The sequence below is a fragment of the Boleophthalmus pectinirostris genome, unplaced genomic scaffold (assembly GCF_026225935.1).
Source record: "Boleophthalmus pectinirostris isolate CB_2022bp ecotype Guang Dong unplaced genomic scaffold, ASM2622593v1 HiC_scaffold_22, whole genome shotgun sequence".
Taxonomy (NCBI): domain Eukaryota; kingdom Metazoa; phylum Chordata; class Actinopteri; order Gobiiformes; family Gobiidae; genus Boleophthalmus; species Boleophthalmus pectinirostris.
This window is the reverse complement of record NW_026571190.1, coordinates 32,020,965-32,093,053: the sequence shown is the minus strand read 5'-3', so window position 1 is coordinate 32,093,053 and position 72,089 is coordinate 32,020,965. Positions and strand designations below refer to the sequence as shown.

Sequence of the window (72,089 nt, the reverse complement as noted above, 5' to 3'; positions counted from 1 at the left end):
ATGCTGACTTATATTATATATTAAGTCACTTATTATGAGACCTATTTCAAATGTTCATTAACGCACATTGTTTGTGTAGTTTTTAGTTCACTTTGAGTCTCTCTGTCTTCATCTGAACAGTAACAAACACTCATGTCTGACCATGTTACTTTACACCAGTGGACAGCTGCAGAGTTTACGGATGTGCAAGTTTTTCTTTTTCAAACATCAGTTTTTCCAATTAATTTTGATAAAACTACAGAGGAAGTTTGATTCATATTTGGAAGGTCATCAAATAGTTGTCAAAGCAATGCAATACTTTCATATCAGATTTGGACCCTCTTGTCCCTGAGCAATACACTGCAATGTTGTAATGAGTTTAATCTGGCACAGGGCTGAATTCTAAAATAATATAAGGGTAGACCAAGGCCTGGAACGTCTGGGGCTATTCAAACAATCTTCTTATTAAAATGCACCTCAGCTAAAAATCCTTCATATAATTCTTCAAAGCAGCGAAGGCCTGAGCCATTGAAGAATGGGTCAAATACAGAAGAAACGTTTCCTGTGGACATTCAAGTTTACCGTAACCGTATCTTCGGTAAATAACCGAACTCTGCTCTATGCAAAGTCTCATCAAGATCATCAAGATACACGTTTGAATTCTTCTAAGTTAAAAGTCAGTACATTAGTTCTCCAAGGCTGCCTGTTCACAAGGTGGAACTCTGCCTAAATATGCAGTACGTGTGTGAATGAAATAAAACACAACTGCGGGTACATTTTTTGAAGAAGAATCATTATAACACAGATCAGAAAACTAGTGTAATATTGGCCCTTTAACTATGTATGTATCTCTGTGTTATCTCAAAGGACCAAGGGGGTAATCTCTGACATTATTAATGCTCCACACACAAAAAAGAAACTTGGTAGAGAGCATGGGGGGTGACGGTTCAATAACAGTCATTGTGTACCGAGTTTGTGTCCTTGGGCAAATCACTTAATCTGTCTTGCCTCCAGTGTCCATGTACATAGTGTGTAGATGAGTAAGTGAATGGCAGAATGGTTCCCAGTGGAGGTATAATGATACAATATCTCTTTACCGTTGAAAAAACTGCAACCCTTTCACGAAAATCACAGTAAAATATTAAAATGTTCAAATGCAGTCTTCATTGTGAATGTTCTTTTTTCTGCTCTGAACTCACTTTTATCAACAATACAAGAGAGGACATTTCATTTGAGGGAGCTGCCTTTTCCAAAGAGAGTCCATTTTGTAGTAATATCTGTAAGTGCTGTGGGAGGGTAAAACACAACAGAAGGTCAATGAAAAGGCTTCACATGTAATAGTTCCTCTGGTGGGTCTCCTCATGTGTGATCAGTGTTGGGAAGGTTACTTTTAAAATGTATTCCCCTACAGATTACAGATTACATACACCAAAATGTAGTTTGTAAGGTAATCCATTAAATTACTTAAAGTGAGTAACGTAATCTGAATACTTTGGATTACATGATTTGCTGTAGAGAAGCAAAGACTAGGACATCGTAACATAAGAAGTTTTGTCTGCTAAAAGAAAATAAAAAGCCCAGACTTTACTGAACCGTATTAAAAATATATCGATAGAAGAGGAGGAGACACGGTCCACACAGCATGATTTAGTCCTGTTTTAGTCCTGTTTTAGTCCTGTTTTAGTGTTTTAGACCTGGTTTTAGACCTGGTTTAGTCCTGGTTTAGTCTGGGTTTAGACCTGTGTACACCTGGATTAGATCTAGTTTAGCTCTAGTTTGGACCTAGTTTAGACCTGGTTTTAGTCCTGGTTTAGGCCTGGTTTAGATCTAGTTTAGACCTGCTTTTAGACCTGTTTTTAGACCTGGTTTGGATCTAGTTTAGACCTGGTTTTAGTCCTGGTTTAGACCTGGTTTAAGACCTGGTTTAGGTCCTGGTTTAGTCCTAGTTTAGATCTAGTTTAGACCTGGTTTTAGTCTTGGTTTAGACCTGGTTTAGTTAATCCATTTATTTCAACAAAGTAACTATAATCGAATTACCACTCACTGAAACAGTAACTGTAACTGAATAAAGTTACTCATAATTTGTACTCTGATTACGTAACTCCAGTACATGTAATCTGTTACTCCCCAACACTGTGTATGATACAGGCCAGACTGCTTTTTTTCATTTTGTATAGCCTACCATTCAAATACTGTTCTTTTTTTAATAAGTTAATTAATAAACAAATACAGGTTGCGTTTTGCCTAAAGAAAAACTCTGTTATAAAGACTATAAATAAATGGCTTGTACACATTGTTTTTATGTATTTGTGTAGCCCGGACTTTACACCAAGAGGATCAGCGACACATAACGTAAACAGAGTTGCATACATGTGAACTTTTACAAGCTTCAATTTACACCAGCGACAGAAGAGCTGCTCCTGCGACACCAGCCTTTCTGTATTCTCACGTTTAAACACTAAACTATTTACATTGCTTTTGTATTCATTGCTGATTGGATGAATTATGTTTTAAATCACAAAACAAAAGTTGACAAATAGAGAGATGATGCTTTTCAGCGATAACGAGCTGTATCTGCGGTGCTCGCATTAATTAAGCTACTCACCATTAAACTTTAGCTGTCTGCAGCGCCTTTTCCTTCAGAAGTTGTTCTTGTAAAGTTGCTGACTGATGCGGTAAAGTGTTTTATATTAATCCTCCACGGCTGTGAACTTTCCGTCCATCACAAGTCATTCCTCGAACTTTTGATGCGACGCACATTGTTTACACGACTGTAGTGTTTTTCGAGAACGTATTTTGTAAGGACATCAGAAGTTTATTTTGACACCTGTCTTGCCCCTTTCCTGTCTTGTCCTTGATAAAAAAAAGCCTAGATTGAAAGCTTCCATTGATGCCGAAAAATTAGAACTCCAAACTAATGTGAGCGGTGCGTAGTGTAATGACGGCCGTTGGACACGCGTATGGTGCTGCTGGTGTAAAAATGGAAAGAGATACCTGCGATTATGCTGTGCTACTGCATTTACGCACTGTTACTGCTTTGGTGTAAATTGGAGGTAATCAGTCGTCCAGTTTGATCCATAGCAAAAGGAAAATTAAAATTCTGTCAACTGGACAAAAGTTTTAGGGCAGGGGTCACCAGACTTTTTACTCTGGGGGCCACATTATCGCTCCTTGATTGTGATGGGGGGCTGGGGTCAGGAAGGCCGTATAACAGAATTGTATGACTAAGGCTGCGTTCAGACTGCAGCTTGAAGTGACCCAAATCCGATTTTTTGGCCCCTATGTGACCTGTATCTGATCTTTTAATGACCCAGGACACTTGGATATGTGGTCCTGAATCTGATACATATCCGATCTTTTGACATGCGACTTCAGTCTGAATGAACAAAGTGCATTCATCCAACCTACACGTTACCAACAAGCCACAAACGTCACTATTCTGCGCTGAAGTAGGCGGAAATTTTTAACGTACTTTGTGTCACTGAAGCGAAGCACATCTCCACTCACCACTCTTGGCTACGTCTCCACATCCACGCGTTCATTTCAACGGACGTTGCTGCCACTGTCCCATAAAACACCACGGCCAAAAACCTCATCCTTCTCCTTCTCAATCTCCTCTTTAAAACAAGTAAGTTGTTCATGTTCTGGCTCCGGTACAAGAGAAACTTTAAAATCTCCAGGTGCTCAATGCTCGCGTCCATGTTTGGACAACTTCCGTAAACACAGAGCACGCTCGCTGCAGTCAACGTCGTCGTGTCCTCCATTGCACATGCAGGACACTTTCAGGCCATTTAATGTTCACACTGGAGTCACATACAAGTCACATTTAATTGGAAATGTGAAAAACATCGGATTTCACAAAAAAATCTGAATTGAGCATTAAGCCCTGCAGTCTGAACGTAGCCTTAGACCAAAATGACGACCAGCATTGCTCATAGTGTAGTAGAAATTACTAGCCTGGCAGAGCCATTCACAATACTACAGTATATTGACACATAATTCCTGGCATATATTTGTTTATCATTACTAGTATTACTAGTTACTGTGTGCGTGAATTGACTGTCACTGTTTCATCTCGATCTTGTCAGGTGACGAAAATTCGGTGGCAAATGTAAATAAGCCCCCGCGGGCCTTAGTTTGATGACCCTGTTTTAGGGGAAGATGTTTCAGCACTCTTCCAAGAGGCTTCAGTTCTGTTTGTTTTACTTAATTAATTAGTAATTGTAATTAAGCAAAAGATGTCCTTCCCAGATATATTGTAAGAGCAACTCAGAGTGAAAATCAAATTGATTTCTGTTGTCTGTGTCTAGTTTTACAGTGTTTTACAGTGTAATCTCTGTGAAGTGTGGCGTTAGCATGCTATTGTTTGTCAGCGTTATTGTGACAGCAAAAATTTGTATAAAATAAACTACTGTATTTTCACGTTTTTGAAAGAAAGTAACAGAAAGTAATGAGATGAGACAGGTGAGAGACAAGTGACACAATGGGCTTTTAATGCACGATTTTACTTGTTATTCTGCACTGTCATAATGTTAGACTGGAAATTCCTACTGCCCGGACTGGGATGTGCTGAGAGCTGAGAGAATAGAAAAAGCAGAACAAAGCAAATATCAGGTCATTTTTAGTTTAGTTTAGTTAGTATTCTATTCTAACCCACCCAGTTCCAACTTTTGAATGAATTAATAAACACATACAGCACATGTTGCATCTTCTTCTTCCTCTTTTCTGTCCACAGCTAAATTCTTGTTGGTGTCATTAGAAGATTCTCGAAAGGAACACGCTGCTCCCCTGACAGCGCGCACACACACACACACACACACACACACACACATATGATCTTACTCCAGCGCCTTATTTTATGAGCCAAGCCTACTTCAGCGTATAGTTTATGTCTTTACAGCTTACATCTCATATAACATGCATAGATCAAGCAGATATGAAATGTCATGTGTTGTGATGGATATGAGGCCTGGTGACTTCATCTGCGTTCGAGTTACAAAATGAAAGGCCATGTCTCTGAGTCCAGTGTGATTTACAGTGGCTGAGAGATACTTCAAAGGTGCTCTGTGTAACTTTTTGATTGGTCACGTGTTTGTTTCTATGGATATGTCATTGCTCTGCCTGGAATGTTCCACAGCTCTACCTTACATTTACTCAAATACAGATGGTTTTATAGCTCAAAAATACCTAGAAAAACCAATATCATCCAGCTGTGGACACAAATGGCCACCGTTCCTCGTCACTATTAACATCTCTCAACATAGGCATTCAGACTGCAGGGCTTAATGCTCAATTCCGATTTTTTTGTGAGGTCGTTCACAGGTCGTTCGTTTCCATTTAAATGCGACTTGTATGTGATCCCCAGTGTGAACTTTAAACGGCCCGAAAGTGTCCCATATGCGCAATGGAGGACACGACGACGTCAACCGCAGCGAGCGTGCTCTGTGTTTACGGAAGTTGTCCAAACATGGACGCGAGCATTGAGCACCTGGACGATTTTAAAGTTCCTCTCGTAACGGAGCCAGAACATGAACAACTTGCTTGTTTTAAGGAGGAGACTGAGAAGGAGAAGGACGATGGTTTTGGCAGTGGTGTTTTGTGGGACAGTGGCAGCGACGTCCGTTGAAAGGAACGTGTGGATGTGGAGACGTAGCCAAGAGTGGTGAGTGGAGATGTGCTTCGCTTCAGTGACACGGAGTTCATTAACAATTTTCGCCTTCTTCAGGGCAGAATAGTGACGTTTGTGGCTTGCTGATAACGTGTAGGTCGGATGAATGCAACCTGGCCATTCAGACTGAAGTATGTTGTTGAAGTATCGGTTTTAGGAGCACATATCCAAGTGTCCTGGGTTGCATTTGAAAAACTCTGATCTGTGTCGTTCAGATTGTCATTAAAAGATCAGATACAGGTCACATAGGGGCCAAAAAATCGGATTTGGGTCACTTCAAGCTGCAGTCTGAACGTAGCCATAAACATCCGGATTAACAGCTTTCGATAGATAATTAAGTTTTCTCCAAGGAAAGTTTCAAAATAACTTCTAGTCATAGAGTAAATGTTAAGCCAAATACATAATGTGTGTCCAATTACATCTTTATCAACTGAATTATGTTTAGGAGCTAGCACAAACAGACTTCAACTAACATCGAACTAGCTCGGTAATGCAGATGTCGAGTAAACATCCTTACTGTCGACCGTCTATAAAAGGATTAGCCTCATACGTTTTTATACAGTCTAGAGAAAGAGGAGGGGAAAGAGAGGAATAGTGAGTGGGGAAGGGAGAGATTCTGTATATATTTAGGCGACAACACCATCATTTCCAGTACTACGGCCCCCGTCTATGGAACTGCCAGCCGGAGGAGCTCAGGGCTGCAGAGAATGTTCATGTTTTTAAGACCAGGCTCAAGACCCACCTTTTTAGCTTAGCTTTTGAATTAAATCTTATACTTTTACTTGTTTTTATTGTACACATTTTATTATATTTATTCATTTTAGGCATATTTTAAGGATTTCCAGTGTTTCCTCTGTAGGAGCCTCTGCATCAGGAGCAGGGGTCGGCTGCGGCTGCTGGGTCTGTCATCTGGGCTCCTGGTGGAGGGTTGGTGTTTGGGCCTCAGGTGCCTGGGCTACGTCTCTCCCCTGGGCCCTGTGGTGGTTCCTGCTGGCGGTGGACGTCTCTGTGCTCCTGGTGTAAGACGCCTCCTCTGATGGTGCTTTCTCAACTGGTTCGCCTGTCATTCAGCCTCACATTTTACTATAGGTAGTTTAATGTATTTTAGCGTGTTAGTATGTGAGTGTGTGTGAGTGTGTGTGTGTCTGGGTTGTTTGGTTGTGTGGAGTCGGGCAATTATGGGGTTGGGTTGATGTGGGTGGAAGGAAATGTGGAATAGTTTTTAATCATTGTAAAGCACTTTGTGTTACAATTTTTGTATGAAAAGTGCTTTATAAATAAAGATTGATTGCTTGATTGATTTCAGGGAGGCTCCATGGCGTTGACTGTTTATTTCGACAACAATAATTGAGAAGTGTTCTTAAGTTGGCTGTATCACTGAAATACCTGCTGTTTCATGTTAATCGTATTCAGTTTGTATCCAAATCCAATACTGAGATTAGTGACAAGCATTGGTTAGAAGCTAATCTCATGTTATTATCATATATTAACAGCTAGAAAGATGAAACCTACGTGTTACTACCAAAACATCAAATCCACCAATGTTCTATGGCTGCTATTTCCAGTGAACATGTGTATTGTAGTAATACTGCTTACATCGTAAAATAATGTACAAAAACTTCACTGCAACCTATAGTCTGTAACTACAAACTGTAGAACACGTACCTTTCTTCTGGCTCGCTGTTAATATAGGTGATAACATGAGAATGCGTGTTGCTAATGTTAGTATCGGCTCCGGATACAATTAAGACGAAACAGCAGCTATATCAGTGACTCAGCCAACATAAGAACATTTCTCAATTAATGTTGTCAAAATAAATTGACAACTTACTGACATCGTGGTCTGTCATCGAAGGCAAAGATGCTCCACTGCCATACGAAAAATTCCTGGGCAAAAAAGACGTTATACCAAATCCGCTACCAGGAACACCTCTCCACAGATCTGACCTGTAACTTGGTTTGGTCTCAGTGAACATAGAAAGGTTTGATGCCATATTGTGAAACATTCCAGATAAAGCACTAACATCTCCATGAAGAACAGAACAGCATTTGATGGACCCTCCACCAGAAAAGTTACACACTGCACTTTTAAGTTAAGTGGGAAGTTGGTCTTTATAACACAACTTAACACAACTTCACATTATTCTTCTGGTTTGTGTGGGGAAAGCCTGTCCAAAAAAAACAAAAAAAAAAAAAAAAAACAATCTTCGTGTATAGTAACAGATCACGATTTAACTTTTTTGTTAAAATAAATATGTACAAAAAAAACCACAGTAGTTTACATCTGCAGATCTGACAGAGCTGCTGCCTCCACTTCTTCATCGTGGCATTTCATTGCAGCAGGCTGTGGATTTTCATGTAGTGAAAAATGGCTACACGAAATTCCAACTACAACTCTGAGTAAGCTTTAGTGATTGAACTTCTGGCTCTGCTTCGGGATCAGAATTTTTTTGGATCTGTTCATTTCGAAGAGCCGTTCAAAAGACTGGCTCTTTTATATTTATTTATGTGACAGACTCTGGAACAAACTGCCCCCCGATATGCCACCATCACAGACTTCAGCCTCTGAATCCAAGCTCAGAACTCATCTATTCAGACTGGCTCAACACAGAGTAATTGCAGTGACACTTACAGTACAGTTAGTTTTAGTGTGTTGGTTTTATTGGAAAGCACTTTGGTCACCTTGAATATCGTAAAGGGCTTTATCAATAAAGTTTGACGGATTGATTAATGGATAGAAGCCACAGAGAGAAATGACCAAGATTTATTTAAAATGGTTCAAACTGAGAATGTGCTGAAATAATGAAAATATAAATAAAATGTTGCACTACAATAATAATACAAGTAATCAAGTCAGTAATAATATGTATCATGATGTCAAATGTTTTTTGCACACAAACCTCTCACTCGTGTTGTCTGCTGTTTCTGCTGCTGATTCTTGTGTTGGTTCCGAGCGAGGCTACGTTTACACATAGCCAGGTATGTTGAAATATTAATATTTCCCTCCCTCTGTTTTCTAAAATAACATTGTGCACATAGTATCGTTTTCAAAAAAGTTTTACTTTACATCAGCTTGCATAAATACACCATCGAGCGCCATTATAACTACGCCAAGCCTCTGAGCGACACCTGTATTAGATTCAAACGTGTAGCATTTATGTCAATACAGTTGTAAGTAGTACACAAAAATACCTTGAAAAACATGCATCACTGAGTGGGCTCGCCTCTCCACAGATCTGTTAAAGAAGTGGCAAAATCACTGACCTCCGAGCTCATTCGTCTCTGGTCATGGATATGAAACATCGGCTGTGTGTGCAAATGTGAGGAAATGCGACTGCTGCTCTGAATGCTCCATGATCATTATCAGAGCAAAAGGGAAACACTGGTCGCACTTTTGGCACTTCAGCTCCTAAAACTCATTTATCTCACTTTACACGCAAACGCCAAACCGTAGTTTTCCAGAATCTCCAAGCCAGTGTCAGGTTAGTACAAAAGATTGGCTCCAAATAGACACAGAGTCACAAAGAAGTTTTAACTGATTTTAGTAGTTCCACAGAAGGCTTGAAAACACAGTTCCATCCACAATACAGAAAGACAATCTGACAATTGGGGAAGACAAGACACAGACTAAAAAGGGGAGCTAATGGGACACAGGTGCAGCACATTAGGGCGGGGCAGTAATCAAAGGCGGGAACACAAGAGGGTGGAAGTAAATCTGCAACAAAAACAGGGTAAATGATTTCAAAATAAAAAGGGAACAAATAGGACATGACATCCGGAGTTTATAGAAAGATTAATTTTCAGAGGTGGATTCTGTTATGTTTGTCCTTCTTGCTTACCATAGATGATGTTCTGTGCATGATGAGTAAGATACACTGTTGTTTCCTGTACGTCCATGGGAACCTCAGTAAAGCACATGTTGAACGTTTACTCCTGCATTTGAGTGTATTTTACTAGGAAGTTTGCAGGGATATAACTGATTCGCCGTATAAAAGACGGGTACAAACGAAGGGAAATGTCCCAGTTTTAAAAAAATACCCAAGTACGTGTAAACGAGGCCTATATCAGTGTATGGGCATAACATCACAATGAGATTATGATGGGGGACCACTTAATTGTGCATTGTGTAACTTTTTTGGTGGAGGTTCCATCAAATGCTTTTCTCCGTGGACATGTTATTGCTTTGTCTGGATATTTTGACAGTATTGTATTAAACCTTTCTATCTTCATGGAGACCAAACCAGACCAAGTTACAGGTCAGATCTGTGGAGAGGCGACCCCTTTCACAATCAGAATGCTTGTTTTTCCTAGATATTTTTAAGCTATAAAACCACCTGTAATTGAATCAATAAAGGTGTTTAATGTCATACTGTGGAACATTCCAGGTAAAGAAATGACATATATGCATACATGTGACAGACCCCCAACCAAAAAGGTACACAGTGCACCTTTAAACATTACATTTGACATTAAAACTTTGGTCTTACTATTAACTACTATAGAATTGACAAATCATATACTTCTCATCACTCATTATACAAAATGGTATAAAATGGTTTAGCTAATTGACTGTTATCTGTCCTTTGTCCGTGACTGTGAGTCTGAATGCTGAGTCCCATGAAATATGCCATTCTTCTCCCTTTGACAGCTCCATACATCTTCACCTCGAGACATTTCAATTATGGTGATTTATCAGCATCAAGCCCAGATGAACGAGCTAATGAAGAGGCATCACTTACCACATCCAGCTACATCCATCTGTCTGAGAGCTACATTTGAGTTATGTGTACAACAAGAACTACAACTTTTACTCCATTAGTTAATGTGTCGGCTTAATTACATTGCACACCATGCTTTTAAAATACGCTTTTCTCTTGGATATGTTATTGCTTGGCCTGGGCTGTTCCTGAAAAGCGTTCTTAGACTACGTTCAGACTGCAGGGCTTAATGCTCAATTCGGATTTTTTTGTGAGGTCGTTCACATTTCCAATTAAATGCGACTTGTATGTGATCTCCAGTGTGAACTTTAAACGCCCCAAAAGTGTCCCGCATGCACATTCGAGGACATGACGCCGCCGTATGCAGCAAGCGTGCTCAGTGTTTACGGAAGCAGCCTAAACATGGACACAAGCATTGAGCACGCGGAGATTTTAAAGTTGCCATTGTACCGGAGCCACAACATATACAGCTTATTTGGAGGAGGAGATTGAGCAGGAGAAAGACAAGGTTTTTGGCCATAGTGTTTTGTGGGGCAGTGGCAGCAACGTCTGTAGAAAGTAACATGTGGGTGTGCAGTGCGCTTCACTGGTTCACTGACACGGAGTTCATACACAATTTTCAGATGATGAGAACGTTTGTGTACATTTGTGATGTGTAGCTGGGATGAATGCAATCGGGCCGTTCAGATTGAAGTCGCGTGTCAAAAGATCAGATATGTATCGGTTTTAGGAGCACATATCCAAGTGTCCTGTGTCGCATTTGAGAAAATCAGATCTGTGTCGTCCAGACTGTCATTAAAAGATCAGATACAGGTCACATAGGGGCGAACCAATCGGATTTGGGTCACTGCAGGCTGCATCTGAACGCAGCCTTAGTGTGAGGGTGGTGGCCTCTTCACAGATCTGACCTGTAACTTGGCCTGGCATCACCTGCTTGTCTCCATCGTGTTCTATATCATACTGTGGGGCAATTTTAGCAAAGCAGTAACTTCTTCATGGACTCAAGAAGGTGGTGAACTCCAGCTGAAATGTTACAGACCAGCCACATTACATAATCAGTATTGGGTGTCTTAAAAAGGATGCTCATGGGTGAATGAAAAGGATCCATCCATATATTTTCTTCTACTTATCCAGAGTCAGGTCACGGGGGCAGCAGTCTAAGCAGGGACTCAGACTTCTTTCACCCCAGACACATTCTCCAGCTCCCCCAAGGCTTTCCCAGGCCAGCTGAGAGACATAGTCCCTCCAGGGTGTCCTGGATCTTTCCCGGGGCCTCCCTCCAGTGGGACATGACTGCACCTAGAAATTCTGACCAGAACCGGTGGTGCCAAAGGGCAGCCCTTGTGGAGTCCTGTTAAGGAATCACTGGTCGGACCCAAATATGCAGTAACAAAAAGTATTTATTAACAAAATAGTCGTGGACGGGGGGATTGACTCCAGGGGAGGTAGGACGGGTCCAGGTTGGCTGAAGTGCAAAGGTGAAGAGGCTGACCAGAGGCTTGCGGAACAGGTGGTAACGGGATGAGGCTGGCTCCAAAACGGTTGAACTGGGGAACGGACAAAAGTAAACAGGTAAAAGCCAAAAACCTTCAAAATGCTCAAAAACCAAAAAAGCCTGAGTAGTTCACCACTTGGTTGACGGAACGATCTGGCACTGGAGAGCAGGTCAGCAGGTCTTTTATTGCCGGAGATGATTACTGACGAGGATCAGGAGTGGAGCTCAGCAGGTGAGATGATTTGGGGACCCGCCCAGGAAAAACCAAATAAGGTGAGAGAAGGGAAGAGGGAGCAGGGAAAGGAGGGGTAGGAGAGGCAGAAAGAAACCCTCACAAGTCCAACATGCACCGGGAACAGGTCTGACTTACTGCCGGCAATGTGAACACAGCTCCTGCTCCAGTCATACAGGGACCAGACAGCTCTTAGCAAAGGGCCCCAAACCCCATACTCCCAGAGCACCCCCCACACGACACCACAAGAGACACAAAAAGAGTTACACAAGAAAATGTAAGTTTGACCATAGACTGACATACCATAGCTTACCTGCTTGTATTTCATGGGTTTATGGTTAAAAATATAAATATCTATACAACTTAAAGTTAGAGATAAAACAGTAATTTATTTATGTAAAGGTGAAAAGTTAAAACTGTTAAAAAAGGTGTATTTACAGTGATATTGCAAATATGTACAAATGTTAATATGTCAGTTACCTGGATTCATGTCACTTGGGTTGTAATGTTATGCAGAGTTCTGCACGGGTCCATTTTTGGAGACCCGCGCAGTACAGCACCACACACACCCATTAACGTGTGATTATAACAAAGTTAAACCCGCAGCCGCCCGGACCCTTTAACATTCCACGACATTAAATGGTTAGGCTTTCTTCAGTACAAATACAAATTCACAGACACGACTTGACTGTCATCACTTCACTGCCATTATTTATTGAGCAGAAGAAACATTGACTGAGATGCTGCACTTTTGCACTGCATATGCCACGGACTGAACCAGGACTAAACCAGGAGTAACCCAGGACTAACCCAGGACTAGCTTAGGACTGGTTCCAGGACTGAAACAGGAGGACTAAACCAGGACTGAACTAGGACTCACTGTCGGGACAGGCTCGGAGGTGCGCCCATGTAGACTCTCTGGTCCCTTGTACCTTTAAAGACATGCTTGTCACTAAAGATAGCTTTACTGTATCTGAGTTTAAACGTTCTTTAAAGGCACAACTAAGGGAGAAAAACTGCACTGAATTATTTCAGGAGCTGAGCAGTGCTAAACAACATGACAAATAAATATATATATATGTATAGGCTTATGGTTCTAATACAGCGTGTGCTGATTGCATCTAAAAACAGCAGTGTTTTTCATTACTACAGTCAGTTGGTACAAGGTGTGTTCCTTCATTCACTGTATCAAGGTATGAATGAAAAATGTTCACTTGTCAGACGAGACCTTAAACCTCATATTTCAGATCTGGGTGTCACAGATGACTCCATTTTGGAGCTCATCACAAAAGATATTAATGAAGATACAGAGTGACAGAGAAGACTGGGGCAAAATCAAAACACAAAACCTGTCAATGTTAATGCAATACAAACTGATGTCCATGCCAATTGTGCTGCTATAGAAGAAATGACAGCTCAGGTGTCCTCTCTAAGTAAAAGTTTCCACTCGTTCACTCTCTCTGCCACTGTCCCTGCCTCAAAACAGCCAAGTTCAAAACCTGAGGTTAAAGGAAAGAGTCAAAAGTGTGTCACCCAAGAGACTGAACACGTACTCACTGATTCAGATGTGAAAAGGAGGGGCAACGAGCAATAGGCTACCTCCAAAAAAGCAGTGTGCCAGGAAACATGAGGAGGTCACTGACAGGGACTGACAGTACAGTCACTATACTGTCAGTAGAGTCCCACAATACTGAAAAACTGAAAGCTGAACAAAGAACTACTGCTATGTTCCAAAACTCACACAAGGTAAACAATAGAAAACATGTGGCACAACTTCTTGTTATTATTATTTGGCCATACCAGCTTGTCAAAGCCTGATCTCGTCAGATCTCAGAAGCACAGCAAGGCTGGGCCTGGTTAGTACTTGGATGGGAGACCACTGGGAAAATCAGGTGCCACAGGGGGGCACCAGTTGTAAAAAACTGTTGTTGTGTCCTTAGGCAATGCACTTCACCCACATTGCCTAGTATGAAAGTGTTGTGTGCATGAGTGATGGTCAGAGGGACCAATGGCGCAGATTGGCAGCCTTGCTTCCGTCATTCTGCCCAAGTGCAGTTGTGGCTAAAATAATTGCTTACCCCCACCGGGTATGGAGTGAATGAATAATGCTCTGTAAAGTCCAGTAGTCAGAGTAGGAAAAAAAAAGGACTCACTGTCCACAGTAACCAAATCTGTATGATCAAATGTCACATAAATTTAACTTAGCAGTTTTAGTAGTGCTGTACTGCACAATTGAAATAAATATCACAATCTTGGTAAACACAATGTCCATATCACATCGTTATAAATATAGCAGGTTCTCTGTTTGAATTTTCAGTCTATTTCACTTATTATGACGACTACAAAAAGTTTAAAAAATCCTCAAGTACAATTCTGATCCTTTAATATTTCCTAATGAGCGCTACAACACATATATGCCGACTGTACTAAAGCTGGATTATGATGTTTCCATGTATTTGAACATTTTGGAAGGTCAGATTTTTCAGCTAAAGAGTTGAGTTTGGACACAACATGTTTAAACAACAACAACAAAATTCTATTATAAATTCCACTCATTGACATCAAGGACGCGTTGGGGTCCCCCCGGAAGAGTTGCAGGAAGTGCCCGGGGTGAAGGAAGTCTGGGAGTTCCTGCTTAGATAAGTGGAAGAAAATGGATGGGGAGGAGGACCCCCTCGAAAACGAGATGGTGAAACATCTCAAGGGCCTCATCCTACACACAAATAAAATTCAAATTCAAAATTGGATGGAAACTAAAGCCCCACCAAGTAACTTTTAAGATAAAAATATACACTAAAATAAAAGAGGAGGGATTTAGTAGAACCAAGTGTCTGGGAAAAGTGTTAGACAGAGACAGAGAGAGAAATACTAAATTCAAGTTTTGCTGCAGCAACATTTCCACTGTGTGTCTCAGTCACTTTTTGTCTCAGTCAAAAGTCTCAGTGCTGTTTAATGAAGGACTGGTCAGGGAGGGTCAACAGATCCTGTGGAAGAGCCAAAAGTGTCCCTCCTCTGTGTCCTGCAGCATCACAGCAGCCTCAATGGTCCTTTCCTCATAGTGTCTCACTGCTGCACTTCTTAGATGGTTAAAATCCCAAGATATGATAAAAACTGAGGTCACAAAACAAAGTTTGTGTGTGAGCCAGGTAGCTCCAAAAGCCTAATGAACTATGAACTATTTCCAAAACAAAAGTAAGAATAAACCAACTCAAACCCTGTTAGAACTGTAGATAGTCACAATAAACTGTCTAATCAGTAACACTGCATCCACAGTCTGTACGGGGAAAACTTGCTTTGTTGTGAGTCCAACGGTGTCTTCTGGAGCGTTAGAACATGATACAGAAAATTACTGATCTTTTTTGAAATGTATTGGAGTAGAAAGTATTACATACAGCTTTCAGAGGTGGAGTCAGACTTCTTTTACTGAGACGTCCACTCATGCTTTGACAGTGGAATCCTCCTGTTTGTGTTTTAGATTGTCCCACTGTGTGACCCTGAAACTTGTGTGCGGTCGATCAGAAGAATTTGGTTTGAACTTTATTATCTCCTGGAACTATAAAATCCTTATCTACTGGTTTGTTTTGACCAGTGTCAGGTCATAGTACGTTTGCTTTCAATATTATCTGGAGAATGATCTTTGGGTGTGTATGACAGGGGAGTCAGAACACTAAATCGCTAAACTTGATTTTGGTCATAAGGAAAAGGCTTGATGAACTCAAGGCTGCTGGTTTCAACACCACTATGGTGAAAAGTAAAGATTAATCAATAGAATGTCATTGTCAACACAAACATGTCCCCAAAAAGGAGTTATCTTGTTTGGGGTATAATGTGGTCTTATGGGTTATACTATAATACACCCTTTAAACTGGCCTCGGCTGTAATACCTGCTGTGTAATCCAGTCCAGTCCATCTAAGACTGTGGTTTGCTAGCCAGGCTGGCGCCACCTAGTGCCTCCACTCAATTTCATTTCTCTCCAGCGACTAGGTCAGAATACACTAAACAGTTTGTAAAAACCCCGGAAGTGCAATTTCAGCGACGAGTGATATATTCAGTGTTGTTGATTCTCGAGATCGAGGATTTAAAGCCGGAACAAAGAGAATGTTTGGTGAATTTTAACAACAACAAAATTCTATTATAAATTCCGCTCATTGACATCAGCGTTGCCGTAGCGTCGCCGTGGTACCGCGGCATCAGGTTCTGGGGAAAGTTAAGTAAAGGTTTTCATTTCACTCATAGAGACAGCGTACAGATAGCAGCATTTCACGAGCTCTCCTCAACGTTTGCACTTTTTTCAAATAACCAAGCGAACTCAAGCTTCAACTATCTGTTTTACAAAGATACACGTGGTAAGTGGTCAGTATTACCATGAATTCAACACATGACGAATGCAAACAAACACACTGCACTGGGCGGTCAGGGTTTCAGTATGTTTTGGTTGGTAATGTTGTTACACAATGTTACACAAGTTTTAATTAAATATACGTGGTGTTACTTCAAAATAACATGTCTCAAGAACATGTGAGTAGAGTTTTAAGAAAATACTCAAGTAAGAGTGAAAGGTTTTTGGGAGCTTTTACTGCCCTCGCAGACCACCTTACTCCAGACCAAACCGAGCTACTGGAGCATCGAGGGCAAATCCTCAAATGTCATGTGGAAGGGTCAAAGTGTCAAGTCTTCATCCTGTTACAGTTAATGGGACAACAATGTTCCAGTTGGCGGGACCAGTGACATACAGCGGTAATACAGCCCAAACAGCAGGGGGCAGTGTTACTTTAGGGCAGGGGTGTCAAACTCATTTGGTCCGGGGGCCGTATCCAACCGACTCTGATCCCAAAGGGGCCGGATCAGAAAACTCATGACATATAAACCCCAAAAATAACAATAAGTTCAAATATTTGTGCAGAGAAACACAAATCTGTTACAGAAATCTTTTTTAATTGATGAAATTATGATATTATAATATTATGAACAACCTGAAACTTTAAGAAAAATACAATTTCAACACAATGTTTTAACATGAACTTGTATAAAATTAACTTGTAGAAATAGGAATATGTCAATTTTTGTTGTAAAATCCTGCACTCGGCTCCACTTTTCTCATTTTTGTCATTTTGTTGATGAGGGTTTCACGGTCAACAGTCAAAACGATCGTCCTTTAAGAGCGTCTGGAAAGAGACAAGTCTTCATTTGTGCTGCTCTGGTGGGAGGGGCCACGTACAGAGACGCTGGAGACGCTGCTGTGATAAACACCACAGAAAATTACCAATATTTTAATAGAAAATATAATTAAAATATTTTAGTAGAAAATCAGCCGAGGGCCAGATTAAAGGTCTTGGAGGGCCGGATCTGGCCCCCGGGCCGCATGTTTGACACCTGTGCTTTAGGGTAAGTAAGAAGAGGCAAAAGGCTTTAATTTTGACTTTGTACCTCATCAAAAACATGCATGGAGTTGTGTTTTGTTTCATTCAGACATGTTGGAGTAATCCTGCATTATTAGTCTGTTTACATTTCCACCTTGTGATGTCATGAAGCAGTAATTTAGTTGGTAGTGGAGCACTTCCTGTATTACATCATGACATCAAAAGGTGGTTTGAGAGAAGAACTCAGTCTAAATCTGCAGGGTTTGTGTGTTAAACATGTGAATGAAACAAACACAACTCCAGGTCTGTTTGTGATGAGGAAACAACATTATAACAGAAAATAGTCAAAGATGGGCCATTTAACTTTAAATTTAACTGTCTGTTAGTGAATCTACTTACTTACAAACTTATTTATTGTTTACAGGATGGGAAATAACATCAACCAACCATATATCAAGAAACCCCCTAACGCCTTCATGATTTATAAGGCTGAGCAGAGGGAGATATTATGAGGGAGCTTCATATAACAAATTCGGCAGAAGTTAATAAAATCGCCGGGGAGAGATGGACATCGCTCTCGGACGAAGAACAAGCCCCATATTACCAACGGGCGCACGTGGCCAGGCGGGAGCACGAGGCCAAGTACGCAAAAGATAATTTTGGACAAAAGAAAAGGAGAGGGAAAGCAACAGCTCCTCCAGCCTACACCCAACCTGGAGCTCCAGTAGGTCCTGCTCAGCCTCGGTTCCACTGCCCTGCTACGATGGCACCACAGGGACACTATTTCCTAGCTTCACAAACACTTGGAAACGCCAACCAAGTCAACGGTCGCACAGCTCCTGTTCAGACCGTACAGTACAACCCACAGGCTAACCACTCTGCGAGCCTGTTCCAGCCACCAGCCTATACCCCAGCGATGCGGGTTCCACCAACCAATCAGCTGCCCACATATGTACCAACAATGGTGCCACCGAGCAACCAAGCAGCACTACTACAATCAACCTACCAGCACCCACCACAAATGACCCAGCAGCACGTCAATAAGTCATTTGATGTGCCTCATAGATACAATCCTCCAGCTATGACCACGGAGATGGGTCCCACTGCGCCAGAGGTGCAGGTCAAATGCAGAGGACAAAATTCCCTACAGGGACAATAAAGTACCTTCTAATAAAATAATAAAATACATGACTCAACTATGACTTTGATTGAGAATATATTTACACATGAAGGATATGGTGTTATAGGCTATCCATGGGTTTTAGAGTGATAAAAAAATACTGCAGTTTCCATAGAAATTAACAGTTCAAAAGCTAAATAAAAGACAGTGACAATTCTGAGGCGGTAGTTACGTTTTATTGTTGCATCCACTTCAAAGCAAACATGGCGTAGGGACAATACACAACAGATGAAAATAAGATCTCATTTAATCCCCCAAACGCACTAATTACGTACAACTTCTTTACAGATCATTTTAGTTTGATTTAAGATGGTTAGAAGAGCTGGCACAGTTATGTTTGGTGACCATTGCCTCTGTGTTCCAAATAGGAAGTGAGCATGGGGGGCTTAAAACTGTCACCCCTCTCTGTAACTGCTGCTGTGAACCTTGTCATTTTGGTCTGTTCATATTATCCCGCTCTACATGACCATTGTGCTTTTATTTTGCTATTTTGTCTGCAAATAAATTCCTACTCCTAATATGGAACTCTGCTCCAAATTTGCTGCTATAACTGCCGGCCTCTGTGAGCTTCATTTGACTGGAGCTGAACACTACAGGTGATTCAGACTACGGCTACGTTTACACTGAAACGAATCACCATATCACCATATCCGAAACGATTTGTGTCCAGACACATTGTTTTTTTGTCTGCAAGTTTTCCCTATTCACACAGCTTTGTGCATATTAGTTTACGTTTTACAGAAACTAAACTTAGAACCACATGGCTAATTTGCATACACTGAGCGCTCAAAAAACAGCTCGCTCCGTGTGCACTGATGCAGTTCAGCTTCTGTCAGACTAAAGGACACCACTCAGTGGATTATATGTGTTTTTTTCTGTGACAGAGGGGTGTTCTGCTGACTGTGAGTCTGTTCTGTGCTTCTGTCGAGTTGGAGATGGTTCATGTTAAACTTTTCAGAGATTATACGTCTGCATGTCATAACCATAGACCATATATATAAATGGATATATATTCTAGCCTCTTAGAATTTTGGCGGTGAATTACTTTGCGGCACATAGAGCATATCAGCATTTTCAGGCGTCCACACGGTGTCAGATCAGATCCATACACAGATAAATTTGTGGGAGCTGGTGGCACCAAATCGTTCCGTCTCTGGAGCCATTTTCAGTCACATTAGTGTGGACGAACACTGCATCACACTGCACACATGACTCGAATATGTACTAGTGGCGGCACGGTGGCTGAGTGGCTAGCACTCATGCCTCACAGCAAGAAGTTTCCAGGTTTAATCCCCGGGTAGCCTGGGCCTTTCTGTGTGGAGTTTGCATGTTTCTCCCCGTGTTTCTTCCGAGCGCTCCGGTTTCCCCCATCTACCAAAAAACAAGCTACAGGATAATCAAGGTCAGTTAAATACAATCAATCAATGAACCTGCCCAGGGATGACAGGTCGAAATTAGCAGTGGTGTTAGTGGCTAGACACTTCACCCACATTGCCTAGTATAAAAGTGGTGTGTATGTGAGTGATGGTGGTGGTCGGAGGATTGTTGGCACCAATTGGCATGGCAGTCGTGCCATGCAGTATCTTATCATCACCAGATATAGAATGAATAATGCTGAAAGTAATGCTCTGTAAAGCGTCTTTGTGACAAAAATGTCTGTGAAAAGCCCTATGTAAATAAACTTACTTACTAGTATGGATGGGGCCTTAGTCCACTTCTTTATACAGTATATGTTTTTTTACTAACCACAAAAGAAATGCAAAATTACACTTACTCAGCTGGAGCACCACTGCGAGACAGGACCATAGTCTTTTAGTGGAGGTCTGAGTTTCATTTTGTATGACTTGCATGTTCCCTCTTCTATTTCACCAGAGATTCATTAACTCTCCTGCTATTTGAAACCTCAAGGTCAAATGTAAAAGTTGATATAAATACACACACGCCATCCACATTCATTTAAAGCTGCTATAGCACGGCCTCTGATGTATGTGTGTATGAGCCAGTGCCCGGGGCCTCTGTGCTGCGCTGATGTATAGACAGTCAAAACCCCCTTCTGGAGCTCTCCCTCACCACAGACAGATGCTGCACCATAAACACTATTAATACAAGGGTGTGAGGCCATTTTTCCAATGTGCTCAAACATTTCCAACAAAAAACTGAACTGTTTGGTTGAGTAATCTGAATGTTGTTTAATACAAATTGCCCGTCCCCTCTGGAGTACACATGCTTACAGATGTTTTTACAACTTTACTAGATTGTGATCATGTTGGTACTCTGTGTGCCCCTACAGTGCAGTTTAGCATTTTTATTTTAGCTGCCGCTGTTTTGGACTACATCATACACTATATAAACTAGATTGGCACGTTCTAGATAGGAAGCGATTATGGGCGTGTTTCCGGCTCCATCAACTCCAGCTCCAGTTCACTTTAGATTGAGAAAAAGCTGCCACTCTTTCTGTAACGGCTGCTGTCAGGTGCCTCATTTTGGTGTGAAAATGCTTTTATTTACCCGCTCTATGTGATCCTATTGTTTTTATTTTGCTGGTTTGTCCGTAAATCAGTTCCTAATATGGAAATCGGATCCAAATTTGCCTCATAGCCGTTAGCCTCAGTGAGATTCATCAGACTCTCTTAGTCCACTTCTTTATAAAACCTGTGGACTACATATAAGGGTTGCAGACCTCCTCCTGGTGGGACATGCCCGGAACATCTCCCGAGGGAAGTGCCCAGGAGACATCCGGAACAGATGCCCGAGCCACCTCAACTGGCTTCTCTCGACGTGGAGGAGCAGCGGCTGTGCACCGAGCTCCTCCCGTGTGACTGAGCTCCTCACCCTATCTCTAAGGGAGCGCCCAGCCACCCTGCGGAGGAAACTCATTTCGAGCGCTTGTATCCACAATCTTGTCCTTTCGGATTCAGGAGGAGCAGTGTGGTTTTCGTCCTGGCCGTGGAACACTGGACCAGCTCTACACTCTCCATCGGGTGCTCGAGGGTTCATGGGAGTTTGCCCAACCAGTCCACATGTGCTTTGTGGATCTGGAGAAGGCATTCGACCGTGTCCCTCGTGGTGTCCTGTGGGGGGTGCTCTGGGAGTATGGGGTCCGGGGCCCTTTGCTAAGGGCTGTCCAGTCCCTGTATGACCGGAGCAGGAGCTGTGTTCACTTTGCCGGCAGTAAGTCAGACCTGTTCCCGGTGCATGTTGGACTCCGCCAGGGCTGCCCTTTGTCACCGGTTCTGTTCATTGTGTTTATGGACAGAATTTCTAGGCGCAGTCAGGGGCCGGAGGGGGTCCGGTTTGGGGACCACAGGATTTCATCTCTGCTGTTCGCAGATGATGTTGTCCTGTTGGCTTCATCAGGCCAGGACCTGCGATGTGCACTGGGGCGGTTTGCAGCCGAGTGTGAAGCGGCTGGGATGAGAATCATCTCCTCCAAGTCCGAGGCCATGGTTCTCGACCGGAAAAAGGTGGCTTGCCCTCTCCGGGTGGGTGGTCCTGCCTCAAGTGGAGGAGTTCAAGGATCTCGGGGTCTTGTTCACAAGTGAGGGGAGGACGGAACACGAGATTGACAGGTGAATTCGTGCAGCATCAGCAGTGATGCGGTCGCTGTATTGGACCGTTGTGGTGAAGAGGAGCTGAGTCGAAAGGCGAAGGTCTCGATTTACCGGTCAGTCTTTGTTCCTACTCTCACCTATGGTCATGTATAAAGACTATATTGTGCTGAATTTATGAAATCAGTGAAATGCTATAGAAAACGGGAATTATATTTCTGCATGTAACGAAATCACTTTGATCTCTGAAAAAAAAAGACACTTGGTTGATACTTACTTTCTAATGAAATACTCAGTGTCTGTTTGAATCCTCCTCGTAGGAATACAAAAATCCAAACTTAAATTATCCACCCACAGTGAACTGGAGTGAACGTGAATCCACCCATGTAGCATTAAACTTCTCTTTTCTTCAGAAACTTCTCTTTCCTTGGATTTACCCATCGTTATCGCTGGTATCTGTGCCGGGTGTGGCACATCAGCGACTGTGACGCATATTGAGTGACAAAAATATAAAAAAACGTTTTATTTTTATGTTACAAGATTAGCGTTGTCTACAAATGTAGAATTACATTTGCACTTAAACATTCATCATTTATTTTCCAAACTCACAGGGAGTCACAACAGAAGGATAAAAGAGCCACATGCGGCTCTGGAGAACAGGACAACTCAAACTTTCATTGATAAGCTAATGATGTGAGAACACTTTTACACATTGGTTAAAGTCTTATAAATGTAAATTTTTACACACACTCTCCAAAAAACTCTCCATAATAAAGATTGTAATTAAAGGGTTTGAGTCGATTTTTTCATGTGTTTGTGCAATCTCTCAGTCGTCCAGGTTTGATTTATAAGAAAATAAAATGAGTTTCGGTCAACCCGACGAAAGTTTTAGGGTGAAGTTGTTTCTTCACTTTTCCGAGAAGCTTCTTCAGTTTTACCTCTGTAATTAAGCTTCTGTAAATCCGTCTTGCCCTGATATATTGTAAGAGCAAGTGGCAAGAGTAAAAATGAAATTGGTATTCACAAATTTTACAGTGTTTTAATTTCTGCAAAATGGGAAGTGTGGTGAAGTACGATGGGAACTGCATAGTAATGTCTGTTTGCAAAAACTTGTGTAAAATGAACTAGTTGTGTCCACTTTTAAGACAAAAACCAGGTACAGAGTCTTCAACAGAAACTAATGAGATGAGACAGATGAGAGACAAATGACCCAATGGGCTACTCCAGTACACGCTTTCACTTAGTTTTCCGTACTGTTATAGTGTTAGATTGGAAATTCCTACTGCCCGGACTGGGATGTGCTGAGAGATGAGAGGTGAATACAAAAGCAGAACAAAGCAAATATCAGGTCGTGGGAGAAATGTATCATAAATATGGAGAAGACATGTTTGCAGTGGCCATTGTCAACTACAGAGCACAACGCCACTGCCTGAATCCTCTCCCTTATAACATATTCATTCAAATCCAGTCTTTGGAGATGTTTGTAACAGAGGTGGGACTGAACACGAACCACGAATGAAATGAAAACACCTATTGATGTATTCAGAATATGAAATGAATATTTACCAGAGAAAACCCAGAACGAAAGTCGACTGAAAGGGAAACGATAATTCCTTAGATGAGATGAGTCAGGTTTTTCAGAGAACAGGCCCCTTTGGTAATCTGCCATCGGAAAACAAATGCATTCAGATGAAACAATGGGTTTGCGTTCACGTGGTATCGCAACATTCTAGTTTAAATGGCCAATATTACACTATTTTCTGATCTGTGTTATAAAGTTATTTTCTCATCAAAAACATACCTGGAGTTGTGTTCTGTTTCATTCATGCATGTTTAACTCACAAACTCTGCATATTTAGGAGTTCTTCTCTCAAACAGAAAACACTCTGTTCCTTTTTGTAAGGTCATGCGGTAATAAAGGAATGGCTCCACTGTGTTTTTAAACTCCACGCACCTTCACCAGAATCATTTGGACGATTTGAACCCTGGAATTGCCAATCTCTACTGAATTAAAGGTAAAATGTAGTTGTTAAAACAGACTAATAATCCAGGATACCTCAAACATGTATGAACACATGTTGGAGTAATCTATAAATATCAGCCTAATTAGTATAAAATGTTAGCGGTGATAAAAACAGCTCACTCCTCAGCTTTTTTTGGACTAAATGACACGACTCAGTTGATTATGTGTGTTCTTTTTGTGACAGAAGAGGTGCTAATGATGGTAAGTCTGTTCTGTTTGTATATCATATAGGAGATAGTTCATGTTTTAGCTTTTCTGCGGTCATGTGCGTGCAGGTCATACAAGTGCAGATTGTACGTGTGCATGTTTATCGCAGCTCTTTATTTTACAGTCATTTCACTCATGTATGGTCACTTTATTTATGTTGGTGTTACGTCCCCTTTGCTAGGGGAGAAATGGAAGTAACAATAAAACCAAGATGTTTGAGGTTTAACTAAAAATTGTGCATTTATTATTTACAGTTTAGGAAAACAAAAAAAAAAAAAAAAAAACAGGTATTTGAGAAGAAAATAAAAAGGATTTAAACAAAATAGTCTACTAAACTTAGGAGCCCTAACTAAGTACAACGTAACAAAATCTAACTAAAGTTGTACTGTGAACAAAAGTTGTCTCAAAGAACTAACAGAGGCAACAGCTGGCCGTATAACAAAACACAAAATGAGACAACAAAAAATCAAACAAAAGGGCGAGCTGGCCGCAGGGATCCAGCCACCCCGAGCAGGAGGAAGACTGTCCTTTTTAAACCCCCGCTCCCACAGGTGGCCTCCGCGGATTGGTGGGGGCGGAGGGGTGACACGCTGCGACGCCAGCCTCCATCCGGCATCTGGTGCTCCCGCGCACCCGGGTCCAGGGCTCGCAGACCGAGCGCATCATACACACACAAAAGCAAATAGAGAAGAACGGGAGCACACCAAACGAATATCACAGGGCCGGGGTCACTTTATTTATGTCTCTACTGTTGCAGTGAAAAGACTGGAAAGTGTTTGTCTTTTAGACGCATGCGCACTCAACTTTAAGTAGCAGTAACCAGGATACTGCGCATATATGCAACAGTATCCCTGTTATTATCGGAATATACCAGCTACAGTAGCCCGGTTTCTAATAACCAGGATACTGCCATATCTGGGATACTGAAACCCGGGTACTGCGTATATATATATACACCATGAAGAAACCAGGATATTCAAAAAACCCGATCATAACCTGGATACTGATGTGCATGTATACGCACTCACTGGAGCACTTTCTGCATTACCTCGTGTCATCACAAGTTGGAGAGTTTTCCGTTTGAGAAAAGAACACAGCCTAAATATTTAAGGTTTGTGTGTTAAATATTAGGGATGTAACAATAACCGAAATATCGTGATATCGTCAGAAGTCTCACATTAATACCGTGCGCTGTCACAATATATCAAATTGCAAGTTCCTTTGCTTAAAGGTTGTATGGAGGATTTTTTTTTTGTTTCAAACTGTCAGTCAAAGATTAAAATACCATTACAGAGACGCAGCAGCTCTGTAATTATGATGACCAAAAAAAAAAAAAGAACGAAAATCTATCAACTGTGGAAGTGTTGAGGACAGATAAACATCAGCCAATAGAAAACGAGGCTCCCTCATTTTCTATTGGCTGTTAGGTTGTCAATCAAACTCCCTAGTGTAACTGACTCGTTGGAGTGCGGGGATTACGTGGTTTATGCAGAGGTTCTTAGAGGCTTTTTCGAACTGTCGCTTCCTCGCATTTTACACAAAGTTTGTCGCGACGGCGGACGAGAATCCACGATCGGTTCGCTGCAAAAGAAAGTCAGTTTTTGAGGTCGCTGAAAGAAGAAGAGAAGTGGAAAAGGAGCAAAGCCAAACTGAGGTGATTCTTGGAGATCTCGTCCAGTGATGGCGCGACCGAAGCAGGCGAAGGGTCTAAAAACTGACGCGTCGGTCGCTGAATTACTTCTAGACAGGAAACTTCAACAGTCATTCTGAATGCGCACAAGGACTGTCGCTGTATTTCTCTTCCCTTAAAAAAATCCTCTATACAACCTTTAAATGCATGGCTGTACAGTAGCAACAGCTTATAAACATCGGTAACCACATATCCCATGATTCATTTCAGCGCAAAGAACATGAAGAAATATGTTTTTTATTTGAATTCTTGGGATTATGATGGAAATAATTCACACCAAAATCTTGTCAGGGTATTTTAAAAGCAAAAAAGTGTCCCATCTACAATTACAGTAGCCTCTTCAAAATATCTCAATAAATATTGTACCGTGAGATACATATCATGATAATATTGTACCGAGAGATTTGGATATCGTTACATCCCTAATCAGTATGTGTGAATGAAACAAAACTCAACTATGTTATAACATAGATCAGAAAATGGCGTAATATAGGCCCTTTAAATCTAGCTTGGAACATGCGTTATACATTCTGCCTCTTTACTGTTTTGCATTATCCATAAACATAGTCCCATAACGTCAATAACTTGGTCTTATTATCGATTGCTTATCATGTAATCTGTTATAATTTATTCATAGGTTGTTTTTGCTTCCCTTAACCCTGCGTTGGTCAGAAGTGTTCTGTGGTCGGACCATTGTTCAAGCCTGCAGCCATGCCTCCAGCGCTGTATTTTAACTCTCCTTGGCTGCTGGCAATAGGGTAATAAGGTCCTGTATTACACAAAATGGATTCTTGTGAGTCGTGTTATACTGCTGTTACCTCATCAAAAACATACCTGGTGTTTTGTTTCATTCACACAAAGAAAAGCCTTTGTTATTAGTCTGTCTACATCTCTAAAGCTTCAAATTGTACCTAGTGAAGTCATGTAGTGGTACTTTTCCAGTTAAGAGCTCCTTTTACCTTTCGTTCAGTACACATTGGTAGTTCCAGGGCTGAAATTATCCAAATTCTACTGAAGGTGTATAGAGTTTAAAAACACATTGGAGCATTTCCTGTATTACCACATGACATCACAAGGTGCAAGTGTTTTCTGTTTGAGAGAGGAACCCAAACTAAATATGCAAAGGCGTAGGTTTGATCTCAGCTTTGGTGGGGACATTATCAGAGCCAACTCCCCCTTCTCCAGTGTGGAAGAAAAGTAATTACTCTCTGGTTTTAGTTTTCATTTTGGTTAACAAATACATGTGATGTGTTTTACACTTAAAGACTTTACCCATGACACCATCAAAGGCCCTGGGGTCTTCACCTGTTGCCCCCTGCTGCTGTCCTACCTTATCTCAGCTGTACTTGAAATGCTAATCTTTTGAAACAATGACCACTGTTTTACCAAAAGGGGGTTTATGAGGGTGCTTTGTTATTGCTGTGAAATTCCGCCAAATGTTAATCTGCATATTTTACCCACCTCTTTGTGTATAAAGTGCTTGCTATACCTTTGCTCATGGTCAGCTTACTCCACAGACACCATGCGTGTCAGAAGCTCACCATCTGCCTGCTTACAACATGCAACTTCCGACCAATAAAGACACCACTACAGCAAATCAGATATGAACATGGAATTTTTCTTCTTCATCACCAGCACATCTTTATAAGAAAGGGTAAAATGGGATGAGAAGTTACATATATGTTTTATGAATTCTTTCCAAAAACACAGAGTCTGGGCAAGTAAGTGAGAGGTGGTTTTATTTTTCAGTTCCCAAAATGTGCAGTTTGTCCATTGCCCTTCTAAGATGATTCTTTAGTGGATAACAGCGATGTAGAAGTTTGTAGCAGATTTCTCTTTGCTTGTTGGTGATGGGATATTTGTGAGGTAATGTCCAGACATTTTTCCATGGAATATTGTCAGTAGAGTCGGGCTGCTAACAGCGCATGAGTAGGGCTTCGTTTGGGAGGTGCACTTGCGGTGATAGTCGCTCTTTATCCTCGGCGACTCTTTTTAAGGCAAGTTTAAATGAAGATGAAGCTGAGTAAGTTCCTTTTGAAAAGTATTTCAAAGTTTGGTACACAGCGTCTTCACTCACGCCTGCTCAAGCCGCCATCTTCAGGTGCTGGCCCTGTCCTGCCGCTTCCCCAGTTTAGGCTCCTGGCTCCAGTAATGTCATCGCTCTGTTGCAGCCAATGAAATAGCGGCAGGAGTAACCCTGTCGTCATATCACTGAATGCATCTCAGAACGTCTAATAAACAAAATGTGAACTAAAACCTGTTACATTAATACTACTGAGTTTAGAAAAATATCTGAATAAATTTATATATTTTTTTCCAATAAAATGGCAAATATTGGTGGGGACTATTTTGTCTTCCCCAAATATTGGTTGTGACATGTCCCCACCATCTTTGTGCAAATCTACACCCTCGTAAATGTACAGGATTTGTGTGTTAAACATGTGAATGAAACAAAACAACTCGAGGCATGCTTTTGACGAGGAAACAATATAACATAGATCAGAAAACAGAGTAATATGGGCCCTTTGGTGCATGTGTGTGGGGCCCTCGCAGCTTATAAATGGCACAGTTTTGTTTGTACTAAAACTGATTTTGTGTCCTGTGAAAGAAGAATCTCCCCCCATGACTGTTGTTGACCTGATAAATGCACTGTGTCCACCTCAGTACAGGAGAGGAGGAGTAGTTTAGGATTTACACTGTCCCGTCAGCTCTAACTTACAGGGCCTTGCATCTCCGGGGCAACACATATTTTTACGTTTCGCACCACATCGGTCATAAGTTTAAGTGCCCCAGTTAAATAGAGAATTGACTTTGCAGAGTCTTGTTGTGGCAGTGTCAGGCCCCAGGTGCTCCCAGCAGTGTTTTAGAGCTGACTCATGATACACACCTGAAATACTTTACACTCGAGTATTCTTAAAACTGCACTGTATAACTTTTTGGTTGGGGGCCCGTCACCTGCTTGTTTCTATGGATATGTCATAGCTCTGCTTCAAATGTTCCACAGTATGACATTAAACAGCTCTACCTTACATTTATTAAAGAACAGGTGGGTTTATGTCTCAAAAATACCTAGAATGTCATACTGTGAAACATTCCAGACAAAGCAATAACATCCCCATAGAGTCAAGGCCAATGATCCAAAAACTGCACAGGGTTTCTACCTGTGATGCAACAATCCTGGAGAAATTTAGACTGCATATTTTCTGAAGCTCACTGGGAATTAGTTTTTACAGTTTAGAAGATACATGTAAACAAGCCTGCCACTGAAAACAGTCTTACCCACTCCACAAAGCACGCAAAGCAAAACAATTCTTATGCCAGACTGTCGATGTGAATGTCTGTGTTGATAGAATAATGTTTGAAATAAAACCAAACTTGCATCGCATGAATCGTCACATGTTGAGGGTCTATTTTCTCAGCAGCAGCGGAATTTTACTTTGCTGGTAAGATAGGTGCTAGGTAGTGATGGGCAAATGAGACGGAGCTCCGGAGCACGTCTTGTTCTTTCTGAAACAAGTTGCTCCAAAGCACTGCCTCGGAGCTCGTCTCGCAGCAGCCGCTCACGTGACCAAAGTGTCGAAGTGTCGCTCCCTCCCCCTACTGCTTCACTCTGCGTGTCAATCGCTTCACTGTATCGAAGCGATTCAATGTTCCGCTCTGCGATTGGTTCAGATGCTTCAGAGTGTTCAGCGCACTTCTGTGGTTTGACAAGCGCTAAACTGCTACAGTATAAAAGATGCACCAATATTTCTTAAAAATGCTGGGTAGTGAGGAGTATTGTGTGACGTTAGTGGTGATTTTGGCGACTTTTGGCATTTGTTTCATTTTCGATGGCATCTACAAGTGGAAAAAAGCGATCCATGGTTTTGAGATCACTTTGATCTATTTCCACCCTAACAAGGTCACCTATTTTCTTATTTACAGCATGATATTTATGTTGCTCTTTACATATTATTTTAAATCATCATTATTATTGTTGTTGTTAGGTACGGTGTCGCTCTGCACACAAGTATTGTCTTACACTAACAATACTTCATCGATGCTAAGACACCTGCATTCATGTCAATGGTTAAATTTGTCCACTAGAGGTCAGTGTTTCTCCAAGGTCTCAGACACGTCGAACCATTTGAGACAATATTGCGACTGAGGTGTCAATGCTTCATGAGGCTCCATTCGCCCATCACTAGTGCCAGGTGATACCAGTCCACCGCTGCTAAGCTTTCTATCAGGAAGTCCAACTCGCTGCTGCTAATTTGCATAAACTATAAGCACTGAAAAAACAGCTCGCTCCTTGTGGACTAATGCAGTCAGTTTCTGTCGGACTCCACGAGGCTCCTGACTACGGTAACCGTAATGCTCCAACAATCCATCAAGCGGTGCGATTTCGTAGCTTTCCAAAGTCGTACTAAAACATTCTGACAGATTTCTAAGCACCGTGTATCACATAAAATCGGTACGAGGTCAGTAAGCACAACAGGCACACTGTCGATTTTTGAGAAAATTAAAGGATTTTAAGTGCGCCTTATAGTCCGAAAAATACAGTATTTGGAAAGCCAAATATTAAGTTAGGTGGTACTTACGAAAAATTTGACCTGTTTGAACTGCTCTGCATTTTTCAGTGTAAAAAAAACATCAACAATTGAGAAAAGGAAAGGAAAACATGATTCAATGTGAAGTTTCATTTTAGCAATTTTAGGAAACAATATAAGTAAATTCAGTTTGTTTTCCCGTCGCTGTTACATTATATTATTACAGTCTCCTTTTATAACAGCGATTGCACAAGATCTAACCATCCGCTATTGTTTACTTCAGTGCCTACGTAAGGTCACTGGAGAGGGCAAACACTTGAACAGTAAATACTTGAGTTTCCATCGCAGTAGCAGTAACAGCCAGTGTCACGGCACCTGTACACTGCTCCTCACAACTCTGACAAGCTGTTCTGGTCCAGCTCACTTGTACTTGTACTTTACTGTGAGACCCTTGAGTTCAGAGCAGGTCATCAGTGGCTTACGGAACAAGTTTTACAGCTATACAATGGTCTCTAGTCGTATACAAAAAGCAATAAATGGCGATATATACAACTACATCAAGTATATGTGCTTTTCTGATAGCTAGGCTTGTGTTTAGGAGAGGTAGCAATCTCTCTCACACAATAAAGTCAGATTACATCACAGTGTATCTGGAGGGGGAAGCGAGGAAGGAAAGGAAACTGCCGAAAGCTACTCGGAAAGCCAGTTATTTTCTTTGGGGGTACTTGGTGTAAAAAAGTTGGAGAACCACTGCTAAAAAAAGTATATGGTTTTAACTTTGTTATATTTTAAAGGTGCGCTGTGTAACTTTTTGGTCCGGGGTCCATCACCTGCTTGTTTCTGTGGATAGGTCATTGCTTTGCCTGGAATGTTTCACAGAATGTCGACAAAAGGAGAAATTCAGTTTGTCGACTGGTCAAAAGTTTATTTGGTCGAATATGTTTCACAGGTCATCCAAGCTGAGTCTTCATTTCTATGAGCCAACCACCATTGGACTCGTAAGAAAGCTGGAAAATGATACTAAAAGGTTAGCAGAGAAGAGGAATTATTTTCGCTTTAACCTTGGATGTCGGCAGAAGCAGCTTATACTTAAGGCTTTGCAGAAGAAAGCACCACAACCAGGACATAGGGCAGCCAGGTTAACTCAGCGTTACCTGAGGGGGGATGCTCAGGCTTAGAATTAGTCGTCTCATTTATCACATTGAAAATTTGAAATGGAAAACTTACAAAACAGGATAACTTTTTTAGTCCTAAAAGAAATGGGTCAGAAGATCAACAACTTCATAGCCACAGGTTAGTTAAGACAACACAACAAAACCAAAGAGCGGCACATAAAGAAGTTTACACAACTCCAAAATCAAAATCAAACAGATCTGAAGACGCAGCAGCTTGGATGAGCTGCAAAATGTATTCAACCAAAAATAAACTCGAATTTCTCCTTTTTCCATGGATTCTACCTGGACGACTGAGGGATTTTACACACATTCACAGTACGACATTAAACAATTCTACCTTACATTTATTCAATTACAGGTGGATTTACAGCTCAAAAATACCTAGAAAACAGGAATGGAGCAGGGCTGCCTCTCCACAGATCTGACCTGTAAGTTGGTCTGGTTTGGTCTCCATGAGGAGAAAAGTTTAATGAAAAGTTTAATACCATACTGTAAAATATTCCAGACAAAGCAATCACATCTCCATGCTGAAAAGCATTTGCACACCAGAAAAGTTACACAATACAGTTACTTAAATAGAGATTGTAAAGGTGCATTGCGCAACTTTTTTCAGTTGAGGTTACACTACAGCATGTTATCACTTTGCCTAGGTTAGGGTAGGATCAATTTGATCCGGTTCAATAAAAAATAATGGCTAAATCATGGCTGTGATACTTTTTTAAACCATTTCTTGTGCAAAGTTAATATAAAACACATACAAAACATTTTAATCATCAAAATATTGAAAATGTCAAATGTGTTTCATAAATTAGTTTCAAGCAACAAAATTGTAGCACGGTAATAAAATAATTTAGTAAAATATACCAAAAAATACAGCCCATGATATCGATACTGTATCATCACATTAAACAATACGATATATCAATATTGGTGTCGTCCTGTTGGCTCCATCAGGCCAGGACCTGCACTGTGCACTGGTGCACAATGTGCACTGGGGCGGTTTGCAGCCGAGTGTGAAGTGGCTGGGATGAGAATCAGCTCTTCCAAGTCCGAGGCCATGGTTCTCGACCAGAAAAAGGTGTCTTGCCCTCTCCGGGTGGAGAGTCCCTGCCTCAAGTGGAGGAGTTCAAGTATCTCGGGGTCTTGTTCACGAGTGAGGGGAGGATGGAGCATGAGATTGACAGGTGGATCGGTGCAGCATCTGCGGTGATGCGGTCGCTGTATCGGACCGTTGTGGTGAAGAGGGAGCTGAGTCAAAAGGTGAAGCTCTCGATTTACCGGTCAATCTTCATTCCTACTCTCACCTATGGTCATGAGCTCTGGGTAATGACCGAAAGGATGAGATCGCGGATACAAGCGCTTGAAATGAGTTTCCTCCGCAGGGTGGCTGGGTGCTCCCTTAGAGATAAGGTGAGGAGCTCAGTCACACAGGAGGAGCTCGGAGTAGAGCCGCTGCTCCTCCACGTCGAGAGGAGCCAGATGAGGTGGCTCGGGCATCTGTTCCGGATGCCTCCTTGGCGCCTCCCTTGGGAGGTGTTCCGGGCATGTCCCACCGGGAGGAGGCCCCGGGGAAGACCCAGGACACGTTGGAGGGATTATGTCTCTCGGGATTATGTCTCTCTGGCCTGGGAACACCTCGGGGTCCCCCTGGAGGAGCTGGAGGATGTGTCTGGGGTGAAGGAAGTCTGGAGGTCCCTGCTTAGACTGCTGCCCCCACAACCCGGCCCCGGATAAGCGTAAGAAAATGGATGGATGGATATATCAATATTTCAATATTTTTGCACACCCCGAGTTACAATATTTATTGGATGGAACCTCAAACATGTAGTATAAACTTAAGATAATATATTTTATTTTATGATTTGCTATATTTTTGGTAATCATTTGTAAATATTTCATGATAATAACATTTTTAACTTTTGTGTTTTATGGATCCAGTTGCTCTCAGTTATTATAGCTCTGGCTACAGAACATTATACTTTAATGCACTGCAAAAAACAATATCTAAGTAAGTTAAAATGACTTAAATTAAGAACATTTTACTTTATTTGAGTCGATTGAACTTGAAGTAAAATGGAATAAGTGTGTCTTTCTTCATAATAATAATATTTGATTTTGTTTCTTATTTTAAGTGCACAGAGTTGTTGTTTTTTCTTATTTTAAGTGCAGCAAGACTTATTTTCATATTCTAATTTTACTTGTCAAGTGAAATTTACTGAAATCATAATAAAACATTCTTAATTCAAGCAGTCTTAACTTGACTAGATTTTAGTTTTTATGGTGTGGCAGACAACCTTGTATTTTGCTATGTTGTGTACTTAAAAAACTTATTGTTAGTCATTTCTTTTGGCCAAAAATAGACTAAAACAAGAGTAAGTTTTTTTTAAATGTTTTTCTTTATTGCACTGAAAAACATGTGTCCTTGATGCGAGCAGGCTTGCATCTTCACAAACCTGATGAGGGCCTCCTGCTGCTTGAAATGCTCCTTTAGCTAATCTTCCGGTCGATTCTGCAGAACAGGTCGGCTTTAATCTTCTTTTGCCATGGTTTAATTTAAACCTGCTATAATCCTGTTTTAGTTCTGGTTTAGATCTGGTGGTACTCGGAAAGCCAATTATTTTCTTACGTGGTACTTGGTGTGAGACGTTTGAGAACCACTGTTATAAAACATATCTATCCTCATGGTTTTAAAGACATACAGATTTGAAGTGCTTCTCAGTAACATATATTTTCATGCTATTCTTTCAAAATACAGTGGTCTCTCGTTTATCGTGGGGGTTACGTTCTAAAAATAACCCGCGATAGGTGAAATCTGCGAAGTAGTCAACTTTATATTTTACAATTATTATATCTGTTTTAAGGCTGTAAAACCCCTCACCACACACTTTATACACTTTTCTCAGACAGGACAGTTACAGCCCTTTTTGCATCCTTCTTTAAACTTGCTGCTGTCGTCCTTTTGTTATTTTCCTCCTTCTTTATGTAATGAACCAAAGATTAATTTATTCTGTAATGGAGGCCTAAAGCGCAGAGTCTTGCACGGGTTTTTGGAGACCAGCACCCATGCAGTACAATACCACACCCACATGTTTACCCGAGATTATATCAAACTTTTGTGCTGCATACGCCACGGACTTAACCAAGACTAAACCAGGACTAACCCAGGACTAACCTAGGACTAACCTAGGACTGATTCCAGGAATGAAGAGGAGGACTAAACCTGGATTGAACTAGGACTAAAACAGCAGTAAACCAGGACTAAACCAGAACTGAAACAGGACTCACTGTCGGGCTCGGAGGTGACCGCAGGAGAAATGACCGGCTCAGCTCCGCACATTACAGAGGTAAGCGCAGCTGTCGCCCGATCGGACTTTGCGGACACCCTGCTCGCAGTTCTCTCTATTAAGTCCAAGATTAGTCCTGGTTTAGTCCTGACCTGCCCTTGTGTAATCACTACCCGCCCGCATACCCGCCCGTAAAATTCCAGAATGTTAAAACTCGCCCGTTTCAGCAACTATTTACTCGACCCGGTGCAGGACTCTCCTACAGCCGCGTAACTTCTACCTTCCTTCAGCGTGTCCAGAAGCCCAACTTTTTGTGCGATGGTTACATCTTCCTCTGCCTTTTGGGTGCGACCGCAGGAGTCTTTGTCGGTGCAGAACGTTTCGGCGACATTGTGGGTTTTGTCGGGGAGAAAACGTCTTCAGAATCACACTGCTAGAGATCGAACATTTATGTACATTTGGCAAACTGAACACATTCTGTACTGTACAGGAGACACGGCACGGAGGAGATTGATTGACAGTGGTCTACAGTCCCTTAGCCAATCAGGATGCAGGGGGAGGAACACAATATGCGTTAATACACTGTAAAAATTGCACACAAAAAATCTGCGAGACCTCGAAAGGTGAACCGCGATATAGCGAGGGACGACTGTACATACATTTACAAAATAAACAAAACATGTAGTCTAACACTGCAGAGGGTTTTTGATAAAAGTGCATTCATAAATCACACGGAGAGTCTCTTTTGTGCAAATGTATGTGCGTTTGGATTGTGCTTCATGCTGGTCTTTGCTTCCCTCCCCTTCCTCACTTCTTATAGGCCCCGGAGATTAAAAATGACCTGCCACATTCAATACTGCACTTATCCATCTTTAGCCCCACTTTTTTTTTAACAAAACCGCACACAGAAGTGAATTTTCCTTTTTGCATATAACCACTTTTTTATTTATGACTGCGAGTAAAAATATTTTCAGCCAACCCTTTGAGCTCATCTGTGGAATAGTGATTGTCTGAATGTCTGCCGGGTTAAAGAGCCATTAATCAATAAGGATTAGAGAGGATGGAAGGGGGATTGGAGCAGGCACTTCCTCCAGGTCAAATTCCTGAACTGGCGCCTCCTTTAGCATCCTCGGAGCTAAACTCGCGAGGACAAGGAGGATTTGACCACTTTTGCGGGATTTGGATGCGGCCCTTTCATTCTGATTTATAGGCTCGTTCTGCTGAGGGCATCTGTGAGCTGTTAGGAGAGGATTCAATTAAGACTTTTGTGTCTGAACCATGGCATTGGGCTATTTACTGTAAGTCTCCGAAAGTCAATTTAAACTGGCAGTAATTAGGTTTAATCATTGAGGGAATGTGTAGATTCTCTGGTAACTATTGTTTTCAACTTTAATTTCTTCCAGATCAATAAATTACTCTTTAAAGGGCCCATATGACACTATTTTCTGACTGAATGTCGTTTCCTCTTCACAAACATATCCGGAGTTGTGTTTTGTTTTTTATTCACACATGTCAAACACCAGTGTTGGGAGAAACGAATTATAAAAGTAACAAATTACTGTAATGCATTGCTTTGTTGTTGTTGTGTTGTTACTAAAGTGAGTATATGGTGATTAAAAGGTTCATAATCTTTTTTGACAGGTTTAGTGCAAACTAGATTTGCAGCTTGAGTAAAGGAGGGAGGAAAGGCTTGTGACTGGATGATCCGTGCAGGTGATGTGTGACGGGGCGGTGATGTGAAAGAGGAGGAGGATGGAGGAGGTGGACATGAGGAGGCTGATGACAGTGAGAAGGAGAATCTCAGACCTGTTCTTATCTCAAGGTCTTAAGTCAATGCACCACAAAGGATTATGGGGCAGCTGTGTGTGTTGGAATGTGACACTTCTGCTCATGAGGCTGTGAGACATTAGGATCACATGATTTATTTGGAGCAGCACCTTCTCAGATTCTCACTTTAAGCTTTGAAATGATCTTGCGATAACAAATAGCAATGCATGAACTCTTCATACAGCAGACATTTAGAAATCCCAAGTACCTCACTTTTTTGGCTAGATGGACAGTGAAGTAGTTTTCAAAATATCTATGTCCTTACATATGAGCTCATGAATTTAGGTCTTTAAGTCTTTTCTTTTCAGTAGTTTTAACACTAAACTTTCCATTTCGGTACAAATTTGCACTGAAGGAGCAAAAAGTTCATCTTGACTAAGACTCCTGTTCAGGTTAACTCACATCAAAACTACAAAACACTGGACCAGGACTAAAAGAGGACTGAAACAGGACTGAACCAGGTCTAAACCAGGACTAAACCAGTGTCATTAGCAGAGGATAAATATATACAAGCCGCAGCCATCGACCTGTTCACCTCTGTTGATGGATTTGTGTAATAAATACACTAAAGTCACTCTCTCAGCCTGGTCTGCCATCATTCCTGGAAAAGACCGAGATGCTTGGTCGTGCGTCAAGTATTTTTCTCCCGTTCGTTCATGACGTCCAAGACGCACATCTTGAACGCAGCACATTGTCAACTTGCCCTGGCCATGGTCCAGCAAAGAATGTATATTCCTCCTAATGAAGCAGTCTGCTACAAAGTAAAACAGTTTATTCCATAATCCCAACACATATGTTAACAGGAAACACTAAACTCATGAGTCAGGGCATGTCATATCACAAGGGACAGAAAAACATTGAGGATTTCTGTAAAACCAATGACTGAAGCACTAAACTCTGTTCACCTGAGGTGAGATAAATATCTTGTTTATAAATGATGGTAATCAAAGTGCTCCTGTCACATGCATTTCACATGCGTCACTAAAATAAATACATCTTGCTCAAGACATAACAAAGGGTGTAGGGACTAGACTGGTTTCCCTGTATTAAAATAAATAAATAAATAAATAAATAAAATCTATCCTTGCTGTTGTTATTCTGTCACATATTTTCCATTGACATTCTCTTGGTTGCTCTAGTGTTTCCAGCATGTTAATGTATGTTCAATTTTCTTTGATGAAATAATCACTCCCAAGAATTTACAAATATGATGCACTGGCTGTGGTATTTTATTTGATTTTAGTTCTGGGCTGTTTTGTACCATTGCGTGTGTTTTGTCATGATTTTATACGTCAGTGTAGGATGTACACACTTTATCCTTGTGGTCCTTGTGTCCATGTGGAGGGGTGACTTTGCCTCATTGTCTGTGATTAATGACAACACTCATCATTAATAATGATCAATGATGAATGACAAACATAACATATGGCCACCTACATATCACTCACAACAGCATGTCTCCACAGATTTACTCTTACATAATCACAAGGAAGCTCCAGCTTTGGGAAATCTGACTTACAGTCAAATCATTGGGCAACACCATCTTTGGGAAATAAATGAGCTAATATTAAAGGTGCACTGCGTAACATTTCTAGTGGAGGGTCCGCCACCTTGCTTGTCTCTATGGAAACAAATTGCTTTGTCTGGAATGTTCCACAGTACAGATTAAACCAATTCATCACGAGGAAGGCGAGCAGGTTACAGCACTACTCTACATTACAAGTCAGATCTGTGAAGAGTCGCCCCATTCACAGAAGGAATTATTGTATTTTTAAGTGATAGAAACACCCATAATGAATAAATGCTAGACGGATATGTTTAATGTCACACCACGGAACATCCCAGGCAAAGTAATATCTCCATGGAGACAAGTGGGAAGCGGACCATCCACCAGAAAAGATGCACACTGCACTTTTAAGGTTAAGGCGAAGGTTCAGGTGGATAGGTTTGTCATATTTTTCTATAATTACTGGTTTGATGTGATTGGAAGAAAGTTGAGAAGAAAATTTGGAAAATACAGTAAGTACCAGTGAGTTCTACCTGAATACCACTACCTACGTCATCAACAAAATATGCAAAATCTGACAGTTTGAACCTTAATTTAACTAACTAAATAAAGACTGTTGGCTGAGATGGGATGGGATGTTATTTAAGAGGGACGTTTTTAACAGCACAGATCAGCTCACCTATTGTAGTAAGTCAGCACTTTCTGGTCAGATTTTGTGTATAAATTAAAGCACAGATTAATGTCTAACAGAGCTTCTGACAGAGCTATGTCTCTAGTTAGCATCACATACGCGGGGAATGTTGACATCAGCTGCAAAGTATCGACTGTGGGTGGAATAAAACGTGAAAATACAACATGACCATTTGACAAAGCACAAGAGTGGAAAGAAGCTGCACTTAGTCTGGTGGTGAAAGATCTTAATGAGTGTCTGTATGTGCAGTAGTACAGCACCACGGCTGAGTTCTCCTCCACATAAATCAGGTGGTGACATTTCTGCTGCTAAAATAACTCTGCCCAGATCAGCGTAAAACCACAGAAGTATATTAATGATTATAAATTTTCCCTTTGTGCTCCTTTTGAATAAATTAGCTTAAGTTATGTTTTAAGAACTCAGCAGGGATGGGGCCTCAGGCTTTGGGCTGGTTTAATAAGATCCCCTCCGTGCATATGATATAGAGAAGACACTTGTAATGCCATAATATAACATGGAAAAAATGTAGATATTCAGCTACCATGTGTTACTGCAAAATATGTATACCACTAACAGTGTTGGGAAGGTTACTTTTAAAATGTATTCCCTTACAGATTAGCAACCACATCCTGAAAAGTCTTGTTTTTTCTCTTCAAATTGTCTGTTGAGCCCAAGTCTCCATGAATAAGCAACTGTTTGACTGTAGAGAAGCAAAGACAAGGATATTTTAACATAAGATGTTTTGTCTGCTAAAAGACAATAACAAGATCAGTCTTTCCTTAACCATATTAAAAAATATTATTGATAGAGAAAGTATGTTTATATCAGATCACCTTAAATTATTAAAGTCTAACCTACTGTTAGGTGTCATATTGTTTAGTCCTGGTTCAGTCCTGGTTTAGTCCTGATTTTAGACCTGGTTTAGTTCTGGTTTAGTCCTGGTTTAGTCCTGATTTTAGACCTGGTTTAGTCCTGGTTCAGTCCTGGTTTAGTCCTAGTTTAGACCTGGTTCAGTCCTGGTTTAGTCCTAGTTTAGTCCTGGACTGGTGTGTGTGTGTTTGTGTGTTTGTGTGTGTTTGTGTTTGTTTGTGTTTTTGTGTGTTTGTGTGTGTTTGTGTTGTTGCGTGTGTTTGTGTGTGTTTGTGTGTGTTTGTGTTGGTGTGTGTTTGTGTGTGTTTGTGTGTGTTTGCGTGTGTTTGTGTTTATTTGTTTGTGTTTGTGTGTGTTTGTGTTGGTGTGTGTTTGTGTTTGTTTGTGTTTGTGTGTGTTTGTTTGTGTTTGTGTGTGTTTGTGTGTTTGTGTTGGTGTGTGTTTGTTTGTGTTTGTGTGTGTGTGTGTTGTGTGTGTGTTGTGTTTGTGTGTGTGTTGTGTGTTTGTGTGTGTTGTGTTTGTGTGTTTGTGTGTTTTGTGTGTGTTGTGTGTGTTGTGTGTTTGTGTTGTGTGTGTGTTGTGTTTGTGTGTTGTGTTTGTGTTTGTGTGTGTTGTGTGTTTGTGTTTGTGTGTGTTTGTGTGTGTGTGTGTGTGTTGTGTGTGTGTGTTTGTGTGTGTTTGTGTGTGTTTGTGTGTGTGTGTGTGTGTGTGTTTGTGTGTGTTTGTGTGTTTGTGTGTGTGTTTGTGTTTGTTTGTGTTTGTGTGTGTTTGTGTGTGCGTCCCCTCGTGTCACAGGTCACTATATGACAGTAATGCAGACATCATGAGCCTAGGCAGTTTGTTTTCACCAGTGCAAGTAGCTCCGGTTTGACATTTAACTTGTAGGCGAATTTATATTTGTTTGGGTTTTATATATATATATATATATATATAAAATCTCACATCGGGAGAATAATTTCCAAGACACAAATGTATTTTTACCTGTGCACTGCTGACTCTGTTCTACTGGCTCTTCGACCTCGTCCATTGTGTGACTGACGCCGCCAACGTTAACATGACATTTACATCGCTCTTACTGCCGCGTTCTGTGTGGGTTTCCGGCAATGAGTGGAATTACTGAAATAAAAAATAAATAAATGGGAGGTAGCACAGAATGTGAAAACAGTAAAATACCGCCTTGTAATCCACTTATTTCAGCAAAGTAACTGTAATCCAATTACCACTCATTGAAACAGTAACTGTAACCGAATACAGTTACTCATAATTTGTACTCTGATTATGTAACGCCGGTACGTTAGCAATCCGTTACTCCCCAACACTGACCGCTAATTGAACAATGAGAAGGCCTATGTTACGCCATTTTCTGATCAAAGTTATAATCTTTATTCCTCTGAGTTGTGTTTTGTGTCTTTCACATGTTTAACACTCAAATCCTGCATGTTTAGGCCAAGATCTTCTCTCGATCAAATAACACTCAAGTTCCAACTTGTGATGTCGGTTGGTAATACGGGAAAAGCTCATGTGGTAATACAGGACAAGCTCCACTTCACTTTGTTGTTTAAATCCATACACCTACACTAGAATCATTTGGATGATTTCAGCCTTTACTGAACTAAAGGTAAAGGGTAGCTGTTAACTTAAAAACTACTGATTCATGACATTACAAAGTGAAACAAAACATTTTGAGCTTTGGAGATGTAGACAGACATGTGTGAATGAAACAAAACTAGGGCTAATGCGTTAATTTTGCGTTAACTAATTAATTATTTAATTAGTTGACAATTATTTTTCTCCCATTAACCACTTACCATCAGTTACCGCAGTTTTTATTATAATTTTTTTATTGTAAATGTCTGTTGCTCACTGGATTTTATTTTGAAAAAGTGCATCGCAAGCATAGCTTGCATAGCTTGCGCAAGCTTGTGCCAGCATTCTTAATAATAATAATAATAATAATATTATTATTATTATTATTATTATTATTATTATAACAATAATAATAATAATAATAATAATAATCTTGTATGCCTTAGCAACTTGCTTTGTTCAGAAAAGTAAAAAAAAAAGAAAAAAAAAAAGGAATTGACAAACTGCACTGAAAGTTTTTTCTGGTTAAGTATACTGTTTTCTGGTTATTGTTTTTGACTGAGATTCTCGTTTTTATATCAAACAGGAAGCATTAATGCCCTGGCAGGGGCAATACATTTCAGTTTTGTATTTGGTTTGACTTGATTTTTTCAGCTGAGATTTACACTGAATACTTTATTTTCCTGCTGCTGATCAAATGCACTTTACTTTTGAATTCAATTCATTAAGTCAAATTCTAGGAATTCACAAATTGCACTGAAATTGGTTCTTTTGGTTGAGTAAGATTCTCCAAAGGAAGAAGTATAAACATGGACTTTACAGACTAGTGCCTTGCTACTGTATAAAGAAATGCTGTTTGCACAACAAATGTATGGCACTTTTGTTTACATTTCCCATATAAGTGTGCTATAGTCTACTTTTAAATTCTTTATTTGGTTTTGCGTACACCATGTGATTAATTGCGATTAATCACAGGAACTTATGCGATTAATGCTATTAATATTTTTTATTTTTGCCCAGCCCTAAACAAAACACAACTCCAGGTACATTTTTGAGGAGGTAACAACATTATAACATGACTTCATTTTTGCATAATACAGGATCTTTTGATGATTTTGAATTTATTACAATCAGTTAGATGTATATCTTTACAGGAAAGTAAAGTGTCTAAAAAGCATATAAACTGTGTAAAATACAGAAGTCTACTGTTAAGCATTAATGGGGATTTGCTGTCTGACTAGTTGGTCTTACAACAATAACCACATCAAAAAATTGTCAGTTCTTACCCGTTGCTTCCATATTAGCATCATTTATTTGGTCCTGCAGGCATTCATTTAACATCGCTTTTATGATAATCTTATGCATAACCTTTCCTTTCTGTGGGTCACTCAATTACAGGGTAAAGGGCCTCCATTACCCAGGATGCCCTGCACCATATTCTCATTTAATTTGTGGAACAGGCAATGAGCGAGTTTAGCATTTCATCTGACATTCACAAATCTGCCCGAGTGCCTCTTTCATAAGGGCACTACTTCAGGAGCAAGTCACCATGACCAATTTTATGTTAGAACTATGGGCTGTATAACATGGTCCTTTCTATTACTGCTTAAGGCTACTTCAGGCCGGAGATGGGCCATTCTAGACAATCACCAGCCGGTCACAGGATCATACCTGGAGCGTGAACTGGCAAAGTGCATCCTGGACTACCTCATTAACAGGCCCCAGTTTGTGAAAGGAACTGTGTGTCTGACCTCCTGAACCTCAGACTGGGAGTTCCTCAGGGGACAGTCCTTGATCCCTTCCTCTTTAATACTTTCCATACCGTCCATAGCAGTTTTCAAGACATTCAAAGCGACAATAACAGTGTGGTTAGGTGCGATTAAAAAACAGATTAAATAGAATTGTTTTGAGGAGTGATATGAATTGTTCAGTGGTTTCAGCAGTTTGTATGTGTGAAGGGAATGTGTTCCAGAGTGCAGGACTCTGGACACAGAGGGCTCTGGCTCCCATGGTGTGTGGAACAATGAGCTGAGAGGAGGAGGAGGAGCAGAGTGTCCTGTAGGATGTGTAGGTTTGGAGCAGGTCTGAGAGGTACTGAGGGGCTTGGATCTACACTGTAAACACAACACAGACATCACGAGCCTCATCAAACATGATACAGAGGATAGAGAGTGGGAGAGAGTTTGATAGTTTGGGTCCACAGTAACTGAGCATTCTGTAAAGCAGATGTTTATACTTATAGTCTGTAAAAGGTAGGCAGTGCAAGTGTTTACTTTAACTGTTCAGGTAACTAATGCTAAGTGAATAGTGTAGCTCCCGTGGTGTGGCTGTCAGTCCATCTCCATGATACCAGTCGGCTCACTGTCATGGCCCGCTGGATGGTTGGGCCTTTGCAGTAGGTGTAGCCTGTTCTGCTGCTCTAGTCTTAGCTCCAGGCCAACAAATTGCTTTTCCTTTGTCTAATGGCATTTCTTTTGACTGTTCATGTTAAAAATGTGTAAAAGCCTGAACCTGCCTGCAGTATGAAAATGGATTACATGACTGTGCGCACAAAAATAAATAAATACATAAATTAAACATATGTTTTTGTGTATGAACTGTCTCTGTCAAGTCAGTCAAAGAACCTGTGTGACGTTTTCCAGTTTAGTTATATTTATTTTCTGTCCCAGTGACATTGTTGGTTTTACTTATTCCATTTAATCCACTCGCCTTGTTACACACGGATCTTAGTGGTGGTAGACTTCTGCAGGCCTTTCAGCTCTTAGTAAACAGCCGTGGTTGTTGTATTGAGAGTGGACTCACACAAGTCTTGAGAGAGCGCTCTATGTTCCCACAGCCCTGTTTTAAAAGATATTTTTGAAAGTAATACAATAACCTCCACCGTCACTATAAACTCAAAAACTCTAAACTTAACCCAACAACAGAGCCTTAGATCTAAACATGATTGTGCAACTTATAACAAGGTCCTGAATGTTACTTTATCCCTACAACAAGGCACTAGCTCTAAAATGATTCTTCTTAAAATATAGCAACATAGGCATGATGGTGAACTTTTTATAAATGTTGTGGGAACATAGAGCTGACCCCACCACAGGATACTCCTCTTCATACTCAATGTTAGAGAGTAACAGATTACATGTACCAGAGTTACGTAATCAGAGTACAAATTATGAGTAACTGTATTCAGTTACAGTTACTGTTTCAGTGAGTGGTAATTGGATTACAGTTACTTTGTTGAAATAAATGGATTACACGGCGGTATTTTCCTGTTTTCACATTTTGGGCTATACCCCTTTTTTTTTCTCGGTAATTCCATTCATTGCAAGACACTAAAACAGGTCTAAAACCTGGTCTTAACTAGGTCTAAACCAGAAATAAACCAGGTCTAAACCAGGTCTAAACAAGGACTAAACCCAGACTAAACCAGGTCTAAACCAGGACTAGACCAGGACTAAACCCAGACTAAACCAGGCCTAAACCAGGTCTAAAACAGGTCTAATCCAGGTCTAAAACAGGACTAAAACCATGCTCAATATCAATATTATTTTTTGATTTGGTTAAGTAAAGACTCGACCTTTTCATTTTCTTTTAGCAGACAAAATTTCTTATGTTACGATATCTTAGTCTTTGCTTCTCTACAGCAAATCAAGTAATCCAAAGTATTCAGATTATGTTACTCACTTTAGGTAATTTTATGGATTACGTTACAAACTACATTTTGGGGTATGTAATCTGTAATCTGTAGGAGAATACATTTTAAAAGTAACCTTCCCAACACTGTTCTTACTGCACGTGTTTTACCATTGTGAGGCCAGCGTTTACTTTGGTGTATTTTCTGTCTGTGGGTCAGTGTAAGACTGTGAGGTGTTGTGTCTAGTTTATAGGAAAAAATTAGAATCTGCAACCCTGACAGAGGTCCTCGTACTATAAAAGGGGCCTCCCATCTTCACAGAGGCAGTGTGTGTTAAGTTGAAGAGCTGAGTGCACCACAGGCACCAGCTCCACAGTTCTTCAAGGGCTGCGACAGACTGTGAATATATCTATTTTTTACTATTTTGTGCACTTCTGTAAATAAAATCGCCAACACTGTTTTGACTATGCCATATTATTTCTTTTTCATCCAAAAGAACCCACAACAGTCTTAAACAAAATAAATGCTATTTCTTAATTTTTTTTCATGATAAAATGTTGGGTTCTCTCTTTCAGATATTTCAACATTTGAACATACAAGTGAACAGGTTTTGTTACCACTAGCCTCAGCTTGTGTGGCTTGCTCAATGAAACATGAATGTCTGCTCCAAATACACCAAAAAGATAAATGATGATTGTGTATTTTGGAGCAGCTCTTGGCAGAGCTTTGGTGTTCTGCCAGCACCAAAGAGTGAATTTGACCTTTTAGACCTACCAAATTATTCACTGAGGTGTGGTTATTTACCTCCCTGTGTTCACTACCCACGTGAACTGTAAAATGCAGTGTATACAGCAGATTAAACAGCTTTGGTCAATAGAAACACATTTTCATCACTCTCCTCATTTGGCCGTTACCCCGTCCTCCTCCTTCAGGGTCATGAACTCACTGAGAGGGAAGTACTGTAGGGTAATGTTTTTACCAGACTGGTGTGAAACAGATGCACTATGCAACACACTCAGGGTTTGTTCCTCTTTTTAGTCTCAATGACAACCCTCAGAGAACAACAAGCACTTGAAAAGATGGTGCAATTCTGATATGGGGCATTCTTGTTGAATTTTAATTTGGCTCAGATTTCATTCACAGTCAGAGCCACTTCCTCTGCAAAGTTTCTAGTCTTCACTTTACTCTGCTGACACTGTGTTGTGTTTTTGTCAATCATTATAGTATAATTTGTCCTCACCTTGATCTTTGCAACTTTGGAGTTTATCCAATTGTGGGACAAATAAACATTTAGCTGATCTGATCTGATCTGATCTCATCATATATTAACAGTGTCCATTCACCATTCACTGAGAATAGAGAATTGTTCATACAAGTCCAGAGATTAGTCACAGCATTTTCTCCTTTAAACCACGCCCCTTGATTTGTAAATAAAAAGGGAGTCTGTAATCAGAAGAGTTTCACTGCAACTTTTCAGCCAGTAGCAGGTAAGACATTTGCAAATATCTGATTTTGTTGCTTTTTAGTGAGGATGTTTTACAATGATACACATCTAATCTAATCTAATGTTTACCATCCAAATGTCAGGAATCTACTGTAATTCCCACTGTGAGAGAAAAAAAGCGTTTTCTGAAGATGGTGAAATATAAAGTGACCATCCACACTGCCAGTAATTTAAATTCCACTACTTTAAACATGGTATTCATCAAACTAGTGGGAGAGCAGGGAGAGAGTGTCCGCACCATGCTCATGGGTCTAAAGGGCGTGGCGTCCTTCTACAGAGGAACAGTAAGTGTGATATATGGACAATTTCAAGCTGTCTGTCTGTCTTGATCAAACCATTCACTTAATTGTTAGTGTTTTTTTATGCTATAACTATATTTATCTAGTTTATGCTGATAATAATGTTGCTACTCACATATTAAAGTCCTATATTATGCAAAATGTACTTATGTGAGCTTTAAGCCATGTTACAATGTTGTTACCTCATCATACATAGCTAAAGTTGTGTTTTCTTTCAGGCGCACATATTTGAATTAGTGCTGTCATAAAAAAAAAAAAAAAGAGAGATTAATTAATTATGATCTGTAATTAAATAATCTAATTAATCTCTTTTTAATCTCACCTAAAAATTGCTGAGAAAAGCCTTCAATTTGAGGTATTTTCATTTAAATTCATTATTACATTATTGTGGCAGATCAAAAGACTGATATATAACAAAAAAAAAAGTGACTTTATAAAGTAATTTATTGTTTAACAAACTTTAACAGATGCAGTCACTTACATTCCACAGTATCATCATTATTATTACTATTACTAATCTGCAGTGTTGGGAAGGTTACTTTTAACCCTCTCAGGCTCAAATTAATTTTTAGTATCAGGAAAAATATGATATTTGGGGAAAATTATAATATGGGGTAGTAATATACAATCCCGACTTTTTTTATCCTTTGTAAACAATAAAAGTATTTTGCACTTCTGGCAGGCTGTTTGTGTGTAGCCATTCTTGCACAGTCTGCATCATCCACGTTTATCAGCATGGATGGGAGAAAAGGCTCCTGAGTAAAAAAAAGCTCATAAAATATGGATTTAGAGTAAGTAGGTAGCTGTTGCAAATCTGCAACACCTGCCTGGAGAGGGTTAAAATGTATTCCCCTACAGATTACAGATTACATATCCCAAAATGTAGTTTGTAACTTAATCCATTTAATTACTTAAAGTGAGTAACGTAATTTGAATACTTTGGATTACTTGATATTGTCATGCTTTTTAAAACTACATGAATGAAGCAACCGCATCCTGCAAATGTTGTTCTTGTTTGTTCTCTTCAAATTGGCTGTTGAGCCCAAGTCTCCATGAATAAGAAACTGTTTGCTGTAAAGTAGCAAAGACGAGGAAATCTGAACATAATAACTTTTGTCTACTTAAAGACAATAAAAAGTCCAGTCTTTCCTTAACCATATTCAAAATATTATTGGAGGACAGCGGTGTCCGCGCAGTAACTATGGAAGGAAACGTGGTCCGCGCATTCTCAGGTTAATGACGATGATGAAGGTGTGTGTTTGTGTGTGTTTGTGTGTGTTTGTGTGTGTTTGTGTTTGTGTGTGTTTGTGTGTGTTTGTGTGTGTGTGTGTGCGTGTCCCCTCATGTGGCAGGTCACTATAGGACAGTAGTGCAGACATCATGAGCCTATGCAGGTTGTTTTCACCAGTGACATTTAAGTTGTAGGCGATTTTATATTTGTTATTTTCTTTTATATTTCACGTCGGGAGAATAATTTCCAAGACACGAATGCATTTTTACCTGTGCACTGCTGCCTCTGTTCTACTGGCTCTTCGACCTCGTCCATTGTGTGACTGACGCCGCAAACGTTAACATGACGTTTACATCGCTGTTACTGCGCGCGTTTTGTGTGGGTTTCCGGCAATGAGTGGAATTACCGAAAAAAAAAAAATTATAAATGTGTTTTTTGTGTGTGTTTGTGTGTGTGTGTGTTGTTGTCCCAACAACACATAAAAACAGATTTTATAATAAAGCAACTCGCATACAGAAACACTAAAGTTAGAGATTAAAAATGAGATTAACGCGATTAAAAAACATAATGCGCTAAATATGACTGTCATTAATTAATCACAATTAATGCGATAAATTGACACCCCTAATTTGAATAAGGCTTTATTATTAGTCTGTCTACATCTCCAAAGCTCTAAATGCTCTGTTCCACCTTGTGATGTCATGAAGTTCTAGTTTTCAAGTTAACAGCTACATTTTTAGTAGAGAGAGGCAATTCCAGGTTTGAAATTATCCAAATGATTCTAGTGCAGATGTATGGAGTTTACAGTATTACAGTTTTTTGTTTTTTTTTTAACCCTCATGCACCCCTTTAAAATAATCACACCTGTGGTCCTTCGTGACAAAAATATACATTTATTTCTTCCCTAATCATACATACCAAATATTATCTAATATTTTGAAAATTTAACCCCTTAAATGCCATTTTTGACAGCAAAAGTCTCAAATTATGTACATGAACAAAAAGAAAAAAAAAAAAAAACTTTTTCTGTATCCTTCAAATAATTTTAATTAGTTTGTGTTGAGATTATCAGAGGCTGAGGACTCCTCTAGAACACACCCATATCATTTTAACCTCAAATATCTGTCTCTGACCTTCAGTGTGGACTCAGATATATAAACATCTTTCTATTGATAAAATCTTGTAATGGAAGATACACAGTAAAAAGAAAAATATCCAAAAATTCAAAAAGACACTAAAACAAAAATATATAAATTGAAACGTTTTCAACTTCAAAGAAGGAAAAATAAATCAAAAAGTAAAAATACACTGGCAAAGTTATGCCATTATAAAAGCCATTTTGAATGGAAGTCAATGGGACAAAAATGTACCTAAGGACCATGAGTGTGAGTATTTTGATTATAGACCATTCTGTTACTGGAGTCTTGAAAGAAAACACCTAAATAAAAAAAAAAAATGTTTAAAATACATAAACTGGCCAATATTGGTGCTATTTGATGTAATATGGGCAAAGTTATGCAGGTGGGTTAATTTCATACAACTGGTTGCATAAATGTGACACAACAAACATGGCTGTGTGTTGTCAGCAGTTACATGTCGGGGTGAGGGAACATAAACACAACATATTATATAGTAACAATACAATACAATCGTTATAAAACAACATAAAAAAGTGCATTTAGGAAGCGACAAAGATGATAGCAAGGAGAGTAGAGTTCATAGAGTTCAGGAGAATTTCACGCATGTAAAACAACACTTTATGCGCTTTAGGTCCATTCATATATTTCAGAGATTTTATATATAATTTGAGTTCATTTTGAAAACAAGAAAAGTTAGGGGGGCACTTCTAAATTTTACATTTGTAGATGGAAAATCTGGCAAGACATAATATTAAATTTCTTTAATAAAGTAAAGTTCTTCTTTCTTATTTTGAAGTAGTACACCAAAAATGAAAACATCTCTATTTAACAAGACTGGTAAGGAAGGAAATGTGGACTGTATCCAGTGTTGCATTTCAGACCAAAAGGGCTGGATTGTAGCACAAATGAAAAAAAAAGATGATTGGTGTTTCAATCTCCTTTTCACAAAAAGTGCAAATGTTTTCTTCAGTCTTAAAGTGCAGTTGAAGTAATTCTTTGGATGGATATATGTTATTCATAATTCTGAAATGTGTTTCCTTTACTTTAGGAGTGACAGGAAAGGCAAAGTACATTGTTCTTAGTTTTGCTATTGCTTCTTCATCAAATTTATTATGTATGTCATTTTTATTTTGCAAAAGAGTGTTTTCTGTTTGAGAGAAGAACACAGTCTGAATAAGTAGGATTTGTGTGTTAAAAATGTGTTAGTGAAACAAAACAAAACTCCAGGGATGTCTGTGATGAGGAAACAACATTATAGATCAGAAAAAAAGCATCTATTAGTATGTTGGGTCATACTTCACAGAATTGCACCCTTTTTGACCTGGTTCTAATGTTGTTTAATTGGGAGTTACAGAACATCTTCCTTTTATTTCCTATTTCAGTCATCTAAATTCTATGTCTCCACTGACGCTGACATTGGTAAAATTGTACTGATTGAGCTGGACAAACAGCCCGTCCTCCTGATGCCAACCGACGATTGGTTTGTGGATAAAGTCACTGTGAAGAGTCCGGATAAGAAAGTCTACAGCTTTCCAATTTACCGCTGCATCAATGACACCAAGGTGCACCGCTTCAGAGAGGGCACAGGTAGGCTTGGAGTACTTTTCAACCCCCAAAAATCCCAAAATAGTACAAGTACTAGTAAATATTGTGGCTTTTCCGTAGCTCTGAGAGTCATTGACGACACTCACCATCTTGGTATTTATAGTCGTGAACAGGAGCTGACTAAAAGAGGGGAAGATTACAGGTAAGTTAGACCAAATTTTAAGTGAAAGAATACTGCAAAGTGTATGTAGGGTTTGCAAATAAGTAAAATTGTATTAAAACTGACTCTTGTGAGCTTTATGACATGTTAGAATGCTGTTACCTCTTCAAAAACATACCTGGAGTTGTGTTTTGTTTCATTCACATGTTTGAGAAACTCCTCTTTTATTAGTCCGTCTACATCTGCAACGCTCAAAAAGTGGTAGTTTTCAAGTTAACAGCTATCTTTTAACTTTTGTTGAGTAGGGATTGAAAATTTCAGGGCTAAAATCAAAAATCAAATCAAAAATGATTCTAGTGAAGGTGTAGCCTAAATATGCAGGGTTTGTGTGTTAAACGTGTGTGAATGAAACAAACAAAACTCCACATCTGCTTTTAATGAGGAACCAACATTACAACATAGATTGGGCAATTGCTTAATATGAGCACATCGTAGAACTGCAGTTACATTATAACATTAAAGGGACAGTCTGGATTCTGAACATAAGGCCTCATTTCCTAGTGAGCCAGAGTGTTGGAGACATGTGGAGACACTTTTTAAAATATTCCATCCAGTTCTTGTATTTGCAGAGGTCGCTGGTGCTAGGCTAGTGCATGTCAATGGCCATAGTTAGCCTGCCACTAAAAACAGTCTTACCCACTGCACAAAACACCCGAAGCAAAATAATTCAACAACAAAACATCATTTTGCATGTAGTAGCTCAGTTGGTAGAGCATTTGCCCACTGAGCTGAAGGTTGGCGGTTCAAATCCAGCTCTTGACATAAAAAACATCACACAGGTTGAGCGGTCAGATCCACTGTGTGATTCCAGCTCCCATAGATAAATGCTGCCGTTGTGTCCTTGGACAAGACACTTAAACCTTAAGTGTTGTGTAAACTGGTGTGTGAATGGGTGAGTGGTTCCTTGTTGTAAAGCGCTTTGAGTGCCTTGAAGGTGGAAAAGCGCTATAGAAAAATCTGACCATTTACCATGTTGAGGGACTATTTTCTCATATATCAGTCTGCCTCTGCCAAGCTTTCTATCAGGAAGTACAACTCACTGCTGCTGCTCAGACATAAATCCTTCAAATGCAAGATTGGTTTTACTTCTCAAATTATTCCATCAACACAGACATTTACATCGACAGTCTGGCATAATAATAGATTTGCTTTGGGTGTTTTGTGGAGTGGGTAAGACTGTTTTTAGTGGCAGGATAACTATGGCCATTGACATGCACTAGACTAGCAACAGTGACCTCTGCAAATACAAGGACTGGATGGCATACAGTATTTTAAAAAGTGTCTCCACACTTCTCCAACACTCTGGCTCACTAGGAAATGAAATCCTATGTCCAAAATTCTAGACTGTTCCTTTAATAATACACATAACACAAACACTTCTACAGTTAGTTGAGTTTCCACCACTGTCTCAAGTCATATTTTTTTTTCTTGATTTCTCTTTACAAATCTTTCTTTTCAGTTGGAATGATTATGCTGATGGAGTGCCTCACGGTGTCAAAACATCAGGTTTCCTCTCTCTGCCACCTGAGGTCCAGTTCTCCTTCACAAAGACCACAGAGTTTGCGTTCACAGCTGCCACTGGGTAAACTACACTTCGAGATATGCCTTTACTTGTCTATTTACAGACTTAGTCACGTCAGCTATTAAAAATGATGGATAGTGGATTCATGGTGGCTTGATTTGTGCAGGATAACAGAGCTGAAACTAAAGGGATTGGACAGTAAAAGCACCCTGTGGAATAATTTTGCGCAAATTGAGAAAGTCTTCTGCAACAAGAAAACAAACATATCAGGTAAGTGTGGCAGTTGTGTTGGGTTATTAGTCCATCACAAATAATTTGTATATTATGAAAAAGTTCTATATTTTTTGTCCCTCATTTCAGAAAGTCAAACCCACAGAATTTTGTTTTATTATCTGAAAGCCACAATCATAAAAATTCAAGAAAGAAACTCAGACAAATTAAATGAAATGACTGAGAAAAATATAGAACTTTTTCATGATATTCTAATTATTTGTGATGGACTACACACTGCAAATTTCTCTTATCTGGCCAAGATTTCAAAAATTATATCAGGTTATTCATATTGTTTCCAGATTTATTATCCACTTACTAGTTCTTAGTCTGCTTAATTCTAGTCTAGAGGTAATTTACTTTAAGATAACTTGTCAAGTAAAATTATCTTGCTGCATGGAGACAGATAATTTCACTACTTTTAAGTCATTTTCTGATAGATTTATGTGTGTATAACTTAAATTTTGGATATATATATATTTTTTTTACATTGTAGTACCAAGGGTGGAAGGTGACGAAGTACAAACATAAAAGTGCAATACTTTTAGGTATCTGTACTTTACTTAAGTACATTTTACACTTTACAGGATACTTTTTACTTTTACTTCACTACATTTGAGAATGTGTATCTGTAAATCCTAATCCACTACATTGTAGATATGGACTGGAAAGTAAAAAGTACTTTCTTTAAGGTTTGAGACCTGCTAAAAAGTATGAGACTTTATTTTTTAGCACATTTAATTTGAGTTAACATCACAACTTTGAGCAAACAGCTACAAAAAATAAGAAATCAACTGAACTTTTACTTTTTACTCTTAAAGTAAATCTTTAAACATGTACTTTAATTCGTTTACTCAGGTAGATTTTCTCCTGTGATACTTTTACTTTTACTTGAATAACGTTTTACCTTTGTATCTGTACTTTTACTTAAATAACAAAATCGATACTTCATCCACCGCTGACTAGTACACACTCTGCACACACAAACTGCACTAGGTATAATAGTTTAAAATGACTGACCATAGAGCGTGAAATCAACTGCATAGTCTTTTAACATTGTAAACCAGCTCTCATTCACGCTGGACAATTGCTGTTCACAATACCACACTTATATATAAAAGTTAACTATTGAAAGAAAGTTAATTGAAGCAGATCTATTATGCACTTTTACCATGTTATAGTTGTTTGCCCTCACCATTTCCTCACCTGAAGTTGTATTTGGAGTGATTCCTGCATGTCTGAACAAGCTTTAATCTCTTATTTTCAAGATGCCATTGCAGATCAACCCGTTTATGTTTTGTTTGTTGAAATTGTACAGCAAGAGAGGGGCTCATTCTTTAACCAAGATTCCAAAATCTGTTGCCGTTCACATTTGACGCATTATTAAACACTAAACGTAACTTCAATTTGGTTTGACTAAAATTTTTGTTAGATTAGAGTTCAGTGTGTCTCCATTTTGGATGGAACTGAAGAATCAACTTGTAATGACTTGTATTCTCGTATGACCCATGCCCAGAGTATGTGAAGGACCACTGGAGAGAAGATACTTTCTTTGGATACCAGTACCTGAATGGAAACAACCCCATTCTGATTCGACGCTGCACCGTTCTGCCAAAGAACTTCCCAGTCACTGATAACATGGTCCTCATCAGTGGTAACAAAAGCCTGAGTGAAGAGATGAAGGTGAATTTCAACAATAGTCTACCAATCAAATCTTATGTTCTTAAATAAATGGTGTAAACTGGTGTGTATTTATGTTTTAAACAGGATGGAAACATTTACTTGTGTGACTACAAGAATTTGGATGGAATAATTACCAATGTTATTAAAGGGAAAAAGCAGCATTTGGTGGCTCCCCTTGTTCTTCTGCACAAAACTCCCAATGATGAGCTGAAGCCTATCGCCATCCAGGTAAATGGTTTGAAAAATCATGTTAATCTCTTTTTACATAGATATTTTGCAGCTGATGTTATCAACTTTCATTGGGTGTGCGATGCTAACTGGAGACACTGGTCTGTCTGAAGCTCTGTTAGTCAAATTAGAAACACAATTTGACACACATAAAGAAGATCTGATGTAGGAAGAATTACAACAGATGAGCTGATTTGTGCTGTTAAGCAAGGCTCTATCAAATAGCATTACAGTCACAAGCTAACTAGCATTAGCCAACTGTTTTTCAGTTCAGTCCCTCTCAATATTTTTGTTAAAAATGAAACATCTAAACTGGAAAACAAATTCTCAGAGACTCCTGAAAATGTGTTGGTTAAATTCTTTATCCATCCATCCATTTTCTTCCACTTTTCTGGGGCCGGCTTGAGGGGACAGCAGTCTAAGCAGGGTCTCACAGATTTCCCTCCCCCCAGACACTTCCTCCGGGGGGACCGTAAGGCCTTCCCAGGTCAGGCAAAAGACATAGTCCCTCCAGCGTGTCTTGGGTCTTCCCTGGGGCCTCCTCCTGTTAGGACATGTCCTAACAGATGCCCGAGCCACCTCAACTGGCTCCTCTCGACCTGGAGGAGCAGCGGCTCTACTCCGAGCTCCTCTCGTGCGACTGAGCTCCTCACCCTATCTCTAAAGAAGCACCCAGCCACCCTGCGGAGGAAACTCATTTCGACCGCTTATATACGCAATCTCGTCCTTTCGGTCGTTACCGAGAGCTCATGACCATAGGTGAGGGTAGGAACATAGACTGACCGGTAAATCAAGAGCTTTGCCTTTGGACTCAGCTCCATGATGCGGTCCGATACAGCGGCCGCATCACTGCAGACGCTGCACCGATCTGCCTGTCAATCTCATGCTCCGTCCTCCCCTCACTCGTGAACAAGACCCCGAGATACTTGAACTCCTCCACTTGAGGCAGGGACTCTCCACCCACCCGGAGAGGGCAAGACACCTTTTTCCGGTCAAGAACCATGGCCTTGGATTTGGAGGAACTGATCTTCATCCCAGCCATTGCAGGTCCTGGCCTGATGAAGCCAACAGGACAACATCATCTGCAAACAGCAGAGGTGAGATCCTGTGGTCCCCAAATCAGATCCCATCCAGCCCCTGACTGCACCTAGAAATTTTGTCCATAAATACAATGAACAGAACCAGTGACAAAGGGCAGCTCTGGCGAAGTCCAACATGCACTGGGTACTGGTCTGACTTACTGCGGGCAATGCGAACACAGCTGCTGCTTCAGTCATGCAGGGACCGGACAGCCCTTACCAAAGGGCCCCGTACCCCATACTCCCAGAGCACCCCCCACAGGCTGGACTGCCGCCGTCACAGGCACCACAGACTGTACGGCCACAGCTACGAGTTGCTGCATTGACAATAGAGGCCGAGAATAAAGCCCACTTGGACACCATGTCCCCAGCCTCTGCTGGAATCTGGGAAAAGCTCTCCCAGAGTTGTGAGCAGAAGGTCACCCTGAGGGGAATTAGGTTGAATGTATCGTGTATTTTTCTTGAATTATCAGACCATCTTAAAACTTTTTTGGCTGTGTTTGCTAATGTGTGCATAGTGTCACCATGGCAACTGCTGAACAGGGGGTAGATAACATATAATGACTCTTCTTTCTGGTCCGTTTCATTCATTTCTTGTATGTCTATTTATATTTTATGAATGGAATAAAGAAACTAATAATAATAATTTGCTGAACACCCCAGCATGATGTCACTGCAAACTATCAATATGAATGAAAAATTTATGGAATATTCACCAGTTTTTCTTAAATAAAATTGCAAATCTTTTTACTCACAGCTCAAACAGACTCCAGCAGAAGACAACCCCATCTTTGTCCCTGCTGACCAAGAGTTCGACTGGTTACTGGCCAAGACCTTTGTGAGAAGTGCAGATTTTAATGAACACCAGCTCAACGTGCACCTCCTGCGCACTCATCTGCTCGCTGAAGTCTTCTCCCTGTCCCTTTTGAGAAACATACCAATGGTCCATCCTCTGTACAAGGTAACATGATTCAAGAATAGCACAAGGCGAGATTATGTTCAGTACTTTAACCGTTATGTCCTGTGGTCTCTCCTGTCAGCTCCTTGTTCCCCACACACGTTACACTCTTCAGATCAACTTCTTGGCCAGACGCCTGCTCATATCAGAGACTGGGACCTTTACACAAGTAGGTTGCTGTGGTTAAAATGCATGTCACAGATCAGACTACTCCCTAAAATATAAATTATAGCCTAAAGCTAAATTCACTCTTGCGAGCTTTAAGCCATGCTAAAAAGTTATTATCTTGTCACAAACATATCTGGAGTTATGTTTTGTTTCATTCATTGATCACAAAATAGTGTAATATGGCCCCTTTAACACAGGTACTATCTCGCCAAAAAAGGTACAGCTAAGAAAATCATGAAAACCTGTCACGTGCACTTTAAATACCAGAGTAAAGTGTTGTTTGATGCTAACTATATTATATGTTGTAGTTTGCGTCATCTGGTGGAAAGGGTATGGTCACCATCCTGCAGAGGTCCCTGTCCTCCCTGACCTACCGCTCCCTGTGTATCCCTGAGGACATCAAAGACAGAGGAGTGGAGTCTCTGCCCAACTACTACTACAGGAACGACGGACTCAGGCTTTGGGACATCATACACAAGTAATCTTTTCTACAATGTATTCATTATTGCAGTGAGACGAAACACCTAAACTCCACGCTCCCAACCACACCCAGAGGAGGTGTAAGGGAAAGTGTGACTGGACTGAACATTATAATAGGCTCTAATCAGGGGAGACGCACACACACTTTTAGATTGTTTTAGACCACACATCTGGTAAATGTACAGTACCTTGCTTTGCACTAACATTGCAAACAAAGATGACTATGAACTAGGAATGCACCGATGCAGCTCCGTTACAATACTTTAACCAGTACCAGTGTAGGGACAGAAAATGGTAGCCAGGCTGGCGCCACCTACTGCCTCCTCTCAATTTCATTTCTCTCCAGCGACTAGGTCAGGAATCAGAAAACACTAGACCAGGGGTGTCAAACTCATTTTGGTCCGGGGGCCGTATCCGGCCTACTTTGATTCAGAAGGGGCCGGATGAGAAAACTCATGGCATATAAGCCCCCAAAATAGCAATAAGTTCAAATATTTGTGCAGAGAAACACAAATCTATTACAGAAATCTTTTTTAATTGATGAACTCTTTTATTTTTTAGAAAATATTATAATATTATGAACAACCTGAAACTTTAAGAAAAATGCAATTTCAACACAATGTTTTAACATGAACTTGTATGTTCATGGGAATGGGAATAAGTCAATTTTTCTTGGAAAATCCTGCACTTGGCATCCACTTTTCCCATTTTTGACATTTTGCTGATGAGGGTGTCACGGTCAACAGTCAAAACGATCGTCCTTTAAGAGTGTCTGGAAAGAGCCAAGTCTTCATTTGTCCTGCTCTGGTGGGAGGGGCCACGCACAGAGGCACTGGAGACGCTGCTATGCTCAGCGGTGCAGAAAATTACCAATATTTTAATAGAAAATATAATTAAAATATTTTAGTAGAAAATCAGCCGAGGGCCGGATCCGGCCCCCGGGCCTTATGTTTGACACCTGTGCACTAGACGGTTCACAAAAACCCCCGAAGTGCAAGTTCGGGCACCAGCCAATCAGCGAAGAGCCATATATTCAGTGTTGTCAACGATTCCCAAGATCGAGGATTTAAAGCCGGAACGAAGAGGATGTTTCGTGAATTCTGTCAAGGGGAAAGACGTTATTGCCCTTCTTCCGGGAATTGGGAAAAGCTTAATATAGCAGTTAGCCCCGTTAGCGGCGCATTACATATGTGACTACCAAATAGCAGTGATTGGTTAAATGATAAAAAGTTCCCGCTTACTGTCGAGTGAACAAATTCTAACACTGCAAGGTCAGAAACCGGCTCATGAATCAGGCTAAGAAAATGGCACTTATTGTCTTAAAACACAGTTAACTTATTACAGATATGCAACTGTGTTATGCAACTGTTGCTTAACCTTCAAATCACTACTGAACAGTTTAGTATGAATGAAAGTTAAAACCTTATTATCAAACTCAGTCTTTAAATATTGTTATCGCATCCATCCATATTACATTCCATCCAGATCCCATCCACATATCTTTTTCTTGGAATCTCTCTGTACTTCCTGTTTAACTGAGCTCTCTCTTGGCAACTAACTGGGGGTCTTCACCAACCAAAAGTTAGTGTGAAGAATCCCTCAGTCGTCCAGGTAGAATCCATGGAGAGGAGAAAATTCAGTTTGTCGACTGGACAAAAGTTGGGTTGAAGACGTTTCGCAGCTCATCCAAGCTGCTTCTTCAGTTCTGGTCAGACGCTGGTGGACACTTCCATAATGGAGCTTCCACACCTCTGGACCTGACCTGGCTACACCTATTGATCCCTTGTATGTTATGGCCATTATGGCCATGAATTGTTATGCTAATAAGACCCCCACACCCTGTACAGGCCAATAGGCTTAACTAACAAACAGAAACTGTAAACAAGTGGGTGTGTTATTTTCAGTTAGTTAGCTCCTCCCTGCAGATATAAGGAAGTGTCCACCAGCGTCTGACCAGAACTGAAGAAGCAGCTTGAATGAGCTGCGAAACATCTTCAACCTAACAAACTTTTGTCCAGTCGACAAACCTGAATTTTCTCCTCGCCACATAAGCAAAAGTTAGACCATTAAAGGTGCTGATAAAAAAAAGGTCGGCCATTAATAGAAAGACAAATTGGGGAAAACTGGAATACAGCCATCAAACGGCTAAGTTAGTTCTGTCATGTTTACCAAAGGTTTGCATTCTCCCCAGTGTTGTATTTGTTGAGATTACTACACACTGCATGATGCAACACAAGAAGATATTGATCAGTCTGTAATAAAGTGTAATAAAAAAAAAGCTGAATGCATAATTTGCAACAACAAGCTAAGTGTATAGCAGAGAGTTGACAAGTTTGTATCTCTTAAGAAGGAGAAAGAAAAAGTCAAGGCAAGTTTATTTGTATAGCACAATTTATACACAAAGTAATTGAAAGTGCTTTACAGAATAAGAAATACATTAAAATCACAATACAAACAAATCAAAACATTTAAGATGGGTCAGAAATTGTTCAGTACTGTGGCATCAAGACTGCTCTTCTTTAGGGAGTGGCTAAATGACCGCAGTTTTCAAAGCTCTTAGGAATGTTCCAGACTGAAGTGACATGTTAACTATGTGAGCGATTTGTGAAAGCAAACTGTTCAGGGCAGGCTTTAGAAATCTAGTGGATAACACGTTGAGTTGGCATGTGGATGAACTCAGACTGGGGACGATCTCTAAGACAGTTTTGTCAGTTACAGGTGCAGTGACTCAGCTCTAAGTGTCTCTACGGTTTTATGTTTGTTATTTGTGTTGTGGAATTTATGGCATTTTTGATGCACTGAACCTTGTCATTAAAAAATACTTCAAACTCATTATAGTTAGATGGGGAAACAAGTTCTTACGGCAATGGAGCTGGAGGGTGTGTTAACCTGTTGCAAACAGGACACAGGAGTTGTTAGTGCAATTTCCAGTTGTTCTACCCAGACTGTGGTTGTACATATGCATCTTTTCTCTCTAAATCTCATAATGAACCTGGAGTCAGAATGCTTGTTTTTCTTGGTATTTTTGAGCTGTTAAACCACCTGTAATTAAAAAAAAAAAAAAAGAGTAAAGTGCTGTTTAATATCATACTGTGGAACATTCCAGGCAGACTAATGAAATATCCCTAGAAACATGCAGGTGATGGACCCTCCAACAGAGAAGTTATGCAATGCAACTTTAAAGTAAGTCATTAGTCAAGTCATGTTATCCAAAAAAAAAAAAAAAAGTTAAAGTGGATAAATGGAGAAAACATTTATGTCTGAAAGAAGAGTTAAAGGGTCAAATATAGGCCTAGTTTATATTTGTACTGTGGCAAGATACATAATAATCAGATGCATGCTCTGTAATAACTGTGAATCCACCTCTGATGGTTTACATGCTGTTGTGTCCTTGAGCAAGACACTTAAGTCTAATCTGAAAAGGGGAATTGAGAACAACTCTACAACTCCACGTGGCCTGATAGAGCTGTTTGTTTGATGTGGAACTGGAGTTTTTTTTTTGTTTTGTTTAAAATCAGTGATATTTTTATTTCAAGAGTGCTGCATCTCTCATACATTTTACACAATTCATCTGCTTCAAATAAAGTGTGAGATTAAAAATATATATTTGAATAAATCAGTAAAACACTGTTGCACCATTTCAGGTTTGTGAAAGGAGTGCTGAGTTTCTACTACAAGAGCGACGAGGAGGTCAAAAAGGACACAGAACTACAAAAATGGATCCAGGACATTTATGAACATGGATTTCTGTCTCAGGCTAGCACAGGTGAGTGACATCATGCCGGGGGCATTGTACATGAATGTGTATTGGTGGAATGCTCACCAGTTACCATGGAGACACAATGCCCACATTAGCAAACACAACCAAATAGGTTTTAAGACAGTCTGAAGACTCCTCACAGATCATGCCAAGGACATTGCACTATGTAACTTTTCTGATGGTTTGTCCATAAAGTGCTTGTCACCATGGAGATGTGATTACTTTCAATTCAAGTTTATTCATATAGCACATTTAAAACAACTTCAGCTGACCAAAGTGCTTCACATACAATTCAACAAAATAGAAGAAACAGTTACATATACATATATACAGATAATGTGAAAACTACAATTAAAAACACCAAGATAACCTGACTCGCTCATACTAAATGCTAAGGAGAAGAGAAGAGTTTTCAGTCTAGTCTTAAACTGCGTTACAGACTGAGAGGATCTGACAGGAAGAGGAAGGTTGTTCCACAATACAAATGCTGTCACCTCTTGTCTTGAGCCTAGTTTTGGGCACGACCAACAGGAGCTGGTCAGCTGATCTCAGGGCTCTGGGCGGAGCACAGGGCTGCAGTAATTCCCTCAGATAGACTCAACCCATGGAGTGCAAACATTTGAAAACAATCAATAACATTGTAAGTTGCAGGGAGCCAGTGCAGGTCACACAGCACAGGTGTGATGTGTTCACGTTTCTTAGTATTTGTCGAGCTGCAGCGTTACAAAAGCATGGATAGCTCTTTCGAACTCCGCCTGTGGGAGGTAGGGCTTTATTTTAGCGAGGAGCCTCAACTGAAAAAAGCTGGACTTTATCACATAGCTAATGTGCTTGTTCAGTTTGAATGTGGAGTCCACAATTACCCCAAAATTCCTCAGTGCAGGGAGACAATCGGAGGACAGAGGACCAATCACACTGTCCTGCCCAGTGGGTTAGTTTACCCAAACACCACAATGTTGTTTTTTATGACGCTCAGTCAAGTCTGTACATCCATGAGACAGTCCTGCAGAGCTTTGATTGTGCTCTTCCTGTCAATTGTGGTCACTGGCAGATATATTTGAATGTCATCTGCAAAACAGTGAAAAGTGGCATTATGCTTTCTACAAACATCACCCAGGGGGAGCATGTACAGAGCAAAGAGGGCCAGCGATAATGTAGAACTCTGGGGCACACAGTACTGTAGGGGATACACAGAGGAGTACTGTTCTTAGTTTACAGAGAAAACTTTGTCTACTTTGCCTAGAATGTCCCACCATATAACATTAAACTTATTTATTGGGTATTTATGATATTACAAGTGTGTTTAAATATTCAAATATGCTTTAAAAACATGCATTATTATTGATGGCTGGCTCTCCTCTGTGCAGACCTTACCTGTATCTGAGCTTGTTGGTGACACCTCCTGTCTGAGAGATAAGCCCTGCCCCACATGGGTTCATGTAAAGGGTGTGTCCATTCTTAAGAATGTTTTAATCTGCTCTTCCAGAGAATGTGGAGCAACTTGAGCCAAGTCCATCCCCCAAAATCATTTCACTGGAAAGTTTTCAGTCAGTGCAGCAATTATATCTAAACAACATATTTGCAGCTTGGCAGGAAGTGCTAACAATGACAAGGACCATTCCTTCTCACAGTTAAAGGTGCACTATGTAAGTTTTTGGTTGAGGGTCAACTGCTTGTTTCTATGGATATGTCATTGCTTTGTCTGAAATGTTCCACAGTATTAAACAGACATTAAACAGCTCTATTTTTTTATTTATGACATTAAACATAGTTATATAGCTCGAAAATGCCAAAAAAAAAAAAAAAAAAAAAAAAAGGCATTCTGACTGTGAGTGTGGTTGCCTCTCCACAGATCTGACCTGTAACTTGGCCTGGTTTGGTTTCCATGAAGATAGAAACACTTAATACCATACTGTGAAACATTACAGACAAAGCTATAACTCCATATCTCCATGGAGAAAAGCATTTCATGGACTCTCCACCACAAACGTTACACGGTGCACCTTTAAATAAATATGCTGACTGTCCAGGTAACACTAGTGTAAAATTATTAATACAGATCTGAGTTGTTTATGGCCAGTTCAGCAGATGATTAACGGGCTCCAGGCTGTGGATTTCTGGTTAACTGAACTGCAGTTGAACAACCGTGTTAGTGTTAGATATTTACTCCCTCACGCCAGTGCACTGGTCATCTAAAGTGTGGACTGTCCCAATCTGCTTTTTTTTCACCCCTGCCCCTTCTGCACTCACGCACTTCACACACTTTCAGAAAACATCACTGCAGTGAAGAGTGCACATATGACTCAATCAATCAACCTTATAGTTATGTACTGTAGAATAATTCTACATCAAAATGCATCACATTAATAATACAAAAAGCTTATATATGTATCTGTGTGTGTGTGTTGATGTTTTTGCAGGTATTCCTCAAAGCTTCAGCACTGTGCAGGAGATGGATCAAGTTTGTCACCATGGTGATCTTCACTTGCTCAGCCCAACATGCTGCTGTCAACAGTGGACAGGTAAAGGCCATTGTATTAATACGTTGCAGCTGATGTTATCAACATTCCCTGGGTGTGGAATGCTAACTGTAGGCACTGCTCTGTTAGACTGAGCTTTGTTTTAACACAATCTGACCAGAAACAACAGATCTAAATGGAAATACAACTGATGAGCTGATTTGTGCTGTTAAAGGGACAGTTTAGAATTTTGGACATAGGACCTCATTTCTTAGTGAGCCAGAGTGTTGGAGACGTGTGGAGACACTTTTTTAAATTTTCCATCCAGTCCTTGTATTTGCAGAAGTCGCTGGTGCTAGGCTAGTGCATGTCAATGGCCATAGTTATCCTGCCACTAAAAACAGTCTTACCCACTCCACAAAACACCCGAAGCAAAGCAGTTATTACACCAGAATGTCAATATGAATGTCTGTGTTGATAGAATAATGTTTGAAATAAAACTAACCTTGCATTGTATGAATCATCGCATGTTCAGGGACTATTTTCTCATATATCAGTCCGCTGCTGCCAAGCTTTCTATCAGGAAGTACAACTCACTGCTGTTGCTCAGACATAAATCCTTCAAATGCAAATTTGGTTTTACTTCTAAAATTGTTCTGTCAACACAGACATTTACATCGACATTGAACCGTTTACATGAGAGCTTTAATTCTGATTAAAAATAATGTAATTTGGAATAAAAATGTATTCCGCTTTAAAAAACACCATGTAAACACTTAATTCCTTATGTTTATTTGGAATTAAATTTATTTGGAATTAAACTTAAATCCGAATTAAGTGGGAGGTTTATTCAGATTTTAAAAGCGGAATAAATTTATTCTGCAATCATGTAAACGTTTATTCTGCTTAAAAAATAACTCAGGTCGTTCAGCGCATGCGCGTTGGATCACACTTCTGATGCGATGACGCACTGGAATATGGTGAAAAAAGTTTGTTTCATGTTTGTGTGACCGTACGTCTGTTTCCCGTTGCCTATGTAACTGCGAAAGGTACCGAGGTTCCCGTTATCACCGCAAGCCATCCTCATCCCAAATTACCACCATGAACTCATAAAAAAGCAGCATGTGGCCTAGAACTTTACTCACCGCACATGAGCAGAAGCTCTGAGTTTGCATAACAGCGGTAAAGACACGGGGAAACTCTCCATAGCACACAGCCCCTCTACGAGCGGGTTGGTCAGATAGATCCATAGGCTCAATCCTCCATGTGCTGGTTCCAGACAAACGATAGGGACAAACAATACCAGTGGATCCGTGCGGCGAAAGCGAGAACACGCTGTGGCTGCTCCTGTCCTCCGTGCTCGAGGAGCTCCGCTGGTAGTGGGGTGGTGCAAAAGATCCAGACAGAAACGTGAATCCCGTTTGATTGCTCATATGTTGTTCTGAGCGGTTTATCCTCCATGCTCTTGTTTCTTCCCCGGGGGAAAGCGCTTCTCAGGCCAAGGCAGCTAACATCAGTCCCTGCTCCAGCTCATCTGAGCCCGACCTGAACGGGAGCTGCTCCCGCTGGTTCAGGAGTCTGGGTTTGGACCACTGTTTCTCAGTTTGTATGGACGGGGAAACAGCGGAACGCATCCCCACGCGTAACGACAAACCGAGATGATAAAAAAGCCGGTAGCAGCTGAAGTGTGTGTTTTCTTCCGGTCCACGTAAATACATTCATGTCTCTGTCCAATCAGAACCCTTCCCCACCCTCAGACGTTGGGCAGGAATAAATAAAGCCGATTTAATGTGTTTTCCATGTAAACCTTAATTTGGAATTATTATTTCCATGTAAACTTGAAGGAGAATAATTTAATTCTGAATTAATTAATTTGGAATAATTAAATTGGAATTAAAAACATCATGTAAACGTGGCCAGTCTGGCGTTATCGTTGTTACAAATACATTTCAAATAACATTAAAGTCACAAGCTAACTAGCACTGGCTAACAGTTTTCAGTCACTTTCACAGTTTTTGTTGAAAATGAAACATCTAAACAAAAATATGAAGGTTAGAATTCATCACAGGCTCCTAAAAATGTGTTTTTTTTTAAATAAATTTTGTATTTTTAGAGTTTTCAGACTGCCAGACTTTTCTTGGCAGAGTTTGCTAATGTGTGCATTGTGTCACCATGGTAACTTCTAAATATTCCATCATAAACATACAGGCAGAACTCCCCCAGCACGATGTCACTGCAAAGTATCAATATGATAATTTAAACATAAAGGCTGTAATATTAATATGTTTTCATGAGTAATGTTCTATAACTGCTGCTTGTGTGTTGCAGTATGACTATGGCGGCTTTATGCCCAACACCCCCATCACTCTACAGGAGCCTCCCCCGACCAAGAAGGGCACTGCCACTGAAGCCTCTCTACTCCAGACTCTGCCCAATATCGACACCACTGTCCAGGGCATGGCAACGATGTGGCTACTCAGCAAACGGTCTTCAGACTTTGTAAGCAAAACCTCTTGTCATGGTTTAGTCCTGGTTTAATCATGATCCTAGACCTAGTTTAATTCTGGCTTATAGTCCATGTTGGCGAGATACGTTTTTTGTAATATATCGCGATGGTCATGGTCCAATAAAAGTATTTTGAATTCACAAACAGCTTATCAGTGACCCCATCATCAGTATCGTTTAGTTTGAAGGCTGTGTGATCAAATACTACGATTAATTCTGTTGATTTTTGTAAAGTAACTGTGTTCTGAATAGCTCCAGAGTAACTGTACCAGAATACTTGCCTGGCAAATCCAGACTGATCTCTCTGTATTTACAGACTTACAGACAGAGTTTATTTCTGCAGAAATATGCAATGCAATGTTTTTTCCTTTAATTTTTTTTTCCTGATATGGACAGACCATGTGCGTCCCTGACAGTATTGAAGTACTGTGTTTGCTGGAGAGTGTTTTTCCCAGGCAATTGGAATCCAGTTAGGTTTACTCAAAATGTCTATTCTGAATAAGTATATCTGGTATTTAGTTCCCAACACCGTCTACAGTCCAGGTTTAGTTCTAAGTTTAGACCTCGACAGTCTTGGGATTCCCTTGAAGCTGATGTAGTTTCTGGTTCTTTCTCAGGTCATGTTGGGGACTTATCCTGACGTCCATTTCATTGAGGAGACTCCACAGGTGCTCATGCAGACTTTTCAAGAAGAACTGGTTAAGCTCAGCGTCGATATCAAAGAACGCAACAAGAGCCTGAAGGTCCCATACACCTACATGGACCCCACAGAGGTGGAGAACAGCGTGGCTATTTAATCTGCTGCACGGGGGTTTTATTTATATTTAAATGCAAATGTGTATATTTACGGTTTTATGTACTAATCAAATCATATATACAAATCAATGTTAATTTGAAAAAAAAGTTCATGTTCATCATAAAGTATTTGCTTCTAAAATAACATCTCTCCTAAACCACTGAAATGTAAATTCATCCCATAACAATCAGGTCAAAGGTAGAAGTTACTGAATCCAGCGATACTTCATCTGTAGTCAGGATTGGTCAGATTTAGTATATCTGTGGGTATCGTGCTGCGTTCTACTGTGCTCAGGACTCCAGGAAAACCGACTAGGAGCTAACGATACCTGACGTTATCTACATAAGTTAACAAAATAAACATTAACTTTCTCGGGCATCCATATTTGCCCGACTATTGCAACAGAATGCATTTACAACAGATGTCGGGAGAAATGAATCGGACATTCAATAGAATGCAGCATCAGAGTGATGAAAAATTAGGACTGTTGCCATAGCAATAATAATTAAATTTAATCTCTTGAATAGTGAATAGTTCTTATGACAGTAAGTCAGCAAAGCACATATATATTATGTCAAATTTAGTGACGTAGATTTGAATAAACCTGATGAAATCCAATACTGATTTGACTGAAAACACTTATCGTGTTGATTTATTCATATGAATTTTTTTTTAATGTATGTATGTGTATGTTGTGTTTGTGTGTTCTGGTCCTAAACCTGATTTAGAAAGTAAATGAGCTCTTTGCTTTGGCTTTGCCAAATGCAAGAGATTCTCCCACTCATGTTTGTATCCTCAGTATTATCTGCTAATGACAGCCAAGTGTATCTGAAGTATTTGCAACTGTTGTGAAATGATGTTCAAATATTATCCATGTCAGTTTGAGTTGGCTTGGGGTTTCTGTATTAAAGGTTTACACGTGGTATGTTAAAGTGTTGTTTTGGTCCTGGCTTCATTTTGTAGGAGTGACTCCATCACTTCTCTGTGATGGAGTCACTCCTGCAGAGTCCTGCTGCAGGAGGAGCTTAAAGACACAGACAGGTTTGTACCATAAACTGTATATATACAGTACCATAGACAACAGACTGTATATATACAGTGTATATACAAGTGACAGCACCTGCTCTCTGCACCACAGCCCTGTGTCAGAGTCAGCTCAGGACTTACTGTTCACACTTGGTGCAGGTGTCAGATGAGGTGAACACAGCTGGAGACTTGTGTAAAGTTGGCCTCCCCATCAGTGGCGGTTGATGGTATAATCTTTTTTGGGGGGGCGAAGGCTAAAATTATAAATATAAATTATGAATATATGTATTATATATAGGCTATAAAGTATTACAGAGAATGTCATTTTGGTCACTATTAGCTGAACTATATCCATTAGAGCAAAACACACAGCCAAGCGCAGCAGCACAACCTGATCCACCACTCACAAACAGCCTCAACAACACAGCGTAACACAGCACTCACCCATCCGCAGCTCCATCGCACCTACAAGCTCATTTACACACTATTTAACTATTAACACTATAACACTATTTTCCTGCAAGCCTCCATCTTCAGATTTGCCCTAAACTAATGAAGACATGCCTCTTACCTTCTCCAGAGTGTATCCTCTGTCTGCTGTCCCATTGATTCTGTCTCCAAAAGTGTATTGTTCCATATGAAGAAATGAAACTGGTCTAAATCCTGGTCCAGTCATGTCCGTGACACCAGGTCCGGGAGCCGAGTGCACGAACTGGTTGTAAAACTAGTCTTAATCTCACTTCCCACTTAAATCTGAAAGTTACAACCAGTCCATATTAGCACTAGAGCACCAGGTGGACTTAAAGGGATAGTTCGGATTTTTTGACATTAATGTGTATGGCATCCCCGTGAGCAGTGTCGTGCATCAACACTGACTTACCCCTGAAAGTGTCCGGTGAGCCGAGATACCGTTTTTGGTGCTGACGAAAGTAGTAAGGCAAGTTGGCTGGGGACAGTAAAATAAAGCGTTTTTCTTCTCAAAACAATCTGTGTTCAAAAGAGTGATACATTTATATCACAAAACCATCGTCAAATAAAAAGTCAGATCTCATAATCACTTGGCACTATTTTCTCTTCATTCGTATCACTGCGCGCTGCTGCCAGGTAACAGCCGCGCACGGATCCATCACTTTCTTTAGTTGTTCGGCAGTGTTTACATGTGCAGACCGCCGCCACGCGAGAGCTAACGTGAGAGCTAGAGCCATCAGTATATAAGCTTGTATAAGATACATAAGAATATATCTAAAAAATGGTGCGAACTCTTGATTATCCAGGCTGTAACAACAAAAATCTGTCTGAATTTCCACGCACATTTCACCGTTTTCCTGTCAAGGACATTGAGCTGAGGCAACTTTGGCTTCTTGTCTTTGGCTTCAATGTGGAAACCAAACCAGTAAAAAATAAAGCGGTGCCGCTATGTTTACAAGCAGACAGGCTCAAGAATCAGCTGTAACTCTGTGTGCAGTAAATCACTCAGTGTCATATCACCAGTGAAGCTTCTACAAAACTTTATAAGTCGACTGTTATTACTATTGTAAATGTCGCGTACAGTATTGGTAGCAGCTACGTGGACGTGTGGATGATTCCATGTTTCTATTAGTAGTCCATGCTTCAGGCTCTATGTTCACTGTATACGAGTTTCTAAATGACGGGATGGGTGATTGTTGCTCACTCAGTTTCTCACGGCTCCAGTTGTGGCTCCAGCTTCAACTTGTACCACTTCTCTGTCCCTCCTCTCTCTCTCTGCCCGTTCTAACTCCATCTGGTGAATTTTGGCATCAGTATATTCGGGTTCATAAAGATCTCCCCTTGGCTTTGTGGTAAAGGCAATGTTTATTGTCAGTGTTGTAATCAGACATGTTGTCACTAACATTCCGAGCAGTAAACAAAGTGAACCAGGCGTGGCTGTCACCTGGCGGCAGCGCGCAGTGATACGAACGAAGAGAAAATAGTGCCAAGTGATTATGAGGTCTGACTTTTTATTCAACGATGGTTTTGTGGTTTTGATGCAAATGTATCACTCTTTTGAACACAGATTGTTTTGAGAAGAAAAATGCTTTATTTTACTGTCCTCAGCCAACTTGCTGGACTACTTTCGTCAGCACCGAAAACGGCCAGTATCTCGGCTCACCGGACGCTGTCGGGGGTAAGTCAGTGTTGATGCACGACACTGCTCACGGGGATGCCAGAGAGATTCATGTCAAAAAATCCGAACTATCCCTTAACGCCCTCTGCACACTACGCCCAGTGAAAATTTTATGGTCAGAAATGAGCAAGCAGAGGCAGATAGAGCAGCGAGCGAGTTCCAGGGCCCCAGCAGTGGCAGCGACTGCCCGGGGCCTGGCGACAGGTCTTTCCTCGTGCTGTGGGGAGGTTTAGGCTAAAGTTGCTAGCCACCACTAGCGGGTGTGTGAATCGAAATAAGACCCCTACGATACCACCACAGCGAGATGCACTCATTTCAGCTTAATGCTTCTTTTCTTGCTTAGCAGAAGGGTCCAGCTGAAGAGAAGATATTTTACTCCCAAAAAACTGTTCTTCGGACTAGGGATGGACATGATTAATCGATTAATCGATAATTGATCATTAAGAATTTCATCGATTATGTTCATTTTAATCGACAAACCGAATGTAGGTTGCTGTGCGTAGCGTGACCAAACAGGGGTCCGTACATGTAGCTCTTTGCACTCAGAAGGAGCGAGCAAACACAAACAATCGGTCAGTCTGAAACGCAAATGCGTATTTAGCGATGACTTGTACAAGAAATTCCACGCTTTCCATTGTGTTCGGGACAAGTGTGAGTCCATGTGCACAGTGCACAAAGCAGCACATATGTTTCGGTGTCCAGTGAGAGAAAGCTTTACCAGGTGAGAGTCGCGCAATGTCGATGACGAGGACCCACCTCCCACCCCCCGTACAGTGTCCTGGTTTTGACAAACGCAAATCTGGTCACACTAACCTGTATTCCACTGAGTCATGTCCTTCAATCCAACAGAAGTTGAACCGCATCAGCGACACAAGAGCTGTAGTTTTATCTTCGCTTAGTTTCTGCAAATTAGCGATGCGGTTTTAAGTTTTGTTTTTGTGAGAGTTGTGCAAAACTGCGTTAAACACATTATAATCTCAAACGGATTGATGCGGCTCTAGAGTCGTTACGGTTTATATGTCGTAAAGTTGAATTTATGTATGCAGATTAGTAGTGCAGATAGTAATAATAATGATTATAATAATAATCAATAATAATAATAATCATTTTAATATAAACACGTTAATGATTAATCGACAATCGATCGTTAATTCTTCCAACGATCGATTAAGAAAATTTCATCGAATGCCCATCCCTACCTCGGACACACTTTGACTTGAAGTTGAACTCACCATAACTGTATAGCACACAGCTCTGTTGTTATCCATTCATTAACCTGTAGCAGTAGTTGGGGCTATAGACGCGACAGAGCTGCACGCTGAATTTCTACGCCAGAAGTTTGTGACAATGTTTATGAAGACCAATCACTTGATTTCAGGTCGCCCCCACCCTACGCCCCCAAGACGTACTCCAGAACTGTAATGTAAAGTAATGGTCAGAAGTGACATAATGATGTCAAATTTTCTCAAAACTTCAGGCTCTCTCCATAAAGTCGCTCCGACTCAGCAAACTCAAAGGGCAAACACATGACTCAAATTAAGTGATATGAGCACATTTTACATGATAAAAATATGTCTATGCAGATACGTTCAGTTTGAAACAAACTATTAAACATACAGCCTAATACAAAATAACTTGATAATTTTTTTTTTTCTTTTATCTAGGTCAAGTTAGGGAGTGTGGTGCCCCCCATCCAACGCAAAATTACACAAAAACTATGTAAATTGTTTGTGCCTCGTTTGTGCCATTTTGTGTTGCAAAAAGTTTAGTTTGCGCTGCTTTAGTTTTGGACCAGCCACAAGAGGTTGTTAAATGTGTTACTAAACAGTGTTTTACCATTGTGAGGCCAGAGTTTACTTTGAGGAATTT

At 40.3% G+C, this 72,089-nt stretch overlaps 2 pseudogenes; both read left to right on the top strand.

Annotated features, from left to right (window-relative positions):
• Window positions 1-13,878: 13,878 nt before the first annotated feature.
• LOC129410476 (5S ribosomal RNA) lies at window positions 13,879-13,996 on the top strand (annotated as a pseudogene).
• Window positions 13,997-46,546: 32,550 nt separating this feature from the next.
• LOC110165361 (arachidonate 12-lipoxygenase, 12R-type-like) lies at window positions 46,547-67,980 on the top strand (annotated as a pseudogene).
• The last annotated feature ends 4,109 nt before the right edge of the window (window positions 67,981-72,089 follow it).